General features: G+C 52.6%; 2 protein-coding genes and 1 long non-coding RNA gene across 3 annotated transcripts; 1 reads left to right on the top strand and 2 right to left on the bottom strand.

The window, feature by feature from the left end:
• The first annotated feature begins 20,133 nt into the window (after positions 1–20,133).
• LOC134476687 (uncharacterized) lies at positions 20,134–26,923 on the top strand. The gene is made up of 3 exons (XR_010048497.1): positions 20,134–20,289; positions 22,281–22,422; positions 26,423–26,923. It is a non-coding gene; the product is annotated as an uncharacterized LOC134476687 (long non-coding RNA).
• Positions 26,924–31,500: 4,577 nt separating this feature from the next.
• Positions 31,501–48,995, bottom strand: Eddm13 (epididymal protein 13). The gene is made up of 6 exons (XM_023566125.1): positions 48,911–48,995; positions 37,241–37,294; positions 37,119–37,145; positions 36,295–36,318; positions 31,993–32,114; positions 31,501–31,542 (listed from the first exon to the last, which is right to left on the bottom strand). Exons 1-6 carry the CDS (start codon positions 48,993–48,995, stop codon positions 31,501–31,503), a joined length of 354 nt encoding a protein of 117 aa, XP_023421893.1.
• Positions 48,996–54,684: 5,689 nt separating this feature from the next.
• On the bottom strand, positions 54,685–59,277 carry LOC100714801 (zinc finger and SCAN domain-containing protein 5B). Its single transcript, XM_013155126.1, has 5 exons — positions 59,231–59,277; positions 57,848–58,229; positions 56,618–56,806; positions 56,005–56,149; positions 54,685–55,439 (listed from the first exon to the last, which is right to left on the bottom strand). The coding sequence occupies exons 1-5, from the start codon at positions 59,275–59,277 to the stop codon at positions 54,685–54,687; spliced, it is 1,518 nt and encodes a 505-aa protein (XP_013010580.1).
• Between the last annotated feature and the right edge of the window lie 10,757 nt (positions 59,278–70,034).

Genomic DNA, 70,034 nt, shown 5'->3' with positions numbered 1-70,034 from the left:
CATGCTCTTTTTATTTTGAATTTTCTATCCCTGGATGCCTCAGGCTGCTCAGCGGCATCTTGTTTCTGGCACACACAGACAGCAACACAATTTGCATCTGTGCTATGGAGAGATCCCCTAACCAACACATGGAATGGCCCTGACCCAGTCCTCATCTGGGAACGAGGCTCTGTGTGCATTTACTCCAAACAGAAAAAAGGAGCTAGATGGCTCCCCAAATGGCTTATAAAACAAGTAGACAGCCCTTCATCAAAGACCCTATATGATGCCCAGGAATAGCATCCTCTCCTGAGGCACAATCCCCTGTGTTCTCTTACATATGGTGCAACCTCTCAAAACTTTATGGAACATCGTTGGACTTTTCACACAACTACATCTAATGGATAGCAATCCCCATCAATCCTGGAAATGGGAGCTTAGCTGCGGGAATGACCAAGAGACAGTTTGGACTTGAGTAGGATCAGGAAGTCCATGGTTTGCACCGACACCTTGTTGGTTCTTTCCAGGGCTCCAATGTCCCAGACAAAGTCAATACTACCTTTGTCCCACAGCAACAGGGGGCCGATCATATTGTAATTCCCTGTGAGAATATTTTTGTGCTTGTTGGGGCTGCGAAACAGTTGCAACAGGATGGCAACCCGCCTTCTTCGATAAACACCTTAAACGGACATGGGGGCTGCTGGGGTGCAGCCTAGATGACCACCCACTGGCCAATCAAAGACCCTGTCAGGTTCTAAACATCACTGTCACCACTCCTGAGGACCCACGGGTCAATCCAGATCCACGGGGCAGTTTCCTGGGGAAGGAACGGGGATTGACAGATGCAGGGCAGGAGACTGAGAGATGGAGACAAGTCGAGGAAGTCCAATCAAGCCTCATTTATTGAGAAAGTGGTCACGGCTTTTATAGGGCAGGGGCGGGCTGGTGGGACGGGAAGAGGCTGTGGGGTGATCTCTGATGGGTCATTGTCACATCCGTGTACGTGACATGAGTAGGAGAGGATTATGGTTAATGTAGGCGCATTATGTGCCCTTATGAGGGAGAGGTGGGGAGACAGCAGCGGGGCAGTTGCACTGCTCCCTACACTCCACCTTTTTCAGTTGCTGCTGTAGACCATGCTGTGACTGTGTGTGTGTGCCTGAGAATATTTCTATTTAAATAGACTTAAATGTGTGTATGGATATACACATTTTAGGTTTATCTTAAATTTTATTTTGAAATCTTGTAATTTTCACTTGTATTTCCTTTTTACCTGGAAGTTGTCGAGTGGAAATGTTCATAATTTCTGGGTGTCAGGGTCTTTCCATGTCTATTCTCACCTTTAAAGCCCTTCATTTCTTACACCATGATCACACATGTGACCTGCAATAATTCCGTGTTTTAAGGCTTATAGATGTATTTGAAGGTCAGAGATTGTCTCACCTCTCATTCTCTTGATAAGATTCCTGCTTTAAAAGAAAGAAAGAAAGAAAGAAAGAAAGAAAGAAAGAAAGAAAGAAAGAAAGAAATCCTGTAAAACCAGCACTCAGGAGGCTGAGGCAGGAGGATTGTTGCGAGTTCAAGACCAGCCTGGGATACAAAGTGAGTTGAAGGCCAGCCTGAACTGCACAGGGAGACCCTGTCTCAAAAAAAAAAAAAAAAAAGACAGAAAACCCAGCGATTTTACTATGCGAGCTGTGCAGCCCACATGGGAGAAGCCGCTCTCCAGTCGGGGCAGTAAGAACCCGGCTTGTGCAGTGCTTGTGTTTCATTCCTGTGATCCTGTTGTGTTACGAAGGACTGAAGCCACAGCCCTCGTGCTGAGCTACACCTGCCCTTTTCACGTTTTTTGAGATAAGGTCTTGCTAACTTGCCTGGGGCTGGGCTCAAGCTTGAGATCCTTCTCTGTTCTTTAGTCTGGACTTCAGAGCTGGCCTCCACCTGGACCCAAGTTGTCCTAACTTTAGAGGGGACCTCTGGGCCCGGCCTCTTCTAGCTGCCTTGGCTCAGGCTGCTTCTGCTCCACACGAGGCCAGCCTGGCCCTGCGCTGCTGCCTGCGGGACTCTCGTGACCTGGCATTCCCAGTACCTGCTGCCAGGGCTGCCCACCGGTTGCTATGGTGGGCACCACCTGCTAGCCCATCCATGCCCATGGCCAGCTCCCTGGGGCTCTGCGGGACACCACAGGTGAGCCATGTCCTAGAACACTTGGGAAGGCATCCGTCCTCTGCTGCTCAGTCAATGAAAAATATTCCACTATTACTTCCCTGTCATGCATGCTCATGTAACTCAAGGGTAGAGAGGATGAGATGGCTCACTGTATCCTCAGATCTTTAGCTTCAACATTTCCTACGTGTGCAACACAAATGTAAGAGCTCAAGATAGCAGCAAGATAGGAAGCTCATCTCAGTCCTCATGGCTGTGAGATGGATATGAGCCCGCAGAGGGCCCTCACCCTGGGAGAGGCAGGAGACACCTCAGGGTGGGCAGGTGGCTGAGACAGGGGTGTGACGAGTAGGGCTGGGACAGCTGGGGCACCTGGTCCGAGGAGCAGGTCTAGGACACCGCAGGTCTAGCCAGACTCCTGCGCATCCCACGAGAGCCCAGCATCCAAGAGCAGGGGACCTGAGACAGACTCAGATGGTGATGTGAGTGACCATGGGTCCTCAACACCCTACTTCTCCCCACCCCCAAAAAACAAAAAGTGATGTTGGCTAAGGTGGGGGTTGAAGGGGGATGGGGAGGTGGCTTTTAATTGAATGATGGCTGGTGTTTGTTCATTTGTTTGTTTGGAAACAGGAATCAAATTCAGGACCCCACGCTTGCCAGGCAGGCACCGCTGAGGTGCTGAGCTGTATCCTTGGCCCCTGGATGGAGAGCCTTACACTCATGTAAAGGGAAATTCATTTACCACAGAGAATACAGCAAATATGTCTCACTGGAAGCCGAAGAAACGGTCCCCACACACTCCTTTCAGTTCTCTAGGTTTGTTTAGACTCAAGACACGACCTTGTCACTAATGGCTGGGACATGCTCAGGTGGGGTTTCCTGCAGTCCTTCCTGTGAAGTCAGGGGGCACCGGTTCTGTTTCCTGGAGATGCTGAGTGGTCTGGGCCCGCACTGTAGGTTCCAATGAGAACAGCTGCTCTTGGGGAGGGGTTGGCTGGGATGAACCTCAGGGCCTCTGCTGCACCCAGATACCTCCCAGCCCTTCTTCTGCTTTTAACTTTGAGACAGAGTCTTGTCACATCACTAGGGTGCCCAGGCTGCCTTTGAACAGAGACTCCTGCCTCAGCCTCCCAGGTGCCGGGGTTGTAGGCGTGAGCCAGGGTGCTCGGTCAGTCACGTAATCTCAGTGATAGTCATGAAGCCTGGGAACAGCTGTGCATTGTTGGGCAGGAGGGAGAATCAGAAGAGAGATTAGGGAGCTGCTGGCTGCAGCCACTGTGGGCCTGGGGGTGAGCTGGGCATGCCAGCCTGCATGAAGGGGCATAGCACACAGTGACTTTGCACAGAGGGGGAAGTTCTGAACCCAGGGGAGCTGTGGCTATGACTGACACCCCATGCAGAGCTTATCTCTGTGAACCAAGTTCTGTCCCAACACAGCAGACCTTTCATTTGCCTGTGTACCATCATGGCTGTCTGCACTCAGGAGGCCTCAAGGCCAGCTGCAGTGGGCAGGTGTCTGTGCCACGCAGAAGTTTACACTGAGCTTTAGGGTGCTCCAGGGGCTGCAGTGGCAGGATCCCCAAAGTGACAGTCACCTGCAGTGACAGGTGTTGAGAGATGAGACTGGACCACAAGGACTCCAATTTCACCATGGGGAAAACCCAGAGATGGGACCACGATTTGCTGGCATTACTAGGGGATAACAGGAACTCAGGAGGTGGACCTAGTTGAAGGGTGGTCATGGGGTGACCTTGGAACTTTATCTTGTCCCGGGGCCCTTTCTCTTTGGGGTTTTCCTTCTCTCCCCACTCTGATTCCTGGCTGCCATGAGGTGAGTGGTCTTATAATCCACAAACGAGCCCCCAAACTCGAGTTTAAAAAATGAGGCAAAAACATATTTTAAAAAGTAGTGCTGATTTACTTTATCCTGGGCCCAGTGACACAGTGCAGTTGGAGATTGCAAAGGCTGTGTGTGTTGCTCCTCTATACTTGCCACCTTTAAGTACATATCACAATTTACAAAGTAAGGGGGTCGTGGGCGTGGATCGGGAAAACTGTTAATGAGGAAGACCTTTGTTTTCCTTAGCAGAGGATAGAGTAGTCTAGCAGTAATTAACAACCTTTGTTAGCTTATTTTAGCACCACATCTGTTATTTGTAGAGGGCAACAATGATTAACATATAAATTAGGTTAGGTTTTACTATTCTTTACAGAGGAGAGCATTGATTAACATATCAATTAGGTCATCCAGAGGGGGAAAGAAAACATATACACAGTACGGCCACATTACAGTTATTTTGGTATAATACAAATATACCGAAGCTCTTTTTGCTAGTGAACAACAAGTAGCTTCCCTGCCCTTGGTCCTTCTGCCAGATGTTCCTGCCTCTCCACAGGCCCAACACCATGGAGCCTGCCAACCGTAGAATGAACCTTCGGAAACCTTGAGCCTTCCTCCTCTGAGTTACACCAGGTATTTGACATGGGAAGGGAGCACAGACTAACCCAGGTCATTATCTCCAGACAGGAGAATAGAACTGGAGTGTGAAGGTAGAGGGGGAAATTCTACTTCATAATCCAAAACCGTGTATTTTCTAAATGTCTTTCCTTCTTAAAACTGTTGTACTCTAGGAAAAAATAGCTTCGTTATATGTGTATTATAACAAAACCTGTAATGCGGGCTTACTGTATGTGTTTTCCTTTTCCCTTTGGATGACCTAATTGATATGTTAATCAATGCTCTTCTCTGTAAAGAATTGTAAAACCTTACCTAATTGATATGTTAACCAGAGTTGCCTCTACAAACAACAGAAGTGGTGCTAAAACAAGCTAATAAGTGTTGCTAATCACTGTTAGGTGTCTCTATTCTCTGCTAAAGAGCTAAAGAAAACTAGGATGGCTCTCTAATTTACACTTGTTTGAAGTAACTTTCTTGTGTGCAGGGAGATTTGGTTATTAGCATAACCCTTTACCTGGCCTTGATCCCCCTCTCTAGAAAGAAAGAGAAACATAACTGCCGTTTTCCTGTTCTGTAGCGCGCCTTATTGCCTCCCCTCTCTCCTTACCTATCTATCTAGGCTAGGCCATAAAGATTTTGGGTTTCTGGTGACCTCTTCCCGACCTGGTGGTGGTCTGTCATAAAATGAGCCTGCTCTGTTTTTAAGAACTGCTTAGCTTCAAAGAAATTACAGGAAAATGTTGTGGCTTAACCCTAATGCACCAAAAGGGTTAAGTTCCAAATCCTTGTGAAAACTTAAGTTTCAGCTTCTTGTAACTTTCGACCCCTCCCCACTTGTTAGTGTTAACGAGCTATCCTGAGATAATTAACTTTCTACTTTCTTCTCCAAATGTTATTGCAGATGTGCTACTGTAAGATAATGTTTATCTGCAGGATGGGAGTAACTTGAGAGGCACCAAAGGCTCCCGAGGTTGTCAGGACTAAGTGGACAGCTATACAGTTTCCAGATTCGGGTCAACAAGTTTGATGGCTCTGCGGGTTTCTTTGTTTCTCTGCCCCCGCTTTTCCTCCAGCCTCTTTTTAAAGTCCTCCCTTCAGTCTCTGGCGTGCAGTCTCCAAATTGGCTCCCGAAGACTCGTCACCAGGCCTGGACTAAATAAAGCCTTTGCTCCCCAAATTTCAGTCTCTTGCTTCCTTGGATTTAATACCAGGGTCTGGATTATTACAAAAACAGTACCTGTAATTTCCTATAAAAGTGAGAGCTAAGGAAGGCCAGCCATTTAGGGCATGCAGCCCAGGTCCACCTGAATGCTGATATTCACAGCTCTTACCTTACTTCAAGTCCAGATCAAAATCCCCAGGGGGAAGCAGGTTTCCTCTGGTGCCAGTGGGGGCAGAGTGCCCAGGTTCCCATCCTTCACAGGAAAGGTCTCCCCAGGGCACATTGTACTCTGTGGATATCAGCAGCCTCTGCTCCAGCTCCTCATCAGAGACAGAGCTGTTCATCAGCCACACTACGGTTGAGCAGCTGAGTGGGTGGCATGGGGAAGCCAGAGACCCTCTCCTGAGTAACTCCTTCCCCACGAACCTCAGCCACGGTACCTAAACCCAGCCTCAGCTCTACCCTTCACTGCGGTGACCTCATTTCAAATCCTGGAACTTCTGCTCACCTTTTAGAGAGAACCACTGTCATGGTTTATGTCTGTGTGCCCCAGACCTCATGAGTTTGCACTGTGTATTTGTGATGGTTCATTGTCCAGTGCTTGGATTGATGGTGTCAGTACTCCACCCACGTAGGGGTGGAGCCAGTATGTGATGTAATGGCAGGAAGAAGGTGTGTCTTGCTCTTTGCTGGTTTGAGCTTGCTGTTTGCAGCCGCTATGAACTGTAGCCCAGCCATGCCAGCCTGCCTTGGAGCCAACTGAGTGTGGACTGAAACCTCCAAAAACTGTAAGAAATAAATCTTTCCTTTCCCAACTTTGGGCTTCAGGTATTTTGTCTCAGCAACGAGTAAAAAGTAACTAAGGCAACCACTGTGAGGTGCAGGCCGATGGCCTGTCCCTCTATGGGGATTAAAGCCAAATTTGGGGAGACATAAGTAAACGTTAACATCTGGATGCTACTTTTTTTAAGTGAAATTATTTGGCGAGGAACCTCAGACTATTCAGGTAGGGAAAACCAAACCCCAAAGATTGCATCAAGAACCCACACGTTGGTCATGCAACCCAGGCAGATAAAGGCAAACCCATCCTGTCAATGACTTTACCAGCAAAAGCACTTTCTTTCCACATTTATCCTGCCAGCTTCAACTTTACGGCTTACTGTTAACGGAGAGAGGCAATCTTGTTTCCTGCAGTAAAATACACCGTCTTTTCTTCGTCTTTGGTTTGTCTACTGAAACCACAAACCCAAGCTACCAAACCCTGTATTGCTCTACCTGTGTAATGTGCCATTAGAGTTCCCCTTTCCACCCTGGGATTCATGGTTCGTGGATGTGAAGGCTCTGATGGCTCGGGACAATCTCATCCCCATGACAAAATCCAATGAATACAAAAGAGAAAAACTATGCCTGGCTTTCGTAGACGCAAGAGGCATTCAACATCCGATTATGTGGCCAAAATTTCTGAGATGTTGAAGCCTACTGTCTTTAAATGTCTCTTAGTGTCACCTCCCTTATGACTGCACAGTGTGGCCCCAGCTGTCCCTGGCGCTGAGGGAGGAATGGAGTGAGGAAGGGACAGAACGGCACAGGACAAGGGGGCCCGAGTCTCGCTCTTGGAGGGCAGTGACTGACGTTCAGCCCCAGCGTCCCCAGATGCCCCACTCCAGGGGCAGTGAGAGGCGCCCGCCTGGGTCCAGCCAGGTCCCATGCCAGGGCTGGGTCCACTGCTGCTTCTACTGCAGCCCTGCCCAGAGGGACACCTTGCAGATGGAGCAGGAGAGAAGCCCAGAAAATCCTACACCTGGGAAGCTGAGGTTCCAGCCCGATTCCTGGCGGGGAACCTTCTGCTGTTCCTGAAAAGGTTTTGGCCCAGACCGGACACTGTAGCCAGAAAAAGCCTCAGCCAGAACCAGGGAGCTCCTACCTCCCCCGCCCCTAGAGATTTACCTGTAACTCTATCTCCCCCCACCCTTAGGGATCTACCCCTGGCGCCAAATGTGTGCCAATGAAATACCTGTGCATCTCTAATGGCCCTAGGGCACTACCCTAGGCTTAGGCTACTTATATACCTCCCACGCCACATATCCACTGGAGAGATCGCCAGACTCCAGTGGCCAGGGGGTGTCGGTTATCTCTCTCTGTGTTCTCAGAATAAAGGCCTCTTTTGTTTTATACTTCATATCTTTTGGAAATAATATCTTTTGGAAATAATCCTATCAGCTCCGTGCCTGCCTCAGCGGGTCCCCAAGTCTCCCTAGGCCTCCGTCTGGATTTCCATTTTGCAGACCATCGAGGCTTATGGCCCCCAGACTGCAGTGAGAGGGGTCTGCAGCACTAAGGCACCCCATCCAGGGGCTGCATGAGTTGTGGGGCTCTCAGTCCCATTTGCATATTGTCTGCAGTGGTTTCTGGAGCCCCACTGAGCAGTTGCCATAGAGACCATGAGTTGATCCTCTGCAGCTAATTAGCTGCTGTGTTTACAGCAACACAGGGCCACCGGTGCTCATCCAGGAGAGGAAGAGGAGAGGCCCATAGTGCTGGCTCCCTGGGTAGATAGATCGGGTCCTGCAGGGAGTTCTGGAGCCTTGATATAATAAGTGTCTGCTGAGCCCCATCTTTCTGCGTCCCTAGAGCGTAGACCCTAAGTGTGAAAAAGTAGCAGAGGAAACGCACATTGGGCCGAATAGCGTTAGCGTCCTAGGGCATTGCAGATTGCAGGACGGGAAAGCCAGGCCCCAGTTTGTCCACTCACCGAAAGGCCAGCTCCCCACCACCCCGAGAGTCACACTAGCGGAGTCCAGGCGGTCGTCTGTGGCTCCCAGCACATTTGCAGACAGCAGCCCAAGAATGGGCTGGAAGTCCCCACGTAAGAAAGACACACCCTCCAGGGTGCATCCTCAGGGGACCAGTCTCACCTCCTTAGGACTTCCCCCCTGCCCCGCACAGACCTCCTCCTCCTGCAGGGCTCCCCTGGTGAGCTACAGAGGGGCCCTGCTCCTAGGAGGGACCCCTCAGCTGCCTGATTTTCAGTCCTGGTCTGAACTATGCGGGGTCACACTTCTGTACCTCTGTGAGTCAGACCAGGCTTCAAATCACCGAGAACACTGAGAACACGGCAGCTGTCTCTCTATCCATCCCTTTATGTTTCTTTTGGTACCAGGAATTCAACATGACCTGGTGCTTACTGGGCAGGCGCTGTGCCACTGAGCTGTGCCCCTGGCTCTTATCCCTTCCTTTAAGTGTCACCGTGAAATGTGACAGATGGAGCTACAGAAGAGGCTGGGTAAGAAGATGCAGGATATGATTTGCCCCATGAGTCCTGGATAAATGTACTGATCAACAAACAGGAAGTCCCTAGCGCAGGGGTGTACATGAGACATCAGGACCACAAAGCCCAGGCCCCCTCCAAGTGCACCACCACTCTCCCCAAAGGCCCTGACAGTGAAGGGATCTGGCAGGCTCAGGTCTTTTAATGAACCCCATGCCTGAGCAGAGCCTAGGAGTGGGCGGCATCTCCCTCTGACTTCAGTGAACCTGCATACCAGGAACCACGGAAAACCTGGAAAGTCCTTCGGGTGGAGACCGTATGCCTTGCTCCCCAGGTTCTGGGGGTGACAGGCTGGTGACCCCGTCTCAGAGCAATGGATCACCTGGGCTTCTGAGGGGCAGGCAGTGGGAGGCACTGATTTCCATGTCTCCCAGCACAGGGAGGGCCACTGTGGTCCCTGCAGCAATCCTCCTGCCTCAGCCTCCCAAGTACTGGAATGACAGAGAAGTGTGCGCCACCATGCCTAGTGTAGTAAAGAGAGGTGCTCACAGCGGTGGCTGCACGTATGTTTTTAATTTCTTCTCTCAGGCCAGTAGTATGGTGAATTTTTGCAACATGGGACATCCTCTTGGGTCCCCTGTTTATGAGTAACACCCTCTGTTGGGACAACATCATACTATTTTTCTTTTCCGGAAGTGTGTATACAGCTTTTTGGCAGACTTTATGTATGTATCTCTCTACCACCTCGCCCAGCTTGTAATCACTGAATATTAACCACACACACACACACACACACACACACCCATGACACACAGATGTGGAAGAACTGCATAAGCTCAGGATGTGTTAAGGAATGAAGGCCAACACACACTGTTCAGTGAAACCAGCAAGAAATAAACAGGTGCCAACGGTGTTTCATCCTTTCAGTTAGCGCTGAGGAAGAACACACTGAAAATGGAGGCAGATGCTTACTTAGGGGGTGTTCACAGGACTAGGGTAGGAGCAAAGCCTTCCAGAGCCAGGTGCAGTGGTGCACACCTATAATCCCAACACTGGAGGCTGAGACAAGAGGATCTAAAGTTTGAGTCCCAGCCTGGGCAAATTAGTGACTACCAAGATCCTGTCCCAAAATAAAAAATAAAAATGGGCTGAGATGTAGCTCAGTGGTAGCGTATGTGCTTTGCATAAATAAGGTTCTAGGAAAGGTCCCTAGCATAAAAATACAAACATACCTCTAAAGGGAATGAAACGCAGACTTTCCAGATAAAAGCAAACACATACATAAACAAAGCACACCATGAACTCTAAGCACACAGTGTTCAAGACTGCAAGTTTTCCTGCACTGGGGTGGTGACAGGAGACAGCCTGGCAGGAACTGAGGAGCAGGCAGATCCGGTGGTATCCTGGCTGCAGGAAGGAGCACGCATGCCAGGGCACGGGGAAGGTGAAGGGGAGGCATTGGGGCCTGCAGGAGCCTGAGTGTTTGGCTTGACCTCCTGATCCTTCCATTTAAATTCCTAGGAGGAAATGTTTCTTCACGAGCACCATTCCCCACTACACCAGAGCACAGCTTCTTGGAGAAAAGCCATGGATCAAAGGCTGGGAAGAAAGCCTGTGAAAGTTGGGCTTCCCCTTTGCCCCCATCTCCTGCCCACCTGCTGGAAAGCAGGCCTCTGGAGGATTTCAGCTAGAGCAGCAATACCTTTGGCAAGGAACCAGGGAATGAGGCAGGGGCCAAGCCAGGAGGTCAGGACAGGTGGCAGGTGAATGGTGATCAGACCAGGCCACCATGGTCTGCGAACCCCTCAGGGTCCCAAAGGAGACCTGCTAAGTGGAAGCTGTTGAGGCAATACCTTTGCATCTGGAGGTCTTGGGACCCAGGGTCTTCTGTGTGGCTGAGGGGTCACCAGGTCTGCTGCAGTCCTCCATGCTTAGCCCTGGAGTGGAGGAGCCTTGGAGCCTGACACGGGCTCCAGGGAAATGGGAGCCAGCACTGGTGACCACATGGTTATTCTGGGAGTCGACCAGCTGTCCCCTTTGGGAAGCAGGCAGAATCTGATGACCCAAATGTGTGCTTATCTGTCTATGAAAGTTACATGAGCGTGGCTGTACAAATAGATTCCTTACTTACAAAAGAAAAATTAAAAAGCACATGATTTTTAAAAGGATGAAATTCAGGATGATGAATGCATAGCTTTAAGTTGTTCTTGGTATACCCTCCAGATTCCAATGGTGACATCTGGGCTTCTCCAAGAGGTCCAGCACAATACCACTTTCTTAAACTTCTAATATATGCAAAACAAAACCATATAAGCATCTGTGATTAAAAATATTAACTCTAGCACAGAAACAATAAAGACCAAATTTAGCACAGGGGTGGCCAGTAGGAGTGGAAGAAAGGAATGAGTACCTTGTCACAGGGTGGTGGCAGGCGTAGGCTCCTGCGCTGCCCACACTGTGTGCCTATGGCTCCTCACTAAGCTACTTATCCTCTCCCGCTCTAGCAAGGGCCTCTGACTTGGCCTGATTTTGCAAAAGTCAGTAGAGAACAAGCACTTACACACTAGGGTGAAGGCCTTACTGAGACGGAGAGAGGCAGGGCACTTACCAGCGTGAGGGCCCAGCCCGGGGTCTGTAGGGGCAGCAAGACCACAAGTGCCCCCTAGGGGACGGCTGTCCCCAACCTGTAGGGACGTTAGGGGTGCAACACTGTACAAGTCCCTAGCCAAGTAGGGCAGAAGCGACTGAGGTTACAACGACGGGTTTCTGGAAGTCCACATCCACAGTAAGTGCTGCAGCCTCCCTCAGCTAGAAGGCAGCCATGGTGGGTGTTAGAAATAGGCCCCCAGACTGGAGCTTGTGGTGCTGGAAAAAATGCACCCAGAAAGCAAGCAAGCGAACCCCACAAGGCTAAAATGTACTTCTGCAGCAGGGCGCGTGGGGTGGTGGGTGAGAAAGGAGGGTGGGCTCCGAATTTACCCTAAGGCAGGCAGCAAGGAGCTGACGCCTCCCCCATGGCTGAGCAGAAGCTTCACCCTCTGTCCTGTCTAACCGGCTCACTCAGGTGGGGTGCAGGAGGCATGGGAAGGGTTACTGAGGAGAAAGGGGAGGAAGAAAGGGGATGCAAATAGTGGAGAGTCCTGGGCTCCTGACAAACCATCTCGGTTTATGGTTGTGTTCCCCGGGTTCAGACCGAGCTGGTGACTTTGGGACTGGTGCATCCCAGAGGGGCTGTTCGGAGTGAGCCGGAGGTGAGATAAAGACAGTGCCCTCCGACAGAAGGGATGGAGATTGCTGTTTTCCCCGGGTGCTCCAGGGAGAGCATGGCTGTCTGGTCAAAGACCTGATAGAATCCACTTGCAAATCTACACTTGAGGCCCTGGAGGAAGGCAGAAACTTGTCCCAACACTCTAAAATGACTCTGTCCTGGGGGAAGCAGCATGGAGATGCCTCAAAAACTAGGACTAGCGTTCCCATTCGACCCAGCTATTCCCTTTCTGGGGATCTTCCCCAAAGAATTAAAAACATCATATCGGGATCCGGAGTCCCTGCAGAAGCCCGTTCCTTTGTCTGAAGGACTGAATACTTCTGCAAGCAGAGAGGCATCGCAGCTTCCTGAGGCACCTCAGCCTGTGGTGAGTGCCCAGCACAGTCTGCCCAAATCTCAGACTGTTCCGGACCCCCCAGGCTTCTGGGTGCAGAGAAGTGGAACAGTGGGTTAGAGGCCACTACAGCTGCCTCCCCATCCCCCCCCGGCTACACTTGGAAGTCTGCTGAGCTCCTGACGGATGGGCAGGCCTACACTAACCCCCGAGCCCAGCCGCGCCTAGCCATCTGCCTGCAGAGGAGGAGCTGGGCGGATCTGGAGTGCCTGCAGAAGTCCCTTCCTTTGCCTAGAGGACTGTGGATATCTCTGCAAGCAGGGAGGGATCACAGGCTCCTGAGGCACTGTGGCCTGTGGAGAGCACCCTAACCCGGCTGCAATTGAAGAGCTGTGGATCTTCCAAGGGGCAGGTGGGCGCACAGTGTCCCTGAGGCCCAGCTTGTCTGGAACTGCGGAGTTCTGAGCAGGCAGAGGAGGGACACTGGTTCTGCAGGCCCAATGGCTTGGGGTAGTGCGGTGTCAGAGGCTCAGTAGCTCCAAGCATAGAAGGGGATTTTCAACAGATCCTGAGGAAGCTTTCAAATAACACTTGAAACACAGAAATATACAAAATGACAAAACGAAAGACCAAATTACAACCTCAAACCTCCAGCCCATCTCAGGAAACCCTAGGAGCAATGTATATAGAAGAAAATATATCCCATCCACCTCATATATCAGACATAATAGCTACTGAAGTTGACAAACAACTCCAGGAAGCTTTAAAGAAATTCAAACTCGAAATAATCTCCCAGATAAAAGAAGAAATGATAAAAGAAATGAAAGAGATTCTAAATATATCTAAAGAAAACACAGATAAAAAATTGGAGGAACTAAACAAAAAGATAGAATCCCTAGACGAGCAATATAAGAAACAAACAGAATACATAATGCAGATGCACAGAGATATACAGGAAATAAAAAACTCCACTGAAAGTTGTAAAAACCGCCTTAATGAAAGTGAAGATAGAATTTCAGACCTTGAAGACATGATTGCAGCTAGTGAACAGGAAAGGAAAGATCTTTTGAAAATAACAAGGAATCAGGAAACAACAATTCAACAACTGCAAGACGATGCAAAGAAGAATAACATAAGAATGATAGGGATTAATGAAAGAGAGGGAGACAACATAAAGGATGTCAAGCGGATATTTAGAGAAGTAATAGCTGAAAATTTCCCAAGCATGAGATCAGAAACTGACATCAAGATCAGTGAAGCATATAGAACTCCAAACACTCATAACCAAAATAAAACTACACCCAGACATATAATAATCACCATCCCAGAAATCCAACACAAGAATAGATTACTAAAAGCTGTCAGAGAGAAAAGACAGATCACTTATAAAGGAAAACCTATCAGAATCACAGCAGACTTCTCAGCACAAACGATAAAGTCAAGAAGAGCATGGAGTGAAATATTCCAGATCCTAAAGCAAAATGATTTCCAACCAAGACTGATATATCCTGCAAAACTATCATTCAAAATAGATGGTGCAATACGATACTTCCATGACAAAGAACAGCTGAAGAACTTCATGAACACCAAACCGACCCTGCAAAAAATATTGAAAGACAGTTTAGATACACAAAGGAAAAAACCACTAAGCAAAGCAAATAATTAAACAGAACAGAAAGATAAAGATGCAACAGCAGAGAGATAACATTCCTACAATTAACCAGCATTTAACAGTAATAACCATTAATGTAAATGGTCTCAATGCACCAATCAAAAGAAACAGACTAGCAGAATGGATCAAGAAACAAAATCCAACCATATGCTGTTTACAGGAAACCCATCTAACCCAGAAGGATACTCACAGACTGAAAGTCAAAGGATGGAAAACAATTCTTCATGCAGCAGGAATCCAGAAAAAGGCAGGAGTAGCCATTCTGTTTGCAGACAACGTGAACTTTAAACCAACAATGACCATAAAGGACAAAGAAGGTCACTACATACTTGTAAGGGGAAAACTCCAAGAGGAAGAGATAACTATCTTAAATATATACGCACCAAACTCCAGAGCACCAAGTTATATAAAACAATTATTAACAGAAATGAAAACTCAAATTATCAGTAACACAATTGTAACAGGAGACCTTAATACGCCATTGACACCAAGGGACAGATCAACCAGACAGAAAATGAGCAAAGAAATAACAGAACTGAATCATACCTGTGAACAAATGGGTTTGATAGACATATACAGAATGTTCCACCCAACAACATCAGAATACACATTCTTCTCAGCAGTACATGGATCATTTTCTAAAATAGACCATATATTAGCTCACAGAACATATTTAAACAAGTGCAAAAGAGCTGAAATCATCCCTTGCATGTTATCGGATCATAGCGCTCTGAAATTAGAAATTAATGATAAAAGATACTACAAAAATCCCACAAACACATGGAAACTGAATAACACACTCTTGAGTAATCAGTGGGTCACAGAGGAAATTAAAGAAGAAATCAAACAATACCTAAAAGAAAATGAAAATACAGATACAACTTACCGGAACCTGTGGGATGCAATGAAAGCCGTCCTGAGAGGAAAATTTATTGCACTGAGTTCCCACATCAGGAAAACAGAACGAATACAAATAAATAACTTGATGCTACACCTCAAACAGCTAGAAAAAGAAGAGCAAGTCAAGCCCAAAGCCAAAAGAAGAGAGGAAATTATAAAAATCAGAGCAGAAATCAATGCAATAGAGACTAAGAAAACAATCCAAAGAATCAACAAATCAAAGAGTTGGTTCTTTGAAAGAATAAATAAAATCGATAAGCCCCTAGCCAACCTTATTAAAAAAAGGGAAGAAAAAGCTCAAATTCATGCAATAAGAAATGAAAAAGGAGAAATCACTACAGACCCAATAGAAATACAGAAGATCATCAACACCTACTTCGAAAACCTCTACTCTCAAAAGTTTGATAACACAGAAGAAATAGACAGATTCTTAGAAGCATATGAAGTGCCAAAGCTAGATCAAGAGGATGTAAAACTGTTGAATAACCCAATCTCTGTTACTGAAATTGAAAATGTAATTAAGTCCTTACCCACCAAGAAGAGCCCAGGCCCAGATGGATTCACTGCAGAATTCTACAAGAAATACAAAGAAGACCTAATGCCGACACTCTTCAAACTGTTCAATGAAATTGAAAGGGAAGCAATCCTTCCTAAGTCGTTCCTGGAAGCAAATATTACTCTAGTACCAAAACCTGAGAAAGACCCAACTAAAAAAGAGAACTATAGACCGATCTCCCTAATGAACACAGATGCAAAAATCCTCAATAAAATATTGGCAAATAGGATGCAGCAAATCATCAAGAAGATTATACACCATGACCAAGTGGGATTCATCCCAGGAATGCAAGGATGGTTCAACATACGCAAATCAATAAATGTAATCCACCATATCAATAAAGCCAAAAATAAGAATCACATGATCATTTCTATAGATGCAGAAAAAGCCTTCGATAAGGTCCAACATTTATTCATGATAAAAACTCTACAGAAAATTGGAATAGATGGTCTTTACCTCAATATAATAAAGGCCATTTATGACAAACCAACAGCCAGCATCATTCTAAATGGCCAAAAATTGAAAGCCTTTACTTTAAAATCAGGCACAAGACAAGGATGTCCTTTATCACCACTCCTATTTAATATAGTACTGGAAGTACTAGCCAGAGCAATTAGGCAAGAAAGAGAAATAAAAGGGGTAAAGATAGGAAAAGAAGAAGTTAAGTTATCATTGTTTGCAGATGACATGATACTCTACATAGAAGACCCCCTAAACTCCATTGAAATACTCTTAGATACAATAAATAAATTCAGTAATGTGGCTGGATACAAAATCAATACTCAGAAATCAATAGCATTCCTATACACGAACAACAAAATTACAGAGAGGGAAATAAGAGAAACTGGACTATTCACATTAGCAAGCAAAAAAATGAAATATTTAGGAATTACTCTTACGAAAGAAGTGAAAGACTTATACAGTGAAAACTATAATACACTGAAAAAGGAAATTGAAGATGATCTCAGAAAATGGAAAGACATCCCTTGCTCATGGATAGGAAGAACAAACATTGTGAAGATGGCCATTCTCCCAAAACTCTTATACAGATTCAATGCAATCCCAATAGAAATACCATCAACATACCTTATAGATCTAGAGAAATCACTCCTAAATTTCATCTGGAACCAGAAGAGACCTAGAATCGCAAAGGCAATTCTAAGCAGCAAAGGCAAAGCAGGAGGCATCACAATCCCTGACTTGAAATTATACTACAAAGCAACAGTAGTAAAATCAACATGGTATTGGAATCAAAATAGAGGCGAAGATCAATGGAATAGATTAGAAGATACAACCACAACTACAAACACACTCAACCACCTTATCTTTGATAAAGGAGCCAAGCAGGTTCACTGGAAGAACGATAGTCTCTTTAATAAATGGTGCTGGAAAAACTGGCTCTCCATTTGCCGAAAACTAAAGCTAGACCCATGTCTATCACCATGTACTAAATTAAAATCTAAATGGGTCAAAGATCTGAATATTAAAACAGAAACACTAAATCTATTGGAAGACAAAGTGGGTAGAAACCTTGGAGACATAGGAGTAGGTAGAGAATTCATGAACAGGACTCAAACCGCACGGGAAACACTTCCCAGAATCAATAACTGGGACCACATCTTATTAAAAAGTTTCTGCATGTCAAAAGAAATCTCCAGCATAGTGAAAAGAAAACCCACAAACTGGGAAAAGATTTTAGTGAACTCTCTCTCAGACAAGGGACTCTTGTCTAAAACATATAAAGAATTAAAAAAACTCAGACCTCCAAAATTCAAAGATCCAATCCAAAAATGGGCATCTGAGATGAATACGCAATTCTCAGATGAAGAAATGCAAATGGCAAATAAATATATGAAAACATGCTCATCATCATTGGTCATCAGAGAAATGCAAATTAAAACCACACTGAGATTCCATCTCACTCCTGAAAGAATGGCCAGGATCAAGAAAACCAACAACAACAAATGCTGGAGAGGATGTGGGGAAAAAGGAACTCTCCTGCACTGTTGGTGGGAGTGTAGACTGGTACAGCCTTTGTGGAGGTCTGTCTGGAGATTTCTCAAAAAGTTGGGATTGGAAATCCCATTTATTCCAGCTATTCCACTTCTAGGCATATTCCCAGAAGAACTGAAAGCATCATACCACAGTGATTTATGTGCACCTATGTTTATAGCAGCACAATTTGTAATCGCCAGATCTTGGAAACAACCCAAGTGTCCATCAACTGAGGAATGGATAAAAAAGTTGTGGTATTTCTATACAATGGAATATTATTCAGCTATAAAGAAGGATCACATTGAGATATTTATCAATAAATGGGCGCAGCTTGAGACCATACTCATAAGTGAAATAAATCAATCTCGCATGTATGAATACCGAATGGTTTCCCTAATGTAAGTAATGATTCAAATATATGAAAATATGTGGCAATCATGATTCCCCATTATGTGGCCTTGAAGCCTTATAAAATTTTCACTTATTAATTAGAAAGGCTTTATTCCGGGCTTCTTGATATGGAAATATTTGAAGCTATAGTATATGAAGTTTTATCCAAATATCTCAAGGAAAAAGACAGACACTATGGTAACTATTATTCTTTAAAAAAATTATTTAGTTATTTCTTATGTTTATTTTAATTAAGGGAAAAATTTAAAAAATTAGGATATATAATAGTAACTCTTTTCGATTTCCTATTAACTTGTTTTGAAGTCCTGTAATGCTCCCACGATCTTGTTTTGACTGATTAGACTCTGTTCCATTCTGTGGGATAGTATCAGGTCCGAGGGTATAGGCAACTACTTTGAAGGCAGTAAGATTCACTAAGATGCCCATTCTGGTTTGACTATTGTCTCCTTTGGAAGTCCTGTAATGTTTACAATGTCTAAGTTTTATTGGTCTTGTTCTCTACTGTTTTGTCCAACTTTATAATATCTAATGAGATAGACAAATCTTTTTAAGGAAACAAGAGACAACGTTGATAACTATTGTTAATAACCGTATACTCTGTTCTACATCATGTGCTAAGTCTATCCTTGGTTTTCACTGACAGCTTTGTTCTGCCATATTTGACTTTATTCTCCCCCCCCAAAAAAGTAATAAGAACTAAGGAGTAATAAAATCTAAAATGTGTAAATTTTGTTGTAAAAAGAGAGGAAGGGGAAAAAAGAGCTCTAACGGATATAACAGCAAGTGTGTATAGGGATGTTGAATAGCTGACTATATTAATGTTTTTGGATCATTGAACACAGCTGTTTGTAGTCTCTCTGTTTGAATGTCTACTTTGTATTCTTTGATACTGTGATTTGAGCAACTATTTCCAAGATGATAATATGTAATCTATTAACAGGTGATTTCTTACTGTTATGCTTTTTTTTGTAGTTCTGTATTATATGTAACCTTACACTGCTTTGTTTTGTTTTGTGTTTTTCTCTTTTTCCTCTTAAAAAAAAAAAAAAAAAAAAAAAAAAAACAACATCATATCACAGTGACACACATGCACCCGTGTTCATAGCAGCAGAGTCTGTAATAGTCAGATCTTGGAAACAACCTAAGTGTCCATCGACAAAGGAACGGATAAAAAGATGTATTTTTTATACAATGGAGTACTCCTCCAGCATAAAAAGGGATAAATTGAACATTTTATAGGCAAATGGATGCACTTAAGGGACCACTGTGGCAAGAGAGACCAGACTGGCTTCTGTGGTGCATGCAAGCTGCTAGGCCTTCTTTAGGGTCATGGGTATAAAGTCGGGTTTGGCCCAGAGGCAAAAGGTCACAATGGGGCTTTTCAGTGACAAGGAGCAGTAGCACCACCAGGGGAGGTTTGGGAATGCTTGGGGAACTAAGGGAACGCTTGGGGAACTTGTCAAGCACAGGGCTGAATGATGATGAGGGAGATGGGTCTTAGCTATGATTACTGGGCCTTATTAACTCATGGTTATGCATTTCTAGCAGGTAGACCCGTACAGCGGGGACTGTGGGAAGAGGTTCAGCGCCATATCTGTTCAGCTCCCAAAGGCGGGGGTCGGATTCCTTCCTCTACAATCCCCTGGATGAGGATGCTAAATTGGCGGTGTAGCTCTGATCCCTCAACCTTTTCAAATTTGCTTTGTTTACCCAAGGGAACTGTGACATCACAGGCGGTTGCAGAGAAGCTGTTACCATGAAGCCCGGAAAGCCAGGCTGCGAACTAGCTGCTGGGGGGTGGGGGGGAATTTGAGGGGATGGGTGGGAGAATGTCACTCAAGTCGCTGGAAGCCACTTCAAGCCCCGGAAAGAGCCCTATAACGCGCATGCGCCATTCCGTCCTGCCTGTGAGGCCTTTTCGCCAATCGGAATCCTCCATTCGGTTTGGCCCCGCCTCTATCTCGAGAATTCCGGCGTCTCGCTGTCTCCAAGGCAACCCGTAGCCAGGAGAAGGCTCGGAGACTTCTGGGTATTGTGGTATCAAGAAACCCGCGAGTGGGAGGCGCGTTTGTTAGGAGACTGGAGTGCGGTAAAACGCCTGCGGCCGGGGCGACGCGGTAGGTTGATGAGGCTTATTAAGTGGTTTCTCCGAGTCGTCTGCTGGGAAACTGGGGGCTGCGGGGTGCCCGGAATGAGCGTCCCCAGCCCCACCCCGCCGCAGAGTTGCCTCTTCTGCTCTTGGGCCAGGTGGCAAGGATCGCCAGCCTTGCGGTCGGTCTGAGCGCTTGGCGGTCACCATGGCAACGCGGCTCCCCCTCTCCCTGGTTACGTGGTGACGTCACTGACGTCGCTCACAGCTCGGGGACTAGTCCAACCCAGCGCTGCCCTCTAGGCGGTGGCGGCTCCAAGTGTAGACCTCCGCTCTGTTGCGGGAGGAACCGGTGTCCCCGGGCGCTGCCCCGCCCATCAGGCAGAAAGCCTGGGTTCTGAGCCCACTTCTGCCCTGACACAGGAACCATAACCACTGCAACAGCAGGACTAACCGTAACCACAGCAACAGGACGCGTGATAACCATAGCAACGGTGGGCTGACTAGAGGCCTAGCTCCTATCCAGAGCTGTCCTTGTAACCCCGCAGCCATGAAGCTGGTACCGCTCGCTGGGTGTGACAGAACAACGGAGGAGGGAGCAAGGAAACGGTGTCCTAAGTGGCCCATCATCGGTCTTTGTCAGCCGCCCTGGGTTACATTAGGACGCCCGTCCTGCCCTTTCACCCTTCACAGCCCGGATTCCTCAGCAATGCGCGAAGTCTGCACATTGGCCCAAAGTGTAGGGGTGCATCCTAAGCCAGAGGAACAAGTTGAGGCAATTCGAGGAATGTTTAGATGACTGTCTTTAAAACAAACCAACCCCGGGGCCATCCCTGTGGAATGGGCCACACTTTTCCGGTTCCTTTTTGCAGCTCAGGAGCCCACTGGCTCAGTCCCTGCCTGGTGACCCCCACAGCCTGTTTTACAGAGTGGGGAACGGAGAGGTGAAGGGGTAAAATCAGTGCCAATGAAGAATCCAGTTCTTAGACAAAAAAAAAAAAAAAAAAATTATTTGAGGGGCTGGAGGTTTAGCTCAGCGGCATAAGCGCCTGCCTTGGAAGCAGGCAGTCGTGAGTTCGATCCCCGGTACCGATAAAAAGGAAAAAGACAAAAAAAAAAAAAAAAGAATCCAGTTCTTTTGAAATTTTAAACTTTACTGTGGAAGTAACCTTATACTCACAGAAAAGCTGCAATGATTCCCTTGTAGCCCTAAGCCCCCCACCCCCGCGGTTATTGGTTATCATCCCCCAGGTTTACAGCGCCCCTGTCATACCCGGGCCTGGTGACCTGGCTTGCTGTGGCCCCCAGCCTCCTCTGTCCATCCTGAGAAGTGCTGGGCATCGCCCTTCTGCTGGAATTGAGTGGTGTTTGTTCATGACTAGGCTTGGGTTATGGGTAGGAACCGACTTTTTATTTTGTTTCAATTAAAATTTCAAAATTGATTTTGTTTTGTTATTTTTGCTTTTGAGACGGGGTTTCACTATGCAGTTCAGGCTGGGCTTGAGGTATCTATGAGCCCAGGCTGGTCTCAAACTTGTAACAGTCCTCCTGCCTCAGTCTCCCTTTTTTTTTTTTTTTTTGGTACCAGAGATGGAACTTAGGACCTCATGCTTGCCAGGCAAGTGTGAAAGGGCTTTGGCCCAGACAGGACACTGTAGCCAAGAAAACCTCAACCGGAAGCAGGAAGCCCTATCTCCCCTGCCCCTAGGAAGTTACCTATGACGCCATCTTCCCGCCCCTGGAAATTTACATATGGCACCAAACCTAGGACCAATGGGCTACCTGTACATCCCTAATGCCCGCCTTAGGTTCCACCCCAAACCGAGGCTATTTACATGCCCCCCCTCGCTACCTTGTCCGCGGGAAGAGATCGCAGGATGCCAGTGGTGGGGGTGCCAGTCATCTCTCTCTGTGTTCTCAGAATAAAGGCCGCTTTTTATTTTATACTTCTCATCTTTTGGAAATATTTTTCATCCTTTGGAAATAATCCTAGCATTTTTGCTGTGACTCAATCGGCAGGCGATTGACTCCTGGCACACACCCAGTTGAGTCCCCTAGCGGATAACCAGATAACATCCTGGATTAATCCCGAGCTTTTTCCTCTCCCGAGACGTCCCTGTCACCAGCCGCCTGCACTCAGCATCAGCCAGATTGATTTCAGGTGAGCACTCCCCGGGGAACTTTTGGCACTGGGGAGCCCGTCGACTGTTCTCCCCGTTTACATGGGTCTGTGCATTTTCACGTCCTTAGGACAGCCCAGGGCAGGGTTCTTTCTGGGAAAACCTGTGTCCACAAAATCTTTCACGTTCTTTGGGTTCAGATAGCCCAAAGCAGAGATTTTTGGGACTGCCCACACTGAAAGAATGCCTCACTTCCCTTAAAGCCTTGCGCTTTCACCAGCAAAACTGTTACTGACCCCGCGCGGGCTCCACTTGTAAATCTCTGAGTGACGACTGGAATATATGAGTTTTTGGAACCATAGCTGCTGTGTGGTGCCACAAACAAGTGACAGCTTGTTCTGGACCTCCGGCTTTTTTCTTGCCTGAATCAGTCATGGGGGACGTATTTTCTAACTCCCAAAAGATGCCTTTACAATGCCTAATTTCCAATTTACGTACTCTAAAAATTAAAAGCACCATAAAAGCTAAACAATTAACTTTTTACTGCCAAGAGGTCTGGCCAACTTACCCGCTTATCGGCAAGTGTTGGCCAAAGAAGGAGCATTTGACCCCAGCATTCTCAGGAACTTGTATGATTTTTGTCAAGCTGGCAACAAGTTATTAGAACTCCCTTATATTCAGGCCTTTCTTAGTCTGAGAACATGCCCATCTCTCATTAAGTCTTGTGCTCCCACTCAGATACTTTTAGCTAAGTCTACTGCGCCGCAACTTTTCTGTCATGCCCTCCGGTGTTTTCCCGGCCGCCGCCTGCCTACCACCAAACTCGTTCCCTGTCGTTACCTCCCGCTGGACCGCTCTCCCCTCCCCCTATGCCTGATTCTCTCAGCAGCTCTAATCCCTCTCCATCGCAGATACCTCCTGCTGTGCAATCGTCTCCCTCTCCACCTTCCAGGACCCATAACTCTCCCAGCAGCTCTAATCCCTCTGTGTCGCAGTTATCTCCCACTGTGCAATCCTCTTCCCCTCCGTCTCCTGGGACCCATAACCTCCCAGCAGCTCTGATCCCTCTGTTAGTGCTTCCTCTTAGTCTCTGACTTCTTCTTCTCCTGAGAATTCTTTATCCCCTACAGCATTCTCACCGCCCGCCCACCACACTAGGTCTCGGTCGCTATGTAACTTCCAGCAGGCTGCGTGATTGTTCCAGCTTGCGCCGGGAACAGTCGCCATGTTGCAACCCTCTGCCACGTGGCATGGCGCCACCATGTTTTGGGTCACGTGACAAGGCACTGCCATGTTCCCAGGACCCTCACTGCGAACTGGCGCCCCCTTGTGGCTCCTCTTGTGAACTGCAACAGCCACCTTGTTGCAGTGCACATGAGGCTTCATTGTGCTGCCCACAGCAGTCCTCTCACTGCAAGGCACACAGTGAGACGCTATCTGCCTGTGTTTCCCAGGATGACCAGCAGCAGCTCTGTAGGCCCTCTACAGATGATTGCTCACACACGCCTACTGGACAGATGGCTGCCCAATGGCCCTCTGCTCCGGAATCTTCTCCTCAGGCTCTGCTACTGCTTCGGGAGCAAGCTGGCCCCAAGGAACTTGTTAACATCCATGTGTCCTTTTCCCTTTCTGATCTATCTCAGATTACCCTTGAATTAGGTAGCCTCTCTGTTGACCCACAAAATTATATCAGGCAATTTAAATTTATTACTAATTGTTATGATTTACATTTTAAGGATGTTTATGTGATTCCAAATACCACTCTCAGCTCACAAGAACGGAATCAGCTGTGGCAAGCAGCTGATCACAGACATAAGGTAAACACGCCTGATAATGACTCTGAGCCTATACCTGTACCAGAGCAGGACAAGCATACTAACTATAACAAACTTTTAAAACAGGTCCAGGAGGCTAATAAAAACCCAGCTGTGTTCCTAAATTGGCTTTCTAACGCTCGTGCCCCACGAGCAGTTTCAGCTTTGCGCGCTGCATTGGGCCGCCTCCCAACCCCTCCCCCATGCGCCGTCCCAGCCCCTCCCTCCCCTGTGCGCTGTCATCGCCGCCGCTGCCACCTTACGCGTTTCCAGGGGCAGTCCCAGCCCGCCCCGCCCCTGCACGCTACCTCCCGGCACTTGCCCCACCCCCACGCTGGGTGTGCTCTGCCAGAGTGCCACAAAATAGCAGCTCAGCGGTTCTGCTCAGGCATGCTTTTTTTTACAATTTGGCTCTGCTCAAAAGATGCTATTTTTTTATTACAATTCTCAAACCATTTAATCAAGGTTATTGGCCACCTGATAATTTTACCAGCCTTGTTTATCAATCAAAACCTTCAGCATTCTCCCGTTTAACAACTAAGGTTATAAATTCCTTTTTGCTTGGAACCACTAGCTCTATTTCAAGACAAGGGTTTTCTTCAAAGTTTTATTTTATTTGTCTTGGTTCATACTACTGCAAATAACAACTTTAAAAGTAAATGTGTTCAGAATTTGATAGTATTAGATCAGTTTTGATAGATTTATTCATAAGATTGCTAAACTTTTACTGCAAAATGTTTCCATTAAAGCCTTGTTTGGCAGACTAAAGCTTTTTTTGTTAATTCTACGTGTCACCCTATAAAAAAGCAACGTGCCATCCAGATAAAGCCTGCTCTCTAATCTAAAATGCCAAAATTAAATTCCTGCATACTTACTTAATTCTACTATAGTCCAAATCCCAAACAAAAAGGCAAAACTTGACCTTCAAACCTTAGAGAGATCTTAATATGGTTTTTTTATATTTTTAACACCTGTGACACTTGGAGTTCTGAGGCAGGTAAACCTACACAAGGTGGAGCTGCCTGACCCCCCCATGGACCACGCTCAAATGCAGCAGAAGACATTGGACAACAAAATGCTCCATCCTGGCGTTCTTTGAGACCTTACTTCAGGGTTGCTGGACTGTCCTAGCCACCAAAGCGTGGGTAAGCCATCCTAACTTCTAGCCCTCACAGAAAATGTCGACACTGCCAGATTTGTCACCGACAGAAAATTGCTGCTGAAGACTGAGGGGGTTCAGGGCAACAACAGCCCCCTTTAAGGTGTCTGTCTCAGATTCCAAGTCGCACTAAAGTCTCAGGTAAGACATTCTCTATATTTGTGGACATAGAGGCCATATATACAGAGTTCTTCCTGAGTATTCAGGCTGCTATATTAAGTCCTCAATCTCTATGACAGGGTATTGATGGTCAACCTATGCCATTTACAAACAGGGCCTATTTTGTGCAGGTCCCAGTCCTAAATCTTAAAATGCCTTTTATACAGGCTGACTTAGACACACTGAGTCCTCAACAGCTTCCACCTGTTGTTGCTGGTGGACTCTTCCTCAGTGATATAGACCACCCCCTTCCTTTCTTATTCACCAGTTTCTCAGGTAACCCTAGTCAAGACTCACAGATACATTTTTGTCTTCTCACTTGGTTTATACTTTTTCAGGATACATAAAAGCCTTTCTCATACTTGCTAAAGTTCTGTTACAGCAAATCATTCCAAGGACTACAACCAGGTTACAACGACCCATGCCTAAATCAAACTTGCTGGACTCCCATCCTCGTTTCACATCACTCAGGCTAAGAGGTGCCCTCCCAGCCCTAAATCTGAGTGGTCATCTCATCTTCTGTCACCCACCCATCTCCATTTCATGAAGGCCCCGCAGCCACAGTTAACAGACTAAGTCATGTTTTGTTATCCACTTTGGTTACTAATTCCTTACATTCTATTAATGATCATTTTACAGGAGGGCTCTTTAACAGTATTGCCTACAGATTCCAATGTCATGCATGCCAGAGACAAGCCTTACCAACCTACCTTTTAACTTTTATGCTTTCAGATGGGGGAGTGAGCACCTCTCATAACTACTCCTCCTAACCCCACATTTAATTTTCAGAATTGTGCCTTACCGTGGAACATGTCTAAATCAAAGTCACCTTTTCCTCTACCTCACCTGGGTCCTTAAATATGACAGTGCCATGTCTCCTCATAACATCTTGTCTCTTTGTTTTTCCAGTCTAACATATGTGCATTCACCAGTGAAGCTGTCCTGGCCAAAACACCTGGCACCAGCGTCTACCTGGGCATCAACCATCATCCCGTCGACTCCCTTAGGCTCCAGTACAGTGCCCTCTGCCAGCAGGAAGTAGTTAAAGAGAGAAATCTTCTCCCCTTTTCATAATAATAATCATAAGATGGGATATGAAAGGGTTTGGGCCCAGACAGGACACTGTAGCCAGGAAAACCTCAACTGGAATCAGGAAGCCCTATCTCCCCTGCCCCTAGGAAGTTACCTGTGACACCATCTTCCCGCCCCTGAAAATTTACATATGGCGCCAAACCTAGGACCAATGGGCTACCTGTGTATCCCTAATGCCCGCCTTAGGTTCCACCCCAAACTGAGGCTATTTACATGCCCCCACGCCACGTGTCCGCCAGAGAGATCACCGGACGCCAGCAATGGGGGTGCCAGTCATCTCTCTGTGTTCTCAGAATAAAGGCCGCTTTTTATTTTATACTTCTCATCTTTTGGAAATATTTTTCATCTTTTGGAAATAATCCTAGCAAGTGCTTATGCTGCTGAGCTATATTTCTGGTGCCCAAAATTGATATTTGATTCAATCAATGGATAACGAATATGTGGTTCTGCTTTCAATTGTAAATTTTATGAAATGAAATTACAGGTCAACTGTTTTTTCCTTTCCAGAGCCCCTTGTGTGCTGGGAAAGGGCTACGCTCCAGCCCCAGAGATCAGTGAGTTTATGAAAATTTAGCATTTTAATTGGAAATGTACCATAAATAAAAGCCAGATTTCAAAGAATATATAAAATATGGCGAATGTCATTAATATTATTACATATTGCATTGAGAATATTTTGGATACATTTAGTTTAAAGCACGTTCTTCAAACTGATTTCACCTGTGTCTTTGTACCTTTTGTTTCTTTGTTTTTTTATCTTTTGGGACAGAGTCTCATTATGCAGTTCATTATTGAGCTCACTTTGTAGCTCAGACTGGTCTGGAAATTGTTATAACTTGGTCCCCAGTATAAAATCCAAGGAAGCAAGAGACTGAAATTTGGGAAACTAAGGCTTTATTTTCAGGCCTGGCGATGAGTCTCTGGGAGCCAATTTGGAGACTGTGTGCTAGAGACTAAAGGGAGGACTTTAAAAAGAGGCTGGAGGAAAAGGGGTGGGGGGAGAAACAAAGAAAACTGCAGAGCCATCAAACTTGTTGACCTGAATCTAGAAACTGTATAGCTGTCCACTTAGTTCTGACAACCTCGGGAGCCTTTGGTGCCTTTTGAGTTACTCCCATCCTGCAGATAAGAATTATCTGCAATAGCATTTGGAGAAGAAAGTAGAAAGCTAATGATCTCAGGACAGCTCGTTAACACTAACAGGTGGGAAGGGGTTGAAAGTTACAAGAAGCTGAAACTTAAGCCTTCATAAAGATTTGGAACTTACCCCTTTTGGTGTATTAGGGTTAAGCCACAACATTTTCCTGTAATTTCTCTGAAGCTAAGGCACATTTTATGACAGATCATCACCGGGTTGGGAAGAGGTCACCAGAAACCCAAATTCTTTATGGCCTAGCCTAGATAGGTAAGGGGAGAGGGAGGTAATAAGGCACCATACAGAACAGAAAACGGCAGTTACGTTTTGTTTTTTTTTTTTCTTTCTGGGAAGGGAATCAAGGTCAGGTAAAGGGTTAAACTCATATGCAAATCTCCCTGCACACAAGCAAGTTACTTCAAACAAGTGTAAATTAGTGGGCCATCCTAATTTTCTTTAGCTCTTTAGTGGAGAATAGAGGCACCTAACAGTGATTAACAACCCTTGTTAGCTTGTTTTAGCACAACTTCTGTAGTTTGTAGAGGGCAACAATGGTTAACATACCAATTAGGTGAGATTCTTGCAATTCTTTACAGAGGAGAGTATTGCTCAACATATCAATTAGGTCACTTAAAATATCAGGGAAAAAGGATAAAAAAACACATTTAGTAAGCCACGTTGCAGGTTTGCTATAATACACATATAACGAAGCTATTTTCTTAGAGTACAACAAGATGAGGGCAGAATGGTTTCTATCAAAACAAATTTAGTTTGGGGAAGACAAGACAGGGACCTATGGTTAGCACAGCAGAAAAGCATTCTATTCAGACTGGCACAACAGCTGTTCAGACAGCTTTTGCTCTTTTTTTTTTTTTTTAAGTGTTGGAAAGAAGAAGCTGTGGGTTCAGACTCTCAGCCCCCACCTTGCATTTATTTCAAGAGACTGGCAAATGGAGGTACAATTACTAATTTGAAGCAAAATACTGTATTTTAATTAGACGATCCTACCAAGTACCGGTTCTGATCATGAGGGCTTTTACTGAACTATTAACCACCCCACCCCCTTCCCCACAGATGGTAAGAAAAAGAGACAGCGCCTTCCCTACCCAGGCTGCATGACCTGTGGCAGCCGGCGCAGGTGGGAACCAGGAAGCCCATCCACAGAGCCTGGACCCTCAGCCAGAACCCGGGGCCCCCTCCCCTGGCGTCAAGAATGGTGCCAGCTGGGCCAGGTGTGCCTGCCCTCCTAACACTTAGGAGGCTGAGGCAGGAGATCACTGTGAGTTTAAGGCCAGTCTTAACTACGTAGCGAAACCCTGTCTCAAAAAAAAAAAAAAAAAATCATGCCAGCAGGAGGGCCAGGACAGCTGCGCCTTCAGACCCACGTTCATCTCGTGGGAGGAGAGTAGGGCCTTGAGGGCTCAGCTCCGACCCCCTGCACCGCCCTGGCTCTGCCTGGGCTTGGGCGGCTCGCTGGACCCCTGCCAAGACCCAGTGCTTGGGCCTGGCTCCCGACGCGGGGATGGGGAGAAGCAAGCACGCAGCCGTCCAGCAGATGCACGTTTATTTAATAAAGGGGATGGGGAGTCGGTAAGCGGGCGGGAGATAAGCCCTGGGCGGAGATCCGCGCTCTCCAGCTGGCCAGGTCCTCAGGGCAGCCGCTAGAAGGCGCAGCAGGGGTCGGTCCTGAGGCGGAGAGAAGCGCATTGCGCCTTTGTTTACTCCCTCCTCGGACCCCCGCCTCTGCCTCCCAGTCCCCCCCCCGCCCCCCGTCCGCAGTTTGCGGCCTCCCACTCAGTCCACAGCAGCATCCTCTCCCCGGGACCCCAGCGGCGGCAGGGTTGGCTCCGCCCTCGCCCAGCAGGGGGTCGTCTCCAGCTCCCCCGCAGGACAGCAGGCTCTGTGCGGAACAGGATCGCATCCCGTGTGGTCCTGCATGTCAGACCTCCAACCCGAAGCAGGGCATTCTCCAGTCCGAGTGCACCGCCACACTGCCCAGCGTGCACCCTTCCTCACGGCTGGACAGTGCGCCCTGCAGACGCGAGCTCTGTGCTCCTCCAGCCTCCCCAGGCCGCAGCGGCCCATAGTGCATGCGTTGCGTTGGGCCAAACAGCCTAACCGAGCAGCCACAGCACAACCCTCTGGGGGCTTCGCTGGGAAGCTGCCAGCTCGGGACCAGAGAGTCGGACCCATGGAGGCCAACGGGAGAACGCAGGCTGGAGAGTGGGGTGCCTCCAGCACCACCACCCCCACCCCTGCCCCGCCCCGTTAGTGGCCTTCCTGTGCGCTAGGGGGGAACCTAAGGCCCCAGAGGCCTCTTCTAGGCAGGCGGAGAGCAGCACAACCTGTCCTGGGGGAAAGAAAGCCCTGCACTGTACGCATGATGGCAGAGAGAAGTGGGGGAGGCCAGCATAGTGGCTCATGCCTGTAATCCCAGCACTCGGGAGGCTGAGGCAGGAGGCTCGCTGCGAGTTTGAGACCAGCCTGGGCCACAAAGTTAGTTCAAGACCAGCCAGAACTGTATAGCAAGACTTTGTCTCAAAATACAAAAAAGAAGAAAAGGAAAAGGAAAAAGAAGAAAAATTTTAAAAAGTAAAAAAATTTCAGAAGGGTCCTCAGGCTTTGTTTTCTTTTAAAGACAAACCCGTTGGCACAGCTGGTGAGGTTCCCAGGGGATGTGCAGCCAGAGTGGCAACTGGAGCCACCTCGAAGGATTTCAAAGAGGCTGTCGGGCAGTGAGTTGGCCAGGTGGGAGAGGCCAGCTGTGGCCATCCAGGCAGGGGATGTGCCTGCTGGGGCTGGTCCAGGCTCCTGTGATCTCACAGAATGGACGCCCGGCCTCTCTGAGTCACTGGGACATCACTGTCCCACTGAGAACCTTTCAGCTGCTCCCAGGATCAAAGCCAGACGGCAAACTTGTTCTGTGGCTTCCAGGCCCTCCCCCTGCCCTGCCCTGCCCCAGCTCCTGTACCCCCGATGCCCCGCCTTCTGTCCAGCTGTTGGCGCCTCTGTCCACAGACCTCCGGCTCCATGTCACTCTCCTCACCCCATGACCCAGAGGGGCTCCCCTGCTCTTTGCCTCTGGAGCTTAAACAGCAGCTGCAGTCATTTGATTTCTGTCTTCCTTGAGCATCCTGTTCACCACTGAATCTAGGTTCCGTCAAAGAGCAGGGCAGTAAAAACCTACTGAGAGGCTTCCTCAGTAAGGTCAACCTAGCACTTCATATGACCCAGCAGCTGTACCCCTAGACATATCCCCAAAAGAGTTTAAAACAGGTTCAAACAGAATTGCACACACATGTTCATAAAAGCACTGGTCATGGTAGTTACAAAGTGGAGACGGCAGAATATTATTCAGCCATGAAAAGAGTGGTGCATAAAAACCACTGCACATAGATGAAATCTGAAAATATTATACTAAGTGAGTAAAACTTGACAAAAAGTCATATCCTGTATTGATTCAAAATGCCCAGTATAGGTAAGTCAACAGAGACAGAGAATAGATCAGTGGTTCCTAAGATCTTGCTAACTCAGTGTTGCCCAGGCTGGGCTCGTACCTGGGATCCTCCTGCATTGGCCTCCCAGGATGCTGGGGTTACAGGTGTGCACCACTGTGCCCAGCCAGGTAAACTGTTTATGTTCTGTGTATTCTCCATAATTTCTAAAATCTGCAGATACAGCTTAGGGCGTGGGCCTGGGCGTCCCCTCACCACCCCAGCCCTGCCCACCACCTTGCATCCTGGGCCCAGGGTGGGAGGAGCTACCTGACATCTGTGTCCGGGTTGCAGTAGTGGCAATAGCACTGGGGAAGAACAGAGAGAGTGGGTGAGCAGGTGAGCCAGCATCTCCCTGGGCTGCCCCACCCTCTGTCCCTGTCCCCACCCTGTCCCGAGGCCGCTGCTCCCTGCCAGCTCTCTGGGCCTGGCTGTGGCATGCAGGTCCCTGTGCAAAGGAGCCTCTCCCCCACCCCGCCTCCTCCCAGGCTTCTGGCATGGGCCATGAAGTGTCCCCTGGGGTCACAGCATTCCAGGTGACATCTGGGGCTCCATTTCCATGGACCACTCCCATCCCCGTCTGGCCCACAGCCCCTGCTGCACTAGGACCTCCTGGCCCTGCTCCACCTGTCCCCATTTGCAACCCAGAGTGAGCAGGAGCCAAGTCCTTGGATTCATGGGACAGAGGTCACCCCTGCTGACCTCTCCCCCCACCCCACCCATCCTCTGCACCCCCGGGGGCAGTGCACTCTCCTCACCCAGTCTCCCTTGTTGTAGGACACGAACAGGAAGGTGACCACCATGTAGGTGCACCTCAGCAGGCTCCAGCTGTTCCGCCTCTGGACTGGCCGCCCAGGTGTGGTGGCCAGGCCGAGCTTCTCTGGAGACAACGACAGACACGGCCTGGGCTGCCCATCCAGGACCCTGGCCCTGCCTGACACAACAGCCCCCGCCTCTGTGACCAGCCTGGGACATCGAGGTACACACCAGCTTCCCCATCTTCCAGCACCCTAAGAGTGACCCCGCTGTGCTGCCTCTCAGCAGTGCATGCTGTCCTCCCCCTGTAGGGTCTCCTGACCCTGCTCCTGCTCCTGCTCCTGCCCCTGACCACGGCAACAACTCACTTCCGATGTCACAGCGGAGGGGCTGCTTCTGCCCCCCAGTGTTCCCCCCCCATTTACAAATATTACAGTCAGGAAGACTCCGTTTGCACCTGCCTGCCTGCACAGATCCCCAGGTCAAAGCCATGGGACATCACCAGTGTAAAAGTAAATACTGAATGGTAAATTAGAAAAGGCAAAGACGTAACCCTCCCTCCTCAGAGTTCTGGGATCTTCCTCACCTCTTTTCCTGGAGCATTTGCTTCAGGGAACCCCCAGCTATGAGCCTCTCTTTCTGGAAGGTGTGCAAGCTTTTTTTTCCCCCACCACGTTTTGAGACAGGGTCTCTCTATGCAGTTCAGGCTGGCCTTGAGCTCACTCTGTAGCCCAGGCTTGTCTCAAACTCACAGTGATTCTCCTGCCTCAGCCTCCCAAGTGCTGGGGTTACAGCTGTGCACCACCACACCCAGCCTAAGCCTCCTTAAAGTATCCTGTGCTGACTGCTTATTGGAGAGCACACAGGCCATGCTATCATCATGATTCACATCCAGAGCACCCCAAAACCCACCGCTCAGGAGCAGGACTGACGGAGGCACAGGTTACAGTTGATACTAAACATGAGGTTAGGGGTGCTGGCCTGGGGGTGCCTCGGCCATGAGGTGAGGTACCTTCCTGGCCAGGCAAAGGCTGGGCTGTAAACCTCTCTCCCCCAAGGGAAGGGCGTCAGGGTCTCTGCCCCAGGGACAGGACGGCCGGGGGCGCCTCTGTTAGAGAGCCAGAGTTCCCTCTGCCCCTGCAGCCCCTGTTCTGTTCTACCTCCTTTTCTTGGAGAATTTAGGGGTGGGTTTTGTGCTGGGGATTGAGGTCAGGACCCGAGCCTCCTCAAGTCTGTGACCCTGTGGGAGGCCGGCAAAGCTCTAACAGAAAGTGGGCTCCCCCTGGTGCCATCAGTCTGGGGTTACATTTCCCGGTCCATCCTGTCCTAACCCCAGGCAGAGGCTCACTCTAGGTTTCTTTCTTCTCTTGGGCCCCTGGGGCCTAGGTGGGACCTGCCTGGTAGAACATGGGGTTCCATGAGGGAAACTCGTGGGGCAGCAGGAATGGGGTCCCATTCCGGCTCTTGCAGCAAAGAGCCCCCTACCAGCATGACCCTCCCTGTACGTTTCTGGTAACTGTTCTTCATGATGGTACAGGGTCCCCTTCTATTCCTGGTTTGCTAAGATTTTTTAAAAATCATGAACAGCTATCTTGTTTCAGCACATCCCTCTTCTGTGTCTACCGAGCATATCCTTTATGCTAATGAGAAGCGCGCGCACTGATCTGCATACATCCAATAATCTTCCCGTTGTTGGAATAAACTCAACTTGATGACGAGTTTTAACAATGTTTTGCCCCGGTGCTTTAGTTAATGTGAGCCTAGGATTTCATGTCTGTCTTTATGAGAACCATGGTCCTGACATTCTCTCTAGTCCTCTGTTTGTGAAACCATCCATCTAGGATATTTTGTCTTCCAAATGAGTTGGAAAATGCCTGGTTTCCATCTTCAGGGAGAGTCCGAGAGGCAGCCTGGCTCTGCCGGTTCGGTTACTGCGGTCCTGGGTCCTGGGTCCTGGGTCCCCATCTTTCTCTCAAGGAGGGAAGTGCGGGTTTTCAAATAGCCCTTTGTTCCTCAGCCATTTAGGGCAGCGTTGATCACAGCTTTTCTCTAGGTTTATTCCTCAAGCTTTTAATCCTCAGAAACTTAACCTCTGCCTCCTCCTCTCCTATTCTTCTGGAACCCGAGCCCCAGCTCACCAGGTCCCCTGGGTCTCTGTGTCTCTGTCTCCATCCTGACTTCCCTTATCCTGCTTCAGGCCTCCTGTCCTGTCCTGTCCTGTCCTGTCCTGTCCTGTCCTGTCATGTCCTGTCCTGTCCTGTCATGTCCTGTCCTGTCCTGTCCTCTCCTCTCCTCTCCTCTCCTCTCCTCTCCTCTCCTCCCACTCCACTTCTTCTGTTCTGTTGTTTTGCTCTGTTTTGAGACTGGGTCTTGCTGTGCAGTCCAGGCTTGCCTCAAACCCACACTGACCCTCCTGCTCAGCCTCCTGAGTCCTGGGGTTGCTGCACTTTCTTTTAACCCCTTTTCTGTTCTCCAGCACCCCTCATGCTGGGAAGCCCAGCAGCAGAAGCTGACTTTGGCTGCAAACCTTTAACTCTAGCCTTCCCATGTTCTGGGTGACTTTTCTAGACTCCCCTGCCACAGTCACACATCTCTCATGAACTAGTGGGAGCCCTGAGCTTGTCTTTCCAATACCAGATGGCACCTCAGGGGCCTGGAGACCTTGGCACCACAGTGTGTCACTCCCACCCAGCCCCGCGGGTCTTGTTGTGGGCATCCTCCTTGTGGGGAAGCCTGTTCCACAGAGGTGGCCACTGGCTTCTCAGTGCTTCCTCGGGAACCTCAGGTTACTCCACCTGGACGTGCATCCAGGTGGAGATGAGAAGTCTCACACACACACTGAAGGCTACAGATGTTTGCAGTCTGAAGCAGCTGATCCTCTTCCAGTGTGCTCAGTTCCAGTGCTGGTCATGGACCCAGTCCTTGCTGTGTGGCGGCCATCTGTGGCTGGAAAGCGATGTCCCACTCTCTGGAGAGTTGAGACGGAATCATGCCCCCGCTGGGAGAAAGGAGGTCCCACCCTGGCCCTTTCTAAGGCTCTGCTAGTGTCTGAACCATATCAAATATCCCTTCTGTGTAGAAGAGAGAGTGCGTGTGCACTGAGTCCGACTCACTGAGCCACACAGACAGCAGCTCAAGGGCATGGACCTCACACCCTGCAGGGGCTGTGGAGTCCGGGTAATGTTTTTGGCGATCGAAGGTTTATAGATGACACAGCAGACAGACCCACACTCAGAAGCAACCTGCTTGAGCCAAATAGTGAAACCAGAAAGCCCCCTGTCCTTCACGCACTGTAGGGAGCCGTGCAACAGCCCTATTGCTGCCTCCCTGCCTCACTCTCTCCTATGGGCACAATGCGTCTGCCTACATTAACCATAATCCTCTCCTGCTTACATCACATACCCGGACGTGACAATGACCCTGTTGTATTCATCCCCGTAGCCTCTTCCTGTCCCACCAGCCCGCCCTTGGCCTATAAAAGATGTAATCACTTCCAGAATAAACGGGACTTGATTGGACTCTCTCAACTTGCCTCAGTCTCTCTCTCTGTCTCCCCCATGTCTTTATTTAATCCCCACTCCCCCTCCAGGTACACTCCACGGATTGATCCGCAGGCCAGATCAAGTACGCACCAACACAAGAAGGTCACTGCGGTTCTCCTGACTCGTAGTCAATCACAGAATGCATCTGCAGCCCTGGCACACATGCCATGGAGTCTTTGAGCAGTTGATTTATTTGGGTCTCTGTGCAGCCAGACCTCTGTGCTTATGCTCACCTGTATTCACACCTGCTGCCCAGCGCTAGCATCACTGCCTCAGCTCTGCATCAGATCATCAGCATCAGAGTCTCCTACCCACCCACCGTGGGCACAGTTCACAGCAGAGTCTGCACTCCAAGTGGAATCTACTCCGCCCTGGCAGGAGCAGCAATCGGGTAGCAATGTGGGCATAGGTAGTGGCTGGGAACACAGAGGGAGCCTCTTCCCCACCCACTGCTCCCTTCCTGCAGTGTGGCTTGGTTCTTAGCACAGACACCCACAGGTGCTGGTCCCTGGCTCAGCTGCTTCCTGTCTGGATGCCACTCACACAACCCTGGAACTCAGGACTCACCCAGTCACTTCCAGGAGGAAGAAGAGGGCTCCCTGGGTAGCAGAAGTAAACAAAAACACTGTTTCCCCACCTCAAGGGTCTGGTTAGGCTTGAGCAGGACTCTGCACATGCACCTGCCCTTCCAGGTGCAGGAACAGTTCCTCTCTCAGGCTCTCAGCACAGCCCTGATGGCAGAGACACGGCATCCACACTCACCTTCACTGCAGTCGCTGGTTTCATCTAAGAAGAAAGAAGAAAGGAAAGAGGCAGAGGAGTGCAGAAAGGAGGGAGAGGAAGAAGAAAAGTCACCAGTGAATTATGAATTGGAAGGAGCCCAATGACAAGCATAGTTCCCAGGCCCCCTGCAACCTCCTCACTGCCCCAGGGCCTTTGTATGTGCCACCCTCGGTGGGTGTGTTTGGTTCTCACCACCTGCAGGTCTCTCTCAGGGGGTGCCTTTATTGTCTTTTTTTTTTTTGAGACAGAGTCTGTATGCTGTTCAGACTGGCCTTGAGCTCACTTTGTAGCCCAGGCTGGTCTCGAACTTGCAATGATCCTCCTGCCTCAGCCTCCTGAATGCTGGGATTACAGGAGTGAGCCATCACACCTGGATGGGGATGCCTTTCTTGATCACTCAATCCTGGTCGGCCTCTCTACACTGCACCTCTGTCTCCTTCACTCCACCAGCCCATTTATTTTTCATTTTGTGACAGGTTCTTGCTAGGTTGTCCATGCCGGGGTTGAATTTGCAATCCTCCACCTCAGCCTCCTGGAATGTAAGATTACAGACAGTGCCACTATGACCAGTGCCACCTAAACACTTTTCTTTCTTTCCTCCCTGGACACAGATTGTGTCTGTTTTATTCCCTTTTCTTCCCCAACTCCTAGCATAAGACAGCACAGTGATTAATATCTGCTGATGGGCAGAGAGGTGCTGGGTCTTTGGGCCAATTATGATGTCGGTAAAAAGCGGGAGGTCGGGTGGTGCCCACGGCCCACAGTGCAGCCAACAGGTAGTGCCGAGCTCTCGCAGGACTCACCGGTCAGCACCTGCAGGCTCAGCAAACCTGGGGAGAGTGACACAGAAACGGGATCACAAGGCAGCCGGATTACCAAGGCCACACTGCTGCCCCGCAGGGTGGCCCTGTGCCCGCCTACCCACCCAGGGACAGCCGCAGCTTTCTAGAGAGGCTGGAGCTGGGGCCCAGTGGGCCACCTGCAGTGGGCAGAGGCAGGGAAGGAGGCAGCTCACCCAGGATCTCTGCCGTCCGTGGTCATTCGTGGTCCATCGGGAGATAGCGGTCCAGGCAGCACCCAGGCCAGCAGGACAAAGGCACAGCATCAGCCGGGAGCGGGGCAGAGGCGGGGCCATGCAGGCTGGGGGATCCAGCACTGAGGACCCCTACAGGACGGGGCTGGCAGGAGGAACCCCATCCTCTCCTCCGTGGGGTCTTGGTGTCTGCTATTATAGTGTGGTGCAGGTGGCCTCTTACGAGCTCCCATTGAGGGGGACAAAGCCACTCCACCCAGAGTTCGTACAGCCCGGTTTGCTTGGAGACAGGGTCTCACCATGTAGCTCAGGCTGGCCTCAACCTCCTAGCGGTCCTCCTGCCTCAGCCTCCCCAGTGCTAGAATTACAGATTGCACCACGGTGGCGGGCTCAGAGCCTGTTCTTACAACAACTTGATTTACATATAATCCACAGGGCTCACAGGTCCTCCATGACCAGTATAGAAGTCTTGTTTTTTTCTATTTACAGCTACACAACCATCACTGCAGCTAACTAGGGAGCATCTTATCACCCTGAAGGAACCCCTACACCCATCAGCCATCACCCCCATATCCCACAGGCAGGCACTCCCACCCCAGCTCCGGCTGGACACCCCAGCTTCCTCCCTAGGCCTCCAGCTGCGGCAGCTGCCCCGCCCCATCCTGCCCTGGCCAGCAGACTGCCTTCTGGGTGTGGCCAGGCTGCTATCCCTTCACCCACGGTGGACTCTGGGCGGCTTTCTGTTGTCTGCTCACGCAGACCCAGTTTCCCTGGAGCTCAGCCTGTGCATCATGGCACAGGGTCCCCGCTGTGCGGTGTACATCCACCTGGCACTGGCACACAGCACCATGAAGTGGCACACAGCACAAGGCCCAGGCCGGCCCCTGCACAGCCACAGGGACAGAGGCCACAGCTTCGGGGACAGCAGGGGCGTCCTGCTTCCACACAGCTGTGCATGGGGCAGCGTCTGGATCCCAGGAGGCTGAGGAAGGTGTGTGGCGCCTGCCTACCCCCAGAGACTCCGGGACAGTGTGGTGAGATGGGTCAAGCCCATCTGATGGACAGATAGACAGACAGACAGACCTGGCCTCCATACACAGTCAGCCCTGCTCCACAGGGTCCCGGGTATAGACCAATGCCAAGGGCTGGGCTGCTTCCAGCGTATGATGGGTGTCAGTCTCTCCAACCCCCAGTGTCTGACCAGTGAGAGCCAGCAGCTGTGTACCCCCACCCCAGATGCAGGAGCCCCTGGCCGAGGTGAGATGTGGGGGCAGGGTGCGGGGTGCACTCACGCCTCAGGACTGTGGAGCCGGCAGTGGCAGCAGCAAGGAGAAGAGCCAGTGGCAGTGGAGATCAAGAGAGGAGGAGAAAAAAGGTGGGGACCCTGCCTCCTCCGCCCTCCACAGGGTCAGGGAGGCCCCCAGGGTGCAGGTAACCTAGGCCAGAAGGCCATGGGGCTTCGTTCTATTGTTCTTTCCAGTCCTGGATCCCAGGGCCGTGCTCACCCCTGAGCCACACCCCAGCTCCCACCCAGACCCCATTTCCCTTCAGGGCTGTGCTCCAGTGCCTAGGAAGCTGGCAGGGAGCACCCTTGCCGTGGGCACGTGACAGGGTCCTGTCAGCCCAGCCCTGGAGAGGCCGAGGCAGGAGGAAGCCTGAGCCACACACTGAGACCCTGTCTCAGAAAACCCTAAATAAACAAAAGAACACGCCCTTGGTCACCTGGGCTCTTCCTCAGCAAGATGCCCCGCCCCCTGCTGCCCATGGCCCTCTGGGAAGCTCAGCTGGGTTTTTGCTGGACAGTGGACAGGAGTTCTAGGTTTGCATCACCCCAGGGCTCCCCAGCTTTCTGAGCCTCCTCCATGGCAGGACCACTGTGTACCCTGCCCCGCTCGCTGACCAGGCCCGAGTCCCCTCTCAGCGATCTCCAGGCTCCTGCCCCATGTCTGCCCAGTCCCCACACACCCAACTCCCCAAGACGGGAGGGGACAGACTCACTTTTCACTGATCAGCGGCCACCAGCCAGAGGGGTGGACATGAAACAGAGCAAGTGAGAGCACAGGGTCAGCATCTCTCCACGCCCAGCGCCTGCAGCTCCCCAGCCCCCTGCTTGGCCTTCAAATTGCTGTGCCCACCCATGGACCCCTACAGGTCAGTGTCACCACTGGGAACCTGGCCCGCTGTGCCTGCACTGGGCTCCTCAGCACCGAGGGGACACAGCTTGGGATTCTGCAGCAGCTTGGGTTTCAGGGTTGGGAGTTGGAGAGGCTGAACTTGTAAAACCCAAGCAAACATTCCTAAATCCAACAAGAAGCCTCAAAGCTGAGCTGTGTCTGCTGAGGTGTCACCAGGCACCTCAGAGGAGGACATGCAGGCTGCTGGGGACTCACGGCAGAGCTGGGACGGAGCCCAGGCGAACCCCCAAACACACAGAGCAGAACGGAGCACATCCACAGGGGGCGGAGGTGCTAGGGGGGCTGAAAAAGCCCCTCAGCCCTCTCTTGTTTCCTAGCTGGGACCCCCAAGCCACTTCCGACCGCAGTTGCTGAACCCAGGAGGTGTTCGCCCAAGTAAACTCTGAGATGCAATCACAGCTCAGTCGGAAAACAGTGGAAAGGGACGGAGAGGTGTCCTGGGCCCCAACGCCCCTCCTTCTCACAGGTCCCAAGGGGAAGTGGACCCAAGACCAAGGACGGGCGGGCAGGACAGGCACAAGAACCACTGCCTCCTCTGCCTGCTGCACCCTGACCTATGGTCACTCGGGTGTCTGACTGCTGAGCTGAGTTCGGGGCCCCCAGAGGGGAGTCCAGGAACCAGGACTTGGGAAGGGAGCCCAGGGCTGCACCCCAGCGCTGGTGTCCTCCTCCCTAGGGTTGAGCCAGGCGCCCTGGGCCAGGCATCCGATGCACCCAGGATACTGCCAACTAAGGGCACAGAATGCAAGGCCCAGCCTAGTGCACCAGGAGGTCGGGAAACCTGCCTTCCAGAAGTTTCCAGCCCGGAGCAGAAAGCTTTCGGCACTGGCAGCCAGGGCATGGCCCAGTGGCTCACAGAGCCACTAAGGTTTCAACAATAGAACCCAGGCGGCCTCTGCCATCCACGGCCCACTGCAGTCATGGAGCTCGTGTCTGTGGGTGCCTCACTGGGCCCTTGGCCTCTGAGACAGCGCAGAGTCCCCATCCCCGCTGGAGCCTGCACCCCTGGCCAGGGTCCCCTGGAAGCCAGTGCCAATGTGACTCCTCCGCCCTCCCGGGGCCACCTGTGCCCCACAGAGGGACCTGAGACCCCCACCCCGGGTCCTGCTGCAGCTTCTAGAGTTGATGGCATTTTGGGGTGGCCACAGACAGCGGCAGCTGGCGCTTGCCAGGGCCAGACCCACGGGAAGCAGCTGTAACCCAGCCCAGGACTCCCCTCCCCATGGCCCCCTGGGGCCCGGAGCTGGGAGCAGACTTACTTTCCTTTTCTGTCCTCTCTGGAAGTTGAGTGCAGGCAGCCAGGTCCCGGGGGGGGGGCAGAGTAGAGAGAGAAATAGCGTGAGACTGAGGACCGAGTGCCCAGGGCGTTCCTGCCCCATGGGAGGACCAGGGGACAACCCATGGTCTGCACCAGGCGACCGCTGGGCTGCGAAGCTCTAGGACACCTGAGTGACTGGCCTGTGGTACCACGGGAGAGGGCAGCGCCTATGGCACAGTGCCCAGCTCAAGCGGGAGGTGTCTGGACCAGAGGGCAGCCGCTGACCTTGCAGCCTGGGGATGGAGAGGACACAGTGGAGGAGGCATCACTGAGACTGGGCCCTGCAAGAGGAGCGGCGTTAGCGGGGTGAGGGCTCCAAGGGACAGAGCGGGGGGTCAGAGGGCAGCAGCGGGCATCCTGGTCAAGGGACCCCGGGGCCTTGGGAGGATGGGAGAGACTTGAGGCGACCATGGCTCCCCCACAGCTGGGCAGCACCAAGGACAGAGGCGCCGGGCAGGGATCGAGGTCACCTCCATCTCAGCGGGGCGTCCTACTACAGTGGGGTGCTGTTGAGGTAGGAAGGAAGCCAGGGGTGAGTGCCCAAACCCTGAGTCCTGGGTGAAGAGGCCGGCTGGTTGAGTGCGACTTTGCTGCTGCTTTTCTCTGATGTCTCCCTGTTTAAAAACCTTTTATTTCGAGACGGGTCTCACTGAGTCACTGGGTGGCCATCCTCCTGCCTCAGCCTCCCAGAGGGCTGGGATCACGGGTGTGTTATGACTGAGAAACACTTTGTTTTCTCATCAGATTTAGGTTTGTAGATCTCTTTGCATTCCACCTACTCATAGGACCAAGAGATACAAAGTCTCCTTCTAAAGTTTATTTAAGAGAACTGAGCCCAGACCAGAAGCCCTGCGGTTGATGGACTGGAGAGCCCTGCAGGGCGTCTCCCTGCTGCAGCACACAGGGCAGGCTCCAGCTGCTGCTTTACCCCAAATGTAAGCGCTAATGACGACCCGGTGAAGGGACAGTAAGGATTCTCTGGTCTCTGTAGGGCGAAATCCGCTCAGCTACCGACCAGATTTAGGACGTAGCTCTCCTGGGGCTGAGCACCTTTCTTTTGGGAATTTGACACGAACATTTTTTTTATCTTTTTCGTTTTTATCAGTACCAGGGATCAAACTCACGACTGCCTGCTTGCAGTCGCTTATGGCGACTTATGCCACTGAGCTAAATCCCCAGCCCCACGAACATTTTTTTTGCAAAAGTGAGAAGAGCTGTGATCACACAGGGACCTCTCTCCCTTCCTCCCTTCATTCCTTCCTTCCTGTCAGTACTGCAGGTGGAACCCGGGGCTTTTACGCTGAGCTACACCTCCAGCCCTTTTTCACTGTGAGACAGGAGCCACTAGTTGCTAAATGACCCACGCTGGACTGATTTGCAACCTGTGGCCTGGACCTCTTTGGGGCCCAGAGCGCTGGGATTACAGGTGTCTATTGCTGCACCTGGCAGATTCTGACCTTTACCCTGTGTTCCCTCCACGTCTTCCTTTGTGCATATACTATTTTTAAAACCTAAGCAACCCGCAGAGTAACGGTTGTCAGCCAAAACTCCAGGGGGCTGTCAGGCAGTCATGGGGGTGGAGGGGCAGCCACGGCATCAGACTCAGGTGAACTCAGCATCTACCTGGGCGACAGACACCAGGAAAGAAAGGCCAGGACCCAAGTGCAAGCCCCACACTCACCATCCGGGGAGAGTCTGCTCATCATCCCTGAGGAAGAAGACACAGGTGACGGTGCCTCCTCCTCCCCCAGAAAGCACACATTTATCAGAGTAGTGCTGGGTGGTGTGTAAACTCTAACCCTACACCCATCTCCTGATGGACACAAGGGCAGGCTGCTCCCCGGACTCGGCTGTTCTGAACCCTGCAGCTGTGCACACAGGTGTGCTTGGGCTGCCCTAACTGATGTCCTAACTCTCACATGGGAACGGCTGTGGCCAAGGAGGCAGGGTCTGGTTTTAGTCCTGGGAGGATGCTGCACACCGACCTCCACGAGGTTGCGCTAGTGCACACCCAGCCGCAGTGGAAGGCACCTCCTTGCCTTCAGCTTCTGCTGCTACTTTGCTCTCTCACACTCTGTTTTTGGTGTTTGTGGTTTTCTGGTGTTTTTTCTTGGTGGTAGTGGTGGGTTTTTTTGTCTCTTTGAGACAGGGTCTTGCTATACAGTTCATCCTGGCCTTGAGCTCACTTTGTAGCCTAGGCTGGTCTCGAACTCACAACGATCCTCCTGCCTCGGCCTCTCAAGTGCTGGGATTACCCAGTTACTACCAGACCTCTTGATGATGGACGTTCTTTCTGGAGTGGGGTGGGTTCCCCGTGCTGCTGTCATTTTATGCAGTCTGTCCCTGACCACAGGTCATTATGTGGATTGACCGGTCTGTCCCCGAGTTTCTCAAGAGGACCCTCCTGTTTCCGAGGCTGAGGCCAGAAACATGCTCAGTGCTCAGCGCCCCTCGCTCAGTGTCCCCGGAGCCCCACCAGGCCCAGGGTGTGAGGGCAGCACTTACCCAGGATCTCTGGTGCAGCCCATCAGGGACAGTGGCCCCGCGCAGTGGCCAAGGTGGCAGGTGTATAGCGTGGGATCGGAGAGGTCACGAGATGAAGCCATAGCAGAAAACCAAAGCACAAAGTCAGATGCAGGGGCTGATGGCAGCCTGGGAAGCAGATGCTGACCACCTGGGAAAGAGGCCATGCCCTGCCTGCAGCGTCCCCGTCCCGCACATGGGTCGAGCCATGCACCCCAGAGGGATGGAGAGGTCACACAGGCAGGAGGAACAGAGCATCCTCTGGGAGCTCCTCACCCCACCCTCCAGACTAGGACAGGAGCCTCTACAGGGGCCTGAGCCTCCCGGGCCTGAGGGCAGGGGTCCCTGCTCTGTGCCATCCGCCTACTTTGCAAAGGTCCCAGTGGGGCCTGGCCTGGACCGAGGCTTCCTACAGGACAGTGGACACCATCCCCTGGTCACCGAGAGCCACCTGGTGGCCGACAGCCGCAGGCCCATGGTTGGTGGGAAACCAAAGCCAACGCAGACTGGCCAGCCCTGGGGTGCTGGATCCCCCGTGTCGTGTCTGACTCCCAGGGGCAGGGTTGACTCCAGGCGCTTTGGGAAGCCGGAGCACACAGCCATGAGGCACACCACCTGCGTGGAGCTGTGGTGATGACAGCCAGGAGCCGGGGGCTGGAGCCTGGCTCCCACGGTGACAGCATCACTGCGGTGCTGACAGCTCTGTTCCATAGCCATGGCATGGGGACCTGGGGCTCCTTGATGCACAGCTGTGGGCATGGGGGCCTGGGCTCCTTGCTGCACATGTGCAATGGCACCGGGCTCAGGGAGCAGGGCAGAGAGGGGACACATCCTCCACCGCTGTCCAGATGGAAGCAGAACCAGGGTCCATGAACAGGCTGCCGGGCGCCCCGCCTGGTGCCTTTTCTGATCTGCGGGCTTCCTGGCTTGGCCACCCACTCTCACAAACGCATCCCTGGGGCCACAGTCACTGCCCCAGGCTCCTCCTGGGTCCTCATGAAGTAGTAACTTTCTCTACCTGACCTCAGAAAGCAGATGGGGCTCGGGGCTGAAGAAGCCCCAGGCCCCTGCTCAGGGCGCCCTCTCTGCCTGGCCCCAAGCTCGGTTTGCTAAAAGTGTGAGATTTCAGGGTGGGGTGGGGTGGGGTGGGGCATCGTCAGCATCTTCAGTCCCCAACAGAAGCCCCCCGGGTCGAGCCGGAGATGGGGTGGGGGACCCTCACCTTTCAGCACTGTGCAGCAGGAGGGCGCCGGCAGAGTCCGGTTTCCCATGGAGGTTGGGAGGGAATGGGGAGAGCATTAAATCCCCTTCCCACCTTGCCACACCCTGACCCTGAGCCCAGGCATGGGGGAGCCGGAAGGTGCACTGTGCCCTGCTAATGTGCTCCCTGGAAGGGCTGCGCCTCTCAAGTCAGGACCTACAGGGCACCTGCCACTCAGGGTAGACACCCCTCCCTGTCCCCCAGCCCTTGGGACACACAGGAGGATTTGGCCAGCCGTGGTCATCACAGCTCATGGGAGACTGAGGTGCTCCTTCTCAAGCAGGGGGTGGCCTGGCGCCCCTGCACCCCCGCTCTGATCTGGAACCCACAGGCAGCTGTGGCGGAGGCGGAGGCAGAAGCCCTGAGCTGGGGACCGGGTCACAGGTGCACACCCCGCCTGGACAGCTGCAGAGCCGGTGCCAGCTGGGATCCCGACCTCACCCAGGGTCACATCTGCTGTCTCCCCCCGCCCACCCTGCTGTCTAGGTCAAGAGCAGGGACTCACAGTGGACTGGTCAAGAGACGTCGCCAGAGCCGGCAGGCAGCGCGGGATACAAGGGAAGAAGACAGCGGTCAGTGTCGCCGACCACCCCGGCTCAGTGGTGGCCCAGCACCTCCCTCCCTCCACCCGCAGGGTGCAAGACAGGACTCCGGGGTTGTCGGGGACCAGGGGCTGTGCCCCAGCGCCAGTGCCCATACTGACAGAGGCAGCGGGTCTGCAGATAGCGCAGGGTGACAGAAGCCATGGACAGGCCCAGAGCCCAGAGCCAGGTGTGAGAGGCGCCCATTGCCCTCCAGGCCCCCGGAATCCATCTGCTCCTCCCAGCCCCACAGTGCTGCTGGCACCGGGCTCCCCGACTGTAGGCCCCACGCCCCCTCTGCATGGCGTCCCCTGCCCCAGCTGCTCTTCCTTGGAGCACCGATGGCTCCCAGGAGCCACACGGGACCCAGGGACCCTTGATGCAACACAGGGGGCAGGGTGGGCCATGTGCAGACAGCACCCTGGTTCCCATAGGGACCCCAACCTCAGTACCACAGAGGGTGCTGGATATGACCCACAGACAGAACAGCTGATCCGGGCGGGAGAGCCGGGACTCAGGTCCAGGGAGACACAGAGCCTTAAAAGCAGGCTCTTAGAGAGCCGGGGTTCAGCTCAGCAGCACAAGCACTGCCTGGTAAGCACAAGGTCCTGTGTTCGATTCCCAGTGCAAAGAAGAAAGCAAACTCTATCTGCATAAGCTACCTCTGGGAGGAGAGGACCCGGCCCTTTGGAAAGGATAAGGGGTGAATCAGTGGAGACTAAAAAGTTGTCCAGCATAGCCTTGGGAACATCTGAATTCTGAATTCTGGAAATCTTCTATTAAATGGAAGTAAAATATTTTATATTAAATAACAGATCCTAAAGTAAGTAATGACTAATTCAATTTTTTTTTCTTTTGGAGACAGGGTCTCACTATGCCCTTCAGGCTGGCCTTAGGGTCACTTTGTGACCCAGGCTGGTGTTGACCTCACAACAATCCTCCTGCCTCAGCCTCCCGAGTGCTGGAATTACAGGTGTGAGCCACCACACTTGGTATCGATTGAAATGTTATTGAATGTTGGTGTGATATCTTAAATTGTTAATTTGAATATTAACAAAAGAGTAGCAACATAAATGCCAGGTTTACAGGGGTGGGTCCCCAGTCTCATCTGTCAAGAGAGATTTGCAATGGGAGAAATGCCTCTTTCCTCACCAAACTGTTTTTGAATGGAGAAAAATAATCATTTTATGAAAATGGCTTATTTATGTTACTGTGTTCTGTGATTACTATCCTTATTTTTAAACAAAGCAACACATATTTTAGCAATATGCTTCCTGAGATATAATCTGTTTGGTTTTTTTTTTGTAGCAGGACTCGAACTCAGGACCTTGCCGTTGCTAGGCAGGCGCAGTGCCTCTGAGCTCTCTCCCCTGGCCCTGAGATATAATCTGTATGTCATGCAAGTCACCCGTCTGGGTGGCTTTCATGCAAACCCTATCCCCTTTGGCTCCGCTCTTCAATTCCTGGCTCCCAGCCCTGGTCTCCACGAAGCCCCACTGGGTTTCAGTGGAGCCTGGGTGCCAGGATTAGAGGACACACGGTCCCTAGACAGGTGCCCCTCCCAGGCTGAGGCTCCCGGGCCTACACAGCCAGCCACACAGGCCGGCTTCCTCTCCACCGCTGAGTAGCGTCCCTCGGGGGCACTGGCCTGGCTCTTGGGGCTCTAGGTACGTGTGTGTGTGACTTCTGTGTGGACTCGGTTTCCCTTTCTCTCATGCCTGTGCCAGGGGTGGGCTCTCTGGGAGCCTGGACATCAGCCTCCCCAGGAAGGGTGGACTGACCAACTCCTGAAGTGGCTGCGCCCTGAGACACCACCCGCAGGACAAGAGCCCCGAACCCTCGCACACTTGCTGTCCTGGCCCTGCTTCAGCAGTCCTGACCTGCGCTGTCCTGGCCGCTGGGCCATTTGCATGTGTAGCTATTGTTAGGTAAAGATGCTCGGTTTACAGGAAGCATTATGTGGACTGTCCACTCTGGCAGGACAGCTCTTCGGGCCCTTTGGCCACCCTTCCCTGTAAGCTCTCTGAGTGCTCAGTGTGCATACAGCGTTGCCTGCTGGCCTGGCTGCCCTGATGCCCAGGGGCCACTCTGCCTGCAGCAGCAGGAGGAGCGGGGTTCTCGGGAGGCAGGTGGCAGCTGCCACCATCACCAGTCATCCTCTGACCACAGGACAGGGCACCACCCACCCAGGACTCCCATGGGTGTCTCGGGGTGCCAGCTCGGGCAGCCACGGGTCTTACTTTTTTCTTCAACTGCACCTGGAGGTGAAAGCGGCCATCATTCGGATCCCAACAGGCTCAGGGAGCGAGGAGAGAGTCAAGAATCAGACTCAGCACCAGCACGGACCGGGAGAGCCAGACCCCGAAGTCCCGCTAACCCGCCCACATCTAGGCCCTGCCAGCCACCCACCCACCTGCCCATCCTCCACCACCACCCGGTACCCTCCTCCCGCATCACGCAGCCACCCACCTCCCCTCTGTCCACCCTCTGGGCACTGCCTGTGATCAGTGCTGGATGCAGGGCCCAGGTGAGTCCTGCTGTGCAGGCTCCTGGAACCTGTGATGGGGGCATCACAGCCGCCCACAGTTAGGTCAGAGCTTGTCTAGAAGAGTCTGTGGCCCTCAGCCTCCCACCCAGCAAGGACTAACTAACTGAGACCAAGCACTGTGGTGCCCCAGATGCACAACCGCGACTGAGGGCCAGGGAGCCTCCGAGCAGCCCAGTTGCAGGAAGAACATGGAAAGTGGGAACAAAGTCCCCTGGCTGTGACAACCAGCGTGTGCCCCTTGAACATCCTCACCCCCAAGTTGGCCTCCACCTCAAGGACCCAGTGTCTCTCTCAGGAGCAAGGCTGACGGGGCACGACCCCACACACATGTGCACACAGACTCATACCCAGGCGCAGACGCGTGCACAAACACAAAACTCCCCAACTGAAACCCCTTTAGCTGCTTCCTTTCACCCTCAGGTAACATTCAGAATCCCCTACCCAGCTTCCAAGACCCTGTGAATCCTGGTCCCTGCCTTCTCCCACTCTTCCTTGTACGTGTCCCCACCTACCATGTGCCTCCCCCCTCCTCCATCTTTTGCCACTACAGCTGCTCTTGGTGCCTTGAAGGCTCTCGGGGACTTCTGCCCCAGGGCCTTGGCACATGTGGTTTTGTCTCCCTGGAAGAGTCCCCCCTAACTTTGTAGCTCCTGCTCCTCGCTGCACCGTGTGTCAGATGTCACTGTTCAAGGGACTTTCTCTGAGTCCCTGGACTAGACTATGCTTGTTCGCTTAGCATGAGAATCTCCTGAAGACAGAACCATGTCTGTCTTTTTCCCTGCTGCCTTTCCATGGAGCGGAGGGAACCAATCAGGAACTCGAGTGAGAAAACGGGGGCTCGAGACTCCTCCCGGGCATTCTCTGGGGTCCCAAGGAGCCTCTGACCATCGTTCTCTTGGCCTCAGCAACACACAAGCGTCACCCCATCGAAGATGACAAATGTCAGCCCTCAGAATGAGGGCTTCCCGACCCCAGAGGAGGATGGCCAGGCCCAGTGAGGCTCCGGAGTGGCAGAAGGCCTGGGAAGCGCTGGGCTGCAAGTCTTGGGGTGCATCCTCAGGGCAGGGCTGCCACCCAGACCTCCCCACCCTGCCCGGGAGAAGGAGGAAGTCACCGGGCGTCCAGAGCAGTGTTACCTTCCCGAGGGACACAGGCTTCCACCCGGCCCAGGAGGACCAGGGTCACCAGTGCCAGTTTTGCAAGCAGCTCCAGCCTGCACATGGCTGCAACCTCGGCTGGAACCCACAGGACACTGGGCCCCATGGGCCAGGCTCTAAAGCAAAAGGGCTGCCCACGCCTGCCCTCAGGCAAGCCAGGTGCCACTCCACCAGCCGTGACGGAGGAGCGGCTTCTCCCGGGGGCGACTCCTACACTGCGGACAGTCGCACACCACACCCCATGGTCGCTGACCCATGACACCCAGGCCAAGGCTGTCCACCGGCAAGGACCCGTAAGGGGGTGGGGGAAGGACAGATGGAGGCTCTCGTGACACATGCAGCCGCCCGGGGCGTGGGAGGGGGAGCTGGGTCGCTGTGATGAGGACACCTGACCCACAGAGCACGCAGTGCTGCCGCTGGCCCTTTGCGAAGGAAGCTTGTGGGACCTCAGCCCAAGCAAAGGGGAAAGCAGAGACAGGACGGAGAAAGCCCAAGCCACAGCATGGGGTGGGGAGTCACCTCTTCACCTCCTTTATACACAGTAAACATGCGCCACATGAGCACATGACACATGTGCCCGGGCTGCCACCTGTACCCATGTCCATACACACATGGGCCCGCACGCGCTCCCTTGAGAGGGCTTAAACTGCTGCTGCAGTTATGCACACACTCGGAATCCCAGCATCCAGGAGGCTGAGGCAGGAGGATCGCTGCAGATCAGCGGAGTTACGCCTAGCCGGAATTACATCTAACTGGCTTTAGCTACAGCGTGACAGAAGCTTGGGGGTCGGGTAATTGCAGGACAGCTCACAACCTGGAGCCTCTGGAGACAAAGGGTGCGGTGGCTCTCGGAGGAGAAGGGTACCCTACCGAGTGAAGCGGTGGTGGGGACCCTATCACTGAAAACTCTGAGAGGTCTGCCATCACCAGGCAGGATGCCACACACTCCCCTCCAGGGCTTGGGAGGCTGTGGCGGGAGGGTGCCCGAGAGTTCCAGGCCAGCCTGGGCTGGTGAGTGGCAACACAGTGGCTTGCACGGCATGGCGCACACTGGGCCTCCGCCAGCCGAAGCTGACCCAAGGAGCGCGGGTATGGCAATGCACGCCTGTCACCCCAACACTAAGGGAGGCTGAGGCGGGAGGACTGCAAGCGGTAGCCGCTTGAATAACAACAACTTACTGAGACCCGTCTCTAGATAAAAATAAAAATAAAAATGGGCTGGGGATGCAGCTCAGTGCAAAGGGCCCCCAGTACCACCGAAAAGTAAAAAATAGTACGACAGCCGACTCCTCGGCCACACGCAAAGACTCACACACGCGTGTGTAGTACACATGCGCACAAGGGCCATTGGGAGCGCGCACGCGGAACATGAAAACTGCCGGGGCAGCGCCCTCGCCTCCTGCACTGCATGCTGCCTTCCGCTCCCGGAGCAGGGGTACAGGTCAGACTGTGCCCCGACTTTCCCGGAGAAGCAGAGGGCAGGGCTGCGCAGATCCGGGGCGAAGTGGGGCGCCCCCACCCCTCCCCCAACCCCCACACCCCCTGCAGTCTAGGCAGCCGGGTCTGATGGAGGGGGGGCTGGAGCTTCTGCTCCCCTTCCCACCCCGCACACAGGCGCGTGTGCTCTTCCCTTGCACATGCACTTGCACTCCCACGCTCCAATGGGGGAAGGGGAGCCCAGGTCCCAGGGGTCTTGCGGGGGCGGGACACGGCTTTGTTTTCTCATCTTGGTTAATTCTAGGAAACAAAAAATGCTCTTCCTGGGGGCTCAGTGGCTCCTCCCTGACCAGGCGAGCCTGGATGGCAGCGAGGAGAAATAGTAAGCACCGCATAGGCCCGCTGTGCAAAAGCGGGGCGCCAGGCCCGGCTGCAGGACACTCAAAGGAATTTGCAAATGGACTCCTTAATTAGCTTTGCTCGTTTATTTTTATTTATTTTCCGAGCCGGGGTCTCACTGCGTAGCCCAGGCCTGGCGCCAGCTCCTGACCCTCCTGGCCTCAGCCTCTCCAGCTCTGGGAGTGCAGGCGTGCATTCCTCGACAGCACTCTAATTAGCTTTGGGAGCTTACTTGGAAGGAAAACTTCACCCACCACACAACCCTGGAAATGAAATCTAAAAAGGAAACACGAGGAAAAGGCTTTAAATTGCAGTCCTCAATCGCTAGAACACACCTATAATCCCAGCATTCTGGGAGGCTGAGGCAGAAGGCTCAGAAATTCCAGTTTCACCTCGGCAACACAGATTTGAGACCTTGTTTTGAAATAAAAAATGTAACACGGCTGCAGGAGGAACTCGCGCAAAGGCCCTTGCTTCAACCCCCAGGCAAAAGACGAGAGAAACCCACGCACAGAAGTACACCCTGAGGCCCCAGCAGGGTACACACACAGGTCCAGCGCCAGGACAGTGCGTCCTCCCGGCACCACCCCCGTTCAGAGAAGTTTGTGTTCCATCAAAGTCCCGCGGGCAGCCCAAGCCCACCGGCAAGGAGGTGCACTGCCGCGGCCAAGGGACGCTGGGCTCACGCCAGGAAGGGCCCGAGGCTGCTGGGCAGGTGACAGTGGGCAGCAGCAGCTGCTGGAGAGGTGCACTGGCCACTTGATGACTTTAAAGGTGCAGGCTAGCCTCCGAGTACAGCGATTGTATACCAGTAAGAGGTGCAGCTGGCTGAAATACTAAGAGAAAGGATCGGGTATACAGTACACAGGCGGGGCAGGGGTGGGCCGGAGAGTGGTCTCAGAGCCCATGGTGATCCTCCTGTTTCAGCCTCCTAAGTGCTGGGCTTAAAGGCCTGCGACACCACCTCTGGCTCAGAGTGGAGATCTGTGAATATGAATCCATTGGGAAACTCCTGACTTCACACCCATGAGGAGGTGGATAGTTTGTTGTGTATTTCACCTCAAAACTTCTTTAAAAACTGATTTTTTTTTTTTACAGTATCTTGGTGTATCGCCAAAATGCCTGAGCTAGCTGGATGTGGTGGTACAACCCTATAATCCCAGCACTCAGGAGGCTGAGGGATCAAAATCTCTTGTGAGTTCAAGGCCAGCACTGGTAACATAGCGAGACATTTTTTTTTTTTTTTAATCCTGTAAGACTGTCTTGCTAACTCTTAAGTTGACAAGGCTTGGTTGAATTTATGATCCTCCTACCTCAGCCTCCCACTGTTCTAAGGTCACAGAGGTGGGCCATTACCCCCAGCTTATCATCCCTGGCCTTCACCTTCTTTAAACTTTTGTCTTTTTTCCTTTTTATCGGTACCAGGATCAAACTCACGACTGCCTGCTTGCAAGGCAGTCGCTTATGCCGCTGGGCTAAATCCCCAGCCCCAAACTTTTGTCTTTTTGAAACAGTCTCATTATGCAATTCAGGCTGGCCTTGAACTATGGAACCCAGGCTGACTTAAGTCCTGGTGATTCTCCTGCCTCAGCCTCCTGAGTGCCAGGATTATAGGCATTCACTGCCACACTCGATTCAGTTTAAGCCTGGTTGAAAAGTGGAGAATGGGTGAATCCAGGTCAGTCTAAGAAAACCCCCAAGCCAAGGAGGTGCTTCAATGACCCGACTGGCATTTTCACAGCCCTTGAAGCCCTCAAGGCCAGGGTCCTAATACTGAAGACAGGACTGGGGCAGGAATTAGGAGACCCAGTGCCTACAGCCACACTCCAGCTGCATCCAAGTGGCCTGGGACCATATCCTGAAGGAGAGGACCAGGAAATGACCACCTGGTTCTATTCTACACCTGGAGATGTTGGAGCCTGAGTATCAAAATTGGCAGTGCCAAGTTTGAGGGGCACACACTCAGCCCACCCATTCCATCAGTTCCCTCCAGCCTGGTACAGAAGTGCAAGAGGCAAGACTGCAAATCAGAGCCCAGCCATATCAAACGTGCAGGGATGTGGCTCAGTGGGGAGGCCCTGGGTTCAGGCCCCCGCTCTAGAAAAAAAATAAAGCCCGTGGTTTTCCCCATCGTGTCCTCTTCGAATTGAGCTACTCAAGTTTGTACTTTAGCCCTGACGCATAGCACACATTGGTGCTGATGTGAGTTTTCTGCCTTGTCATCAGGCTTCCCCGAGGCTTCTGCCCCAAGCTGGCAACCTGGACTGGGCTTCACCAAGTCAGTTTAGGAGGCAGAAGCGGCCTGCACAGAATGGTGCCCACCTCACCATCGGAGGACATGGTGCCCTGCCCCAGCACTGCCTTTATTCTGAAACACTCGGAGTCACTCTAATAGGGCCCCAGCTTTATTTAACACATGGGACACATGCCTGAACCCCAGCATAGACAGCCACTTTACAACAGGAAGAGCGAATTCCCTCACAGAGAACAAACCCACAGCTAGGGGTTGCTGAGGCCTGCATTTGTGGGCAGCAACCTGCCCCATGACCCTCTAGAGGGACTTGTCCCTCCAGAGGATCCTGTCCCTTAATCCAAGCCACCAATGCACAGTGAAACTCTGTGAATTGTCTTCTTTATCCCAAGTACCACTGTTTTTGTCTTTTGGGGGGTTTTTTTCCTTCTTTTTCATTTAGTTTTGGTTTCTTGAGACGAGGTCTCACCACGTAGTCCAGGGTCACAGGCATCCACAGGCCTGGCAAACTCCCTTTCTCTCCTTCTCACCTGTTCTCCTGAGTGGTTTCTCTAGTCCCAGATCATTGCTTCCATTTTCTCTGAGTCCTAAAGTCTCCTGACACCCAGGAGGTAATATAATGGCTCGAACAGTTTATCTGAAATTTGTTCCAGTAAGAGACACATAAAGGAGACTACAGCCCACTGCACAAAAAAACAGACTGTAAGGGGGGCCCAGAGCATCACGCCGCCATCCCAGTTCATCTCCCTGGAGCAATAATCAAATCTATAGTAATAAATCTACAGTAACAGTGTCTACAATAAGTCTACAATAAATCTACAATAATGAAATCTACAATAAAATCTACAGTAGTAAAATATACAATAAGCCTACACTAACAAATCTACACAATCTACAGTAATAAATCTACAATAAAACCAATGATGCTGATCCCAACCCCTGGCACTCGGTGAAGGCAGCCCTGCATGGCCACGACGGGCTCAGTGCACTCCACACTGCAGATCAGGTGGCTGAGGCCTTCGGTTGAGGCCTTGGAAGATCAGCCACCAGGTCCCGCCTCTGCGGCCACCTGCAGGACACCTGTCCTGCTAACTGTGCGAATGGGCTCCACAGTCTGCAGGGACCGCTTGAGTGGAGATTCTCAGACTAAGACTCGAGTGAGGCACTGGCTGCTGTAACAGACACTGGCCCCCAAAGTACTGTCCCACTCCATCCGGCCTAGGAGACTTGGCGGAGAATCCTGTCCCTGCCAGCTGGCCCCAGGGCACTCAGTCCCCTCCTGCTGGCATCATAGACGCATCCAAGAGCAACATGCAGAAGTCATTTTACAATCCTCCTTCACCACCTTGCTGACTGTTACACGAGGAAATACTGCAGCGCAGCAGTGAGCAGCAGCCCAAGTCATGCCGGCCGTCCAGATCATCCTGGTGCTCTTCGAGGCTGAGGTGGGAGGACTGCAAGTGTGGACTCGCCTGGGCAGCTCAGTGACTCATGAGGTTCTGCTCAACAAAGGAGCCGACCTGAGCTTGATCCCCCAAACCAGGATCAAAGAGTAAGTCATGGGCCCCACAACAGGTGCCACTGCCTGGCAAGGCCCCCAAACGCTGTCCCAGCCACGGCTTTGGACTGAGGCCCAAAGCGCGGGCTCCTACTCCACCTCCCATGGCTAGGACCTAGACGGCTCGGGCGCAGAGCCCTCCTGGTGTCCGGCCTTGGCGTGGACCCTGCAGTGGCGCTTCATGGTGCCCAGCTGGCGAAAGGCCAGTCCGCACACGGGGCACAGGTAGGGCTTGGCCTGTGTGTGGATGCGCGTGTGCACATTGAGGTTCCCGCGGTGGCTGAAGCTCTTGCCGCAGTGCTTGCAGGCGTAGGGCTGCTCGCGGGTGTGCACACGCATGTGGCCCAGCAGCGTGGACTCGTGTGTGAAGGCCTTGGGGCACAGGCGGCAGCGGAAGGGCCGCTCGCCGGTATGGATGCGCCGGTGCACACGCAGGTCGGACAGCTGCATGAAGCCCTTGTGGCACTGGTCACAGCTGAAGGGCCGCTCGCCCGTGTGTGACCGCTGATGGATGACCAGCTGCGAGCGATACTGGAAAGCCCTGCCGCACACCCCACACCTGTGCGCCGCAGGCCCCAGGGCTTCCTGGCGCCCCCCAATCACCCTGTCTAGCCCAGCGCCTCCCTGGGGACGGGCTGGGCACAGGTTCTGGGCCGAGCTCCTCCTCCTCCTGGGGGTGTTTCTTCCAGGTGCAGCCTCCAAGCGGCCTCTTCTTTCAGGAGCCCGGGTGTCTGCGGCAGAGCCAGGGGCTGCCTCCTCTTGATCCTCCTCTCGATTCTTTCGCTTCCTGTGCTCTCCCTCCTCAGCGGAGGCGGAGATGTCCTCTTCTCGGGGCTCCCTGTCGTCCAGTGTCACTGCAGAACCTGCTGGGGAAGGGCAGGTCAGCATTTTTTTTTTTTTTTGGAAACTGCGTTTGACTTTTAAATCGTGTTCATAAAGCACTGCAGCTTGGTGGCCATGTGATTAGGAAAAGTCATCTCAAAAGCCCCTTTTGTTTTTCTAAGGAATCGTGAAGAAGACGCAGCCCAGCCTAACAGGACAGGGGTCTCTAACAGTTGGGCTTTGAGTTAAGGAAGGCTCACAGTCTCGCTCCTTGCCTGGGAATACCAAGGGCTGCTGTCGACAAGTGATGTGCGCACACGCAAAGGCAAAGAACCATGTGAAAGTAACCAGCTGTGTCGCTCTTACACTGGAGGACATGCAGGTGCTCTTGTTGCATCCCTGCCACCCAGACCCGGGTAACACATGCAGTCCAAATGAACTCAGAGCATCTGCAGGTGGCTGCCAGGAACCTAGAAACTTCCTACCCTAACCCTTCGGGGAACATGGGGGCCACTCTGCAGGTCTGAGCCCACAGCAGGGGCAGGTGACTGGTAGGGACCCTGGCGGAGCAGCCCTGTGCCTAGGGGTCCCCGTGCCCCTACTCACCCACAGCCAATGGGAGCAGAGGCTCTAGGGGCTCTGGTGCTGATGCTGGCACCTCCTCCCCATCCTCTCGTTGTGCCTGGTCCCCTTCCTCTCGTTGGGCCTGGTCCCCTTTCTCGGGTGTCATCTTTGGTAGGGTAGCCTTTCGCTGTGGGTAGGGAACACACAGAATCACAGGTCTCGGTTAGGGAGCTGCTTACCTCCCTAAGCCTCCTGGGGTGCCCAAAAACACCCTTGCTGCCCCCCGGGTTTGCCTTAACCTGTAACTGCCACCCCCAGTCACATCTGTGCCCTAAACTGCTCTCCCCCACCCTTGCACCCGTCACCCAGCATCCCGGCATCTCCCCATCAGCTTCTCCCCATCTACTCCTCAAGCTGGATGCCGGCTGAGGTTCCTCTGCCCTGGGAAGGGCAACCCAAAGCCACCTCAGGATGATCCCAGCACTCTGTGGGGGTTGAGCAACCCCACTTGGGGCCACAGAATTAACAAATTTCCAAAAATGACCTGCGTGGCAGGCTATGCTACGAAACAATCTTAGAAGATGCTGGCTAGAGGCACCAAGTCTGTCACCATGGCCATTGACTGGCCTGACACCCAGGGACGTAGGACATTCACCTGGGTCCCCGCTGACCCCCCGACCCCTGCCAGGTCCTGCAGTTGTGGGCTGAGCGGGCTCTGGTGGGGCTGGGCTGCACCCTCTGAGCACCGGCGTGTGGTAGACAAGTTGATGGTGCTGCTTCTCCTGTCCATCTCCATGTCTGCATTGTGCACAAGAAACTTCTGTCCTTGGTAGATGACGATGGACTGTGGGAGACACCACCAGAACTGTGGTCAGAACCTGTGGGGGGACCCAGACCTGTGATCTTGACTCCTCCCAGTGACTGCATGGCCAGCGTCTGCTGCCTGGACACCAACATGCTGGGGCCACCACAGCCCAGCCACCACTTCTACCATCCCAGCTCCTGTCGATGTGCCCAGTATTTGAGAGTTACAGAACAGTGCCATTTGGATGTCAGGGTCCCCAAACCTAGAGGAAAGAGAAGATGAACATTTCTGCTCCATGCAACCCATGTGCCCAGGGCATTTCCCAGCCCTGGGTGTGGAAGGGCTCACAGAGATCCCCACCCCATCGCCCTGGCCTGCCCTCTTCCTGCCAGCACCACTGCTTCCCCCAGCCCTGGCACTAGTCCCATGGTTGTACACCAGTCTCAACCCAGCGTCTCAGACTTGACGCCCTCTCTGGTGGGGCCCTGAGCCTGAAGGGTGCTGGGAAGCTGTGCCATCTCTGCCCTTAGCCACCCACCCCTAGGTGCTAGAAGCCCTGTGTCCCCAGGCTGGGACAGACGCCCCCACCCGGGCAAGCCTGCCCTTCCCAGCACTGCTCCAGACTGAGGTCAGGCCCTTGCCTGTTTATTTCTCCTTAATGGGTTAAAAATCAAAACTTCACAGCCAGGCAAGTGAGGCACACCTGCAATCCCAGGATTTGAGAGGCTGAGGCAGGAGGCTCACAGGTTTGAACTCTGCCTGGCAGCTTAGTAACTTGGGGAGACCCTGTTACTAAAATGAAAAGAGGGCTGGGATACAGCTTCGTGCAAAGGGTCTGGGTGCCACCCCCGTACCACAAGTAAAAAACCTCAAGAAACAGCCCTGCTCCAGCCCTGAAGAGCTGCCTGAGGCTGACCTGGGACGTGGACTGGCGGGACTCAGCCTCAATGCGGCACATGCAGGGACCCATCCTGGGCCTGCTGGGCTAGTGGCAGCATTTCTGGCCTCCATCCCCCAGAGACAAGGGTGCCTCCCCGAGACAGGGGCCCCTCAGGTGTCACCGACCCCAGTCCTGCTCACCGACTGCACAGGCCTCCCTCGGCCCTGCAGCATCTCCTCCAGGTCCCTGCGGCTCCGCACGCTGCCCTCCCGGATCAGGACCTGCAGCTCCTCCGGCGCTGAGATCAACAGCTGCTCCAGTACCAGCTGCTCCAGGATCTGCTCCTTGGAGTGCAGGTCAGGCCGCAACCAGCGATGGCACAATTCCGACAGCTCCTGCAGCTGGCGCACGGGGTCTGAGCCATTCCAGCGGAAGGCCCTGAAGTGCAGGTGCCACTTTTCAGGGTCCTCCTCCTGCCTGCCTTGATCCCAGGGACCCCGGTGGTGCTTGGCTGAGGGGAGGGCAGACTCCTGCCTGGGTGACATCTGCCGGGCCAGAATCCCTCTGCCGCAATTAGGAAGGCTGCAGGGAAGGAAGCACAGGTCGGTGCCACCATCCCATCCGGCCTTCCCGCCCTTCTGAACCCCTCATCCTCCAGTGCCTCCCTCCCGCAGACACACGCACCGCTGGACAGGGCCCTCCCTGACCACAAACACGCCCAGCTTCCCACCCCAAAATGGGAGCTGTTCCTGTCCGGAGAGCAAAGGGCACTCCTAAAATCCAAAGCCACAACAACATCTGAGGGGTTTCTCGTGGGTACTGGGACTGAACCCAGAGCCTCCCTGCGGAGCTGCACCCCAGCCCATTACTGTTTATTCTCCGACTTATCCTGGTAAGTCGCTGAATTGCCCGGGCTATGCTCACACTTGGACTCCTGCCTCAGCCTCCCAGAGCGCTCGGATCACAGCAAAACAAAGCAATACTGGGCACCTTAATCTCATGTTTCTGTGTGCATTTCCTCCTTGGCCCAACGACATTTATGTGCTCTGGGAAGACAGCACAATGAGTCACTGAGGCCTGCCTGGGCTACACAGCAAGACCCTGTCTCAAGAAACAAACAAGCAAAGGAAAAACACCACCAGAGACAGACTCTAACCCAGGCGTTTCCCTACCGCAGTAACACTGAAACGCACTCAACGTAAAATTCACTATCTTCTCCTCTCAAAGCGTGCAGATTATGGGCATAAGAACACCATAAACCAAGGATCCGGAGGCAAAGGTAGGACAACCCCAAATTCAAGCCAACTTCCATACATAGAGAGGGAAAGGAGGACTGCAGAGAAGACGGGATTGGGAATAAACAGAACAAGAGGAGATGGCGCACGGGTCCACCCTCCCCAGGATAAAACTGGACATTGAGGAAAGGCCCCGTTTCAGCCCCCAAGGCCGCGAGCACACGCACACTTCAAGGGAGCTAAACCTGCAAACCCTGGTTTAAAATCCAACGCGAGGGCGGCACAAACCACGGCCGCGGACAGCCCCTGAGCTCGGAGGTACTGCAAAGGTCCGCACCCCAAACTCACCTGGCCGTGGCCTCCGCAGAGAGTCGCTGGCCGCACTGGAAGTTCATATCGCGTCCCCTCTGCCTGACGCTGTGTAGCAAGTGGACCACGACGCCGCTATTTATAGGGCCCGCCCTGTGCCCAGTCCGCTCTGGGATTGGTTCCGCCCAGAATGCCCGCGCTAATGATACGCCATCCCCGCGAGGCCCCGCCCAGAGCACACTAATGATTGGACACGTCTGCTCTGGAGACACTTGTGGCCCACCTCGGCCACGTGCTGCGTGCTCGAGGCGGGAAGCTCTGCGCCCCAGCGAGGGCGACCCCTGCCTGTTTAGTTTATAGTTTATAGTTTATAGTTTAGTTTATAGTTTATAGTTGGGTGGGGCTTGTGTTTCATTTACTACAGATGCATCCAGCAAGATTTCGTTTCAAATAAACTGAAAGACATGCACCAGTAATCCCAGCAATAGGGAGGCTGAGGCAGGAGGAACGCAAATATGAGCTCAGCCTGGGCAATTTAGGGATACTGTCTCTCTCAACAAAATAAATGAGCCGGGTGTGGTGGTGCACGCCTGTAATCCCAAGCACTTGGGAGGCTGAGGCAGGAGAATCACCACAATTTTGAGGCCAGCCTGCACTACACAGTGAGACTATTTCAAAAAGTGAAGTATAAATTTTAAAAATTTAATGTAGATTGGAAGGATGTTGGTTTTAGGCTGATTCTGGTTTAAATTCATAGGGAAAAAATACTTTTTCTCTGCATTAGAGATGCAATTCAGGGATGCTGATGAGCGAGCCAGCCTGGCCTTGAACTCTTTGTCTCTGTGATCCTCCTGCCTCAGCCTCCTGAGTGCTAAGATTACAGGGATGTGCCACCACGCCTAGTTTACTTTTCTTTTGAGGCAGACTCTTGCTAATTTACTCTGCTTGGGCTCATATTTACACTTTTCTGACCTCAGCCTCCTGAGTGCTGGGCTTATGGGCGTGCACTGTCCCGCCTGGTTTAAATCATGGGGAGCTCAATCCTGTGAGATCTAGCTGCTGTCAGCAGAATCCAGGAGCCAGCACCGCCCCAGGGTCAAGCAAGGCCAAAACGGCAACGCAGGTGCCGCAAGATCCTATTGAGAACAGGCCTCGAGCCAGGCTCTGTGGTGCGGGACAGAACCCGGGCAGCTGCGGAGGCAGAGGGGAGACTGAGGTCTGAGTCCGTTCTGGGGCACATGGAGACTGTGGTCCCCAGTGGACGCCCAGAAAGTACCACCTACCCTCACCCCGAGCTCCTGCTCAGGCTTGGCACCTTCCTCCCTGGTACCACCTAGAAAAAGGCTTTCCTGGAAAGCACCTTTCCTGACCTATAATTGACAAAAATCATATGCATTAAGGATGTAAAATTTGATTCTTAAAGTTAGTTTTTCTTTCCAGGCAGCATCTTGCTATATAGTATAGGCTGACCTTGAACTCAGAGCAATCCTCCTGCTTCAGCCTCCCGAATGCTGGGATTATAGGCATACAACACCATGCTAAGAGTAGGTTTTTGTAGGGAGCGGTTGAAGCTGGAGGTTGATCGCATGTGTGGGGCTAAGCAAGGCCAGCCCAGAAAAAACAGAGAGACCAAAACAAGCTAGTAAAGAAGTTGTTCCTGCATCAAGAAGACAAGTGGCCCAGGCCTGCCAAGCAATGGGGTGCTAGGCATAGGAGCTAAAATTGACATCATCTTTCCCAGTGTATAAATAAAGGTGCTACAGTGGTTGAGCAGTTCTTTCCTCCCATCAGGAGGACCCCAGTCCTATCTTTTCTTTATTTTTCTCATCCACTCGTGGTCCTTAACCTCAAGAACCTCAGGAGCCACACTGGGTTGAGGCGGGTTTTAAATGTTATTACCACCCACAAATTACAAACTAGAGGAACAGTGAGCCCTTAACCAGTCTGATTTAACCCTTTTACAATGTTCACATACGCCAAAGTGTAGCCATGCACCCCATATTATGTACAATCACCATCTGCCAGCATATTTTCAGCATTTGGGGTTACTGATGGAGATCATGACTGGAACCAAGCCAAGCGGGCTAGCATATTGCACCCAGCAGGCTCTTCTTCCCCCTCTCTGTGTCTTTTCTTTTCTGTCTGTGCATGCGCAGCAGGAACCCCTAGGTCCCTACCTTGTAGCGGATTGGGGTTGGGGTGCATGCACAGTGGGGCCCTTCACTCTCGGGGATAGGTGTGGAGACCCCAGTGGGTGCCTGAGACCTGCACCCCACAGCGTGAGCACACACACATGTGCATGCACCCCAGTCCCCAGGTCCCCCCATACCACGCCTGCTCACACCTCTCACCCCTGTTCCCCCAGGCCTCCACCGCCCCACACCTCTGCCCTGAGCCCTGAATTCATACATCTGGTCTGATTCCCAACTCAACCACAGGCAGAAAGGACATCTAAGGCCAGCAGCCCCAAAGCCAGCCAGGCTGGATGCATCCCTGGCTGCTGCACCCCAACCTAGGACCCAGGAGCCCCTCAGCACTACTGCAGGCTCTGTGACATCCCACCGCTGGGGCCCCTGATGCGAGCTGCAGAGCAGCAGGAGTTGGGGTCTGGGGTCTGTCTTGTTGGCTGCTGTCCCCAAGACCCCTAGACGAGTGCTGATTACACAGACCAAGAAGCGGTCAGCACTGCGGACTCCACGACTGTCCCTCCGCTCGCCCTCAGTGACTTGAAGGTCACCATCTAAGGCAAGTGATGCCTGCTCCCAGGAGAGACAGGCGCTGTCCACCCCAGGTTCTGCTGGTCTCTTCACTGGCCCTGAGGGAAGCTCTGGCCCCGAGCTTTTGGCCCTTTCTTGTCACATGGCCACGCGTCACCAGGAGCCAAGGAAGCAGCCGGTCCTCCTCCTGGCCCCTGTGCAGAGGAGTCCCCAGGCCTGAACCAGGGAGCTGAGCTGACCCCCAGCCCTCTTGCTCTTGAGTCAGGAGTGCCCTGAGTTGCCCAGGCCAGGCTTGAGCCCAAAATCCTCCTGACTCAGGCTCCCGAGTAGCTGGGTCTCTCGGCCCCTGCCCCACACCTGGCTTCCCCCACACTCTTCCTGGGGACAGCACAGGCCCCCTGGCCAGGGCCCTGTCCCCTTCCAGTGCCACCCGCGCTCACAGTGCAGGCTGTGTGGGGCTCAGGGAGTTCGGGAACTGCTGAGTCCCTCCAACCTCGCAGCCCAGCGTCTGAGCACCCCACTTTCATGTGCCGTGAGCCTGGTCACCCTGCGGGGCCTCAGACCCCCCTCTCCACCAGAGGCCTGGAGCCTGGTATGGGGGGGCCACCTCTCCCTCCACTTCGCCCCACTGAGTGCCTGGATGGGCCTGGGCCGCAGGCCAGGGAGGGGGGTGCTACAGCCAACCTCTGCCACAAAGCAGTGTCCAGCCTCCCTGGGGCCACGGGTACCTGTGCTGTTCCAGGCAGAGTGTACATCTGTAACCCTAGCCTTCAGGGAGGTTGAGGCAGGAGGATCATTAGTCCCACAGCCCAGCCTGGGCAGCTTGGTGACCTAGCAAGACCCCTTCTCAGACTAACGGGACTGGGGGTGCAGCTCAGTGTGAAGGACCTGGGCTCAGAGCCTGCCAGCTCTCCACAGACCCCTCCTCAGCCCCCAATGCTGGGTGCTGCTGGGGCCCCGTGAGAGCTGCAGGTTGCCTTCCTGACCTTCGGGCTAGGCGGATGCTAGTTGTCCTGAATGGTATCATGTGGGTGGTATGTTATGCAGTGACCAGCACCTGAACCAGGCTGAGGCAGGAGGGTTAGGTCGGGACCTGGGGCACCGACAGTGCAGCTTTGAGGTATGCAGAAGGGCAGGATTGGGTCAGGCTCCGGGTTTGGACACCGCCAGGAGCTGGGGGCTCTGCCCAGGTTACCCCAAATCCCAGCCTCCAAGGCCACATGGCCCCAGCGCCCACCCCAGTCCCATGTCCTTGGTTTTGCTCTCCAGTGTGGAAGAGGAAGGGGAAGAGGAGGACAGGGCAATCAGAGCCAAGTGCCCTCCCTGTGCGACTGCGGCAGGGGCAGACGTGTCCCCGAACCACGCTCTGCCACCCTGGGTCTGGCCTGTGGCCCAGGGACTCTCAGATCTGTCAGGAACACCGCACCCTGTCCAGTGCGGAGGGGGGTCACCTCTGGGGCTCCACACCACCTCCTGGGAAAGCAGTTTAGCTCAGGGTCTCCACTGCCCTCAAGAGGCTATGGGATCCGGGGAGAGAGCGGCTTGGGCGGGGTACACATGGGCTCCCCCCCAGGGGCTCCACCAGCACTGAGGCGGCATCCTTGCTAGTCACAGACCCTCCTTGCTAGTCGCAGACCCTACGGTGTTTCCCTCCTCTCCTCTTCTTTTTCTGTTCTGCGTTCTGTTTGCTCTCCTCTTCCTCATGGCTTCCTTTCTACTCCCATTGTAGAGTGGTATGGCCTGGTGTGGGGATGCAGCCTGTAACGCCAGCTCTCAGGAAGTTGAGGCAGGAGGATTGTCATGAGTTTAAGGTCACTCTGGGCTATATAGTGGGTTCAAGGCAAGCCTGAAGTACATACTGAGACTCTGTCTCAAGAAGACAAGAAATAGGGCTGGGGATATAGCCCAGTGGCATAAGCATCTGCTTGGCAAACTTAAGGTCCTGAGTTCGATTCCCAGTACCAAAAAAAAAAGATGAAAATAATGTCCAGGAGAAACTGACAGAGGGGACCACTAAACTGACTTCTTTCTCCTTTCCTTCTCTTTTCATTGCTGGAGAGCATAGAGCCAGGGCTTCTGCACTGAGCTCCCCCACAGCCCTTTCTCTTTACAGACAAGGTCTTGCCAAATTGCCCACCTTGCGATCCTCCTGCCTCAGCCTCCCAGGGCTCTGGGCTCACAGGTGTGCACCTCTGTGTGGCGTGAGGAGTTGGCCATGTGGAGCCCTGGACACAGCAAGGAGGCCCTTTGGGGTGAAGGCGGAAGTGCAGACGAGCTGGATTTCGGGGAGACCTTGGGGACTGGGTTTAGGGCCAGGATCAGAGGGGAGGGTGGGGCAGGGATGGGGTGGCATTGGGGGGTGAAGCGACCCCAGCCTTGCCAGCCCTGCAGCCCCACTCCTCCTCCCTGTCTCTGTCATCCAGGTTCCCGCTTCTTTTCCGAGCTCCTGTTTGGCTGAAGCCTCCCTTACGCCTGGCTCCTGCTGGGGCCCTGAAGGGTGGGCATGGGGGAGCCCGGCTAAGGAGAGACTCAGGGTAAACAGCCAGACAGTGGGTCAGCGCTGTGGCTCTGCAAGGCTCCAACGTCACCCTCCCAGCCCACCATGCACAAGGAGCAGCCGAGGCCCTGGCTGAAAGAGATCCAGCTGGGAGGCCCCCAAGACTGCTGCCGAGCAGGGTCCTGCGAGCCATGTCTTCGGCCTGCACCTCGGTGAAGGCGCAGGTGCCTGGGAGACGCACATGGAAAGGTGTCTCCGACTGGCCCCAGAGCCCCATGGACCGTCCCAGCCGTGCCCTGTGTGCAGCATGGCTCGGTTTCTCCCTCTGCCTCCCTGGAGCCTAGAGTCCAAGCCTTCTCCAGACCACACTGGCTCCCTCTGTCCTGGATTCTACCACCCTCAGCAGCTCTGTGTCCCTGTGACTCTGTCCCCACAGGACACACGCGGGCTCTGAGGTCACTCTGCTCTCAGGGTGCACTCAGGCAGGGAGGAGCCCAGCCTGGGAGGGACACAGTGCCCAGAGGTGCAAGGACCTAGGAAGGGTCAGTGTAGACAATGACAGTCAGGACTCATGTTCCTGCCATGTACCAGATGCTCCGTCCCAGGCCAGGGGTTCACACATGGAGGAGCTGAAGCTGGGCAGAAGCTCAGGCCTGGCTGGGTGGTGGGCACAGAGGGCGCAGAGTCACCCACGGCCTCCACAGTGCCAGGGCCCCCAGAGCTGCTCTGCTCCCTGCCCTGGGCAGCTTCCAGGGCCTTGTGGAGGACTGGGAGGGCGAGAGATAGGTGTCCATGACCCCGCCACAGGGACCACAGCACAGGAACCTTGGCTACCACCACCCCACTCGCCCTTAGCAGCGGGGAAATGGGGCTGGGGGAACAGGGACCTGCCATCCACAGGGTGTCAGGGGCCAGCGAGGAAAGATATATGTGTTCCAGGGATCCACTGGTGACATGGGGCTCATGGGCAGTGGGAGCCAAAGCCACAGGGACCTTAACTTCCATACGCTGGTTGCAGACCAGCTATGGGACAGCAGGACCAGGGATCGGAGTTCCCAGTGAGGGTCCCACCAGGCCTGGGTCTCACTTCTCTAAAGCTTAAACTTAAACCATCCTGACACCCCAGGCCCTGGTACTGTAGGTCCCCTGCCTCGGGTGCACAGCCACACTTCTGTGTTGGGTCACAGGAACTGCAAACACAAGCATCCAGCGGGCTTTACTTTTTGGCTTCTAAAGTCTTGGCGTAGGAACATATCTCGCCACTGGGTCTCTGCAGGGACTGGGCACCCACAGGCCCTAGGGTCCCTGCTGTCAGAAGGTACAGAGCTGGCCCTCAAGGGGGCCTACCAGGCCTGAAACCGCATCGGTGCCATGGCTGTGTCCACAAGTCCCACACTGCGCTGCTGGACACAGCAGCATGGTACTGCTTCGCCCGCATGGATCCGAGGCCTGGCCTGAAGAGCTGGGTCCTCAACTGCTCGGTCTGCGGATTGGGAAGTGGGCTGTGGAGGGTGATGGGGCAGGAGGCTGGGGGCGGAGAGGAGAGCGAGGACCAGAAGAGCCCAGGGGTGGGTGCATTGTCCCTAGGGGTCCCTGCCTGGCCTGAGGCACCTGGGCACCACTGAGCACCCACCTGACCAAAGTGAGCAAACCACCCAGCTCGAGCTGCAGAACTGCAGACCACGGCACCTGGGCCTCTGTCTGCCCCACCTCTCTGCATCATCTCTTAGTGGTGCCTCACCTGGGCGGCAGGGCCAGCAGTTCTGGGCCGGCTTTTCTGCCTTGAGCAGAGGAGAAAAGAGGGGAAGGGAGGGGAGAGGAGCAAGGAGGGCAAGAGAGGCCCATGGGTCTCAGGGGCTTCCTCAGCTGCTCTGCTAGCTCATGTGCTCTCTGCCTCAGTCCCCCCCCCCCCAGCCCCTACATCCTTGCTTCCCAGCCCTCTGCCTCCCTCAGGTTTCAGGCTGCAGCTCCCCAGCGCCCCTCTTCCCCTTCTTCCTCCCCTTCCCCTTCTCCTTCCCCACCTCCTCTGCCCTCCTCCTCCATTGCTTGGCCCTGGGATTGCATCTCCTCTCTGACCTCCATCTGTCTACTGGCCTCTACCTTCAGGTCCCGGAGTCCCTTTGGGTCCCCATAGCACCCCAACAACCTTGAGGCTGTCTCACACATTTCTAGCTGTCTGCCAGCCCACAGGATCTCAAAAGCTGGGCTGTCCTGCCCCCGAGACGTGGTGGTGTCTGGAGTGGCTTTGTTCTCAGTCACAGCTGCCCATCTCCAGTGTGTGCTGTGACACCCAGGAGGGAGCAGGGCTGTGGGCAGGGCCCTGAGTGCCTGAGATCCCACATGGTCACTGACAGCAGCTTCCCTCAAGCCAAGCACCAGGCTCCGATCCTGAGAGCCCTGGCTGGACCACTAAGAGCCAGAGATGGCAGAGGGGTCAGAGAGGAGAGGCAATCTCATGGCCAAAATGTCACTGGTAGCGACTTCTGGGTAGCAGACCTATGGGCTCACTTTTCATTGCTTTTTACATATGCATATTCTTAAATTTTTTTTTTTTTTTTTTTTTTTTTTTTTTTTTTGAGGCAGGATCTCACTATGAAGTTCAGGCCGGCCTTGAGTTCACTTGGTAGCCCAGGCTGGTCTCGAACTTGCAGTGATCCTCCTGCCTCAGCCTCAGGAGTGCTGGGATTACAGGCGTGAGCCACCACGCCCTGCTGCATATTCTTAATTTTTAAGAAAAGTTCATTATTCCTGACGTTCATAGGCATATATGTTACAATGAAGGGACAAAAAAATTTTTACAGTAAAAATTTTTCTCGTTTATTTGGGAAAGCCACTTGGTCTCTGCCAGTCTGGCTTTTTGGTGACTCTTGTGTGAGGCCTTTGTCAGAGACACCATGGGAAGTGAGGCCCATGGGACAGGGACACTGAAGGGATGCTGTACACCCAGCAGTGTCGGTATTACCGGGGAGGCCATAACTATGGAGAGGGGCCTGACTGAGATTCTGGATCATTCCACCCAGCAAGCGCTCAGGTCTGTCACAGTGGTTAGTACGGGCAGGCTTGGATGCTCTGCAGAGGCAGAGAAACCAGAGGATGTTCTTGCCGCAGTTACCCAGCCTGTGTTCTCTGCACCTTGTCCTTGCTTCCACCCTAGGACTTTTACTCCGATGTCGACCCCAGAAAGCCAGGGTGGCAGCTGATGACTCCCCTGTGTCCCACAGCGTCCGTGTGTGTTTGAGATCTCAGTCTGTGCCGTTTGCCTCCAGATCAAGCTACGCTCATAAAGTTTCCTGAGGTTCCAGTAAAGTTCATGCAGGAATTTAGATTAAGCCATTTGTTTTTTTCTTTTTCTTTTTCTTTTTTTTTTTTTTTTTTTTTTTTTTTTTTTGTCTTTTTCGGTACCAGGGATCAAACTCAAAATTGCCTGCTTGCAAGGCAGGCGCTTATGCCACTGAGCTAAATCCTCAGCCCCAAGCTATTTGTTTTTCTTTTCAGTGAAACGAGGTGGAAGCCAATGTCATTTGGGCCAGTGAAAACACCTGACAAAAGATGGTGCTTTTTTTTTTTTTTTTTAAGTTTTTAGGGTATTTTCTGTTTGACACTATCAAAGTTGTCAAAACTAGAATTTCAGAAGTTCATTAGGTGTTTAAAAGTAATTTGCTTGAATCTAGGAGAATTTGTTTTTTCAACTTTGCATTGGATTTGCTTAGAGGAAGGACTGTGTGGAACAGGCAGTAAATGGTGCTCAGGCATTTAAGGGGGCTCTGAGCTTTCGAAGTCACTCAGCTTCAGGGCTCATTGCTCCTCGTCTTGCAGTGGGGTCAGCAGTCCCCGGCTGCAGGGCAGCCAGGCTGACGTGAGGAGATGCCCTGATGTGCTCAGTGTGGGAACTTGTGCACCTTGGTGAAGCCCCTGCTTCCTCTGCGCTTCAAGGAGCCCGGAGCTGACCAGTTCTGCTCATGCTGGCCCTGGACAAGACCTTCTGTCCTTCTGTATCAGCCACTCGATGGTGGAACAGAGGTCCCCTGTGGAGAGTGTGGGGGACCCAGCATCAGCGCTGTTGGGACTGCAGCCTTATGGGAGAGTCCAGTCTGTGCCAGAGCAGGCAGCCATCACTACACTCGGGGGTGGGGGCGGGGGGGACCTCTGCTGCTCTCCCTTGGGCCTGGCTTGTGATTGCCCATCCAGAATACTCCGACTGGGGCCTGGACCCTGGGATCCTAACATGCCCCTTCCCAGGCAGGATGGCTGGACCCCGGGGCGCCACATGTGGGGCTGGGCTGAGCCAGATTCTGCAGCCCTACAGACTGTGGGAGCCCGAGGCAGAGTGACCTCTGAGTGTGCCTGTGTCCCTAGCATGGGGTCTTGTAGAACAGACTGCGTCCTGAGTTCTGGGCAGGCTGGGGGGACTCCTGGCACCATCCCACAGGGCTGCAGCGAGAGTGGACTCATCCTGGGTCCTGGAGCAAGTGTGTGAGTCAGGGTGAGCAGAGAGAAAAGACAGCCTCAGCCTTGCCACTCACCAGAGTGGCTCCTTCCCACAGGTGAGAGCAGCATGGTACTGTCCTGTCTGCGTCCAGGAGTTGATCCCCCTGGGCTGGGCTGTCCACATCCCAGGAAATGAGGAAGCTCAGGTGCTGTCCTAGGTGCTCATCAGAGGGCTCCAGAGAAGCTGAGCCGGAATGGGGAAGGCACAGCTTCAGGCTTCCTGAGTGCCCTTCCCCGCCGCTCCCTGGAGATGATGAAGCCAAGCGACAGCTCCCAGGCTCGAGGGCATGGGCAGGAGAGTGGGTCTTCTGGGTCCAGCTGCAGTTATGCAGCAGGGCAGGTGAGGACGTTGCAGCAAATTCTGACAAAGGATGCAGAGTGACTGTAGTTTATTCCCCACCCAAAGGATCCAGGAAAATGACTGACTTGAAGCAGAACAAAGGAAATTCAGATGTGAACCACCATGAGACTGATAAAATATAGGCGTGGTTCAGGGCGTGATCAAAGCGTAGAGTGTAAGGTCGGATTAAAAAATTATTGAGTAAAAGTCGCTTTGCCATGAGTCCCCTCAAAACACTCCTCCAGTGTAGACACTCATCCTGTGGCTTTTACCGCTTTCTGAAGCAGCTTCAGTCTATATTTACTGTAGTTTCTGTCAAATAAACACTTTCCGGGGTGCCCGTGTCCACCTTATCCTGTTCACCGGATTGGGCACCGTGCCATTTCTGACTTTCCGAAAATCAAGATGACCATCTTGATCGGAGGAAAACACTCTGGACCAGATCAAGGCATCACGGTAGGCAGGACAGCATGAGGAAGGATGCCGATGAGAGGATTCCAGAGCAGCCTCGGAGAAGGCAGGGGCCACAGGGAAGGTTTAGAGGGGCATTCCCCACAGTGGGGCTTTACTGCGATAATCTTTTTAATCTTTTTTATTAAAGGTTAAAAAGACACAGAAAAGCAAAACAAAAAGCAATACAGACAAACAAACAACAAAAAACTAAGTACAGTAACAGTACAGATTTACAAAACAAGATGGCAGGAATTTGACAGAGATTGTAATACTGTACATTGTTACCTTCAAGAATGTTGTAACCTATAAAAAAAAAAAAACCCTCATAAGTCTCCCCTAGGCAAGAGA

The sequence above is a fragment of the Cavia porcellus genome, unplaced genomic scaffold (genome assembly GCF_034190915.1).
Source record: "Cavia porcellus strain 051 isolate PalLab524CR breed Dunkin Hartley unplaced genomic scaffold, mCavPor4.1 scaffold_7, whole genome shotgun sequence".
Lineage (NCBI taxonomy): Eukaryota > Metazoa > Chordata > Mammalia > Rodentia > Caviidae > Cavia > Cavia porcellus.
This window is presented reverse-complemented; position numbering and strand designations above follow the sequence as displayed.

What these genes read in the sequence shown, in the direction of transcription:
- Eddm13 (XM_023566125.1), bottom strand. Translation starts at nt 48,995, where the DNA reads ATGTGCAGGCTGGAGCTGCTTGCAAAACTGGCACTGGTGACCCTGGTC. An exon ending in AGCCTGTGTCCCTCGGGAAG is followed by an intron (nt 37,295 to 48,910) that starts GTAACACTGCTC and finishes TGCCCACTGCAG; the next exon opens with GTGGCCCACTGGGCCCCAGC. An exon ending in CCTACAACAAGGGAGACTGG is followed by an intron (nt 31,543 to 31,992) that starts GTGAGGAGAGTG and finishes GTTCTTCCCCAG; the next exon opens with TGCTATTGCCACTACTGCAA.
- LOC100714801 (XM_013155126.1), bottom strand. Translation starts at nt 59,277, where the DNA reads ATGAACTTCCAGTGCGGCCAGCGACTCTCTGCGGAGGCCACGGCCAG. An exon ending in TCTGCGGAGGCCACGGCCAG is followed by an intron (nt 58,230 to 59,230) that starts GTGAGTTTGGGG and finishes CCTTCCCTGCAG; the next exon opens with CCTTCCTAATTGCGGCAGAG. An exon ending in TCTGCTCCCATTGGCTGTGG is followed by an intron (nt 55,440 to 56,004) that starts GTGAGTAGGGGC and finishes CTTCCCCAGCAG; the next exon opens with GTTCTGCAGTGACACTGGAC.